The sequence below is a fragment of the Magnolia sinica genome, chromosome 1 (assembly GCF_029962835.1).
Source record: "Magnolia sinica isolate HGM2019 chromosome 1, MsV1, whole genome shotgun sequence".
In the NCBI taxonomy this organism is placed as follows: domain Eukaryota; kingdom Viridiplantae; phylum Streptophyta; class Magnoliopsida; order Magnoliales; family Magnoliaceae; genus Magnolia; species Magnolia sinica.
Window position 1 is genome coordinate 43,842,717 of NC_080573.1, and position 72,089 is coordinate 43,914,805.

At 39.3% G+C, this 72,089-nt stretch overlaps 2 protein-coding genes and 3 long non-coding RNA genes across 6 annotated transcripts; all 5 read left to right on the top strand.

The window, feature by feature from the left end:
* The first annotated feature begins 19,885 nt into the window (after nt 1-19,885).
* On the top strand, nt 19,886-22,573 carry LOC131247288 (uncharacterized). The gene is made up of 2 exons (XR_009171609.1): nt 19,886-21,761; nt 22,375-22,573. It is a non-coding gene; the product is annotated as an uncharacterized LOC131247288 (long non-coding RNA).
* A 12,278-nt stretch (nt 22,574-34,851) lies between these two features.
* LOC131245925 (uncharacterized) lies at nt 34,852-36,860 on the top strand. Its single transcript, XM_058245705.1, has 2 exons — nt 34,852-35,747; nt 36,200-36,860. Exons 1-2 carry the CDS (start codon nt 34,852-34,854, stop codon nt 36,858-36,860), a joined length of 1,557 nt encoding a protein of 518 aa, XP_058101688.1.
* A 274-nt stretch (nt 36,861-37,134) lies between these two features.
* On the top strand, nt 37,135-37,909 carry LOC131241412 (uncharacterized). The gene is made up of 3 exons (XR_009169028.1): nt 37,135-37,261; nt 37,401-37,645; nt 37,715-37,909. It is a non-coding gene; the product is annotated as an uncharacterized LOC131241412 (long non-coding RNA).
* An 887-nt stretch (nt 37,910-38,796) lies between these two features.
* On the top strand, nt 38,797-39,990 carry LOC131247311 (uncharacterized). 2 transcript variants are annotated; one of them, XM_058247679.1, is made up of 4 exons: nt 38,797-38,878; nt 39,091-39,293; nt 39,440-39,533; nt 39,673-39,990. In XM_058247679.1, exons 2-4 carry the CDS (start codon nt 39,115-39,117, stop codon nt 39,973-39,975), a joined length of 576 nt encoding a protein of 191 aa, XP_058103662.1. In that variant the 5' UTR covers nt 38,797-38,878; nt 39,091-39,114; the 3' UTR covers nt 39,976-39,990. The 2 variants fall into 2 exon arrangements, with proteins under 2 accessions (XP_058103662.1, XP_058103664.1); XM_058247681.1 differs by lacking the exon at nt 38,797-38,878 and having other exon boundaries at nt 39,035-39,293; nt 39,458-39,533.
* A 1,083-nt stretch (nt 39,991-41,073) lies between these two features.
* LOC131247326 (uncharacterized) lies at nt 41,074-41,710 on the top strand. The gene is made up of 2 exons (XR_009171642.1): nt 41,074-41,142; nt 41,476-41,710. It is a non-coding gene; the product is annotated as an uncharacterized LOC131247326 (long non-coding RNA).
* The last annotated feature ends 30,379 nt before the right edge of the window (nt 41,711-72,089 follow it).

The window sequence follows — 72,089 nt, forward strand, 5'->3', positions numbered from 1 at the left end:
TAGGGACTGAGCACTTCCTGGCCCTCTGATGTATCTTGCACAACACAAAGGTACACTTCCCAACCCAAATGCCCGGAAAGAAAGCAAAAAAAAAAATAAATCAAATTACATCAAAACAAGAGGGGTAACACACAATAATATTACGTTGATTATGCTATATTATTGTTTTTATAGTTTAAAAATAAAAAAATAAATAATAAATAAATAAACTATTTATCTCACCATGACTGAAGTTTGTGGTTATTAGGATTCAGGACTGATGATTTCATGTGCAACTGAAAACTATTATCCATATTTTCCCATATTTGAAAACTAAAATAATTGGGACCATATGTCAATTTTGGTGGGCCACTATGCAGATGTGCTATAGCCGAAAAACCATGGTGATTAAATGATTCTGACTGACCTATCATCCTGAGATAGCGGCAACCTTCTGAACACTTGGTGATGCAATCATCTCGCATCCCACACGTGCACGCTCTGCACGTGTATAAGAAAATGACCACCTTCCTTTTTTAGCCATCATCACTTTCCATTTTTCTCAAATTTCTAAATTAGGAAATATGATTTCTTTCATATATTTATTTTTAGGCAGGGAATAATCTTAAATATTTTCTTATCTAAGTATCTTCTTATTTTAGGTATTTTTCTTAATTATAGAATGTTTTGTTACTTAAGTGCTTTCCTATTTCATAGATTTTTATATTTTATATCTTTTATTACAGATTGTAAGGTTAATTATAATAGGACCTATGTCCTATGGAATAACAAGAGCTGATTAATATTCTCTTTATGAAATTTTTTTATTCTCTACAGTAGCTGTTGAAGGGGAGGGGAAGTGATCTCTTGTTCTAGACTAGAGGACTGTTGAGCTTGCTCATAGTCTTGCATTTGTGATCTCTAGCATCCGGTTGGAGGATTGTTGGATCTTTTCCATAATCTCTTTGCTTTCTTATTGATTTATTTGCTTTCACTTTCAGGTTTGCATCAAATTGGTATCAAAGCAAGTTCTGCTCTTGAGAAAATTAGAAGGTAATTTTTTTTCCCCATCCAATCTAACCTTTCACCCTTCCCCATCATCCATCCATCATCATTCTCTTTTCTTTCCTCTTTTTTTCCCATCTCAAAATCACCAAACCTAACTCAAAAAATAATAATAATAATAAAAAAAATAAAATAAAAATAATAATCCTCTTCCTACCTTACCACATCATAATTCCATCCGTCCCAGCATATCAATTTCTTGCCCTTCCTCTCTTTCCTTACAAAGAATAAAAAAATAAAATTTATTTTGCTTTCTTGCCAAAGTCTGTTGTCATATGCGCTACACTAGAAAAGGGACGATTTACAATCCTGAGATGGCCACACAAGCTCAAGAAGAAACTATCACAACCCTGCAACAAGTGGTTGATTCGATCACAAAATGGATGGATGACCTAGAGGCCCGATAAATAACTAGAATAAATGCTTTAGAAGGACGTACTATTATTCTCGAAAGCACAAGCAAGGGAATCAATCCAAACTACCAAACATCTATAGATGACCCTGATGGAGAATTGGAGTCCGGAAATGTTGACTCAAGGCATCCAGCTCGGAATGGTAATTTCAAAGACGAAGAATATGAGCCTGGCAATGGGGCCCAACAAAATCGCTATGTGCAACCAAAAGCTAGGGGGATGAACAACCTCCGACAGGATCATCTAATTTATCCCGAAGGAGGGAGGAATATCCACACTTCGGATCCTGCCAAACATATCGAGATTGATATTTCAAATTACGATGGTAATTTGGATCCCAAAGTGTTCAATGACTGGCTAAAGTTGATGGAGCAATATTTTTGTTGGTACAAAATGGAAGAAGTTGTCAAGTTGCGATTCGCCACCTTGAAACATAAAGGCGCAGCTCAAGACTGGTGGTACGCCATTGAAGAAAACGGTGTGGCCTTCTTCCCGTAAGCAATTGAGAGGAAATAAAAGCAAGAATGAAGTGAAAGTTCCTGTCGCTAGATTACGAGACGACCTCTTTTTAAGAGCTCCTCACGCTTCGACAAGACAATCTGATCGTGGAGGAGTACACGCAGCGTTATTATGACTTAGTCATTCGATGCCGCTTAACAGAAACAGGAAGACAACAAGTGGTGCGTTATTGTAATGGGCTACGGTTCAAGATTCAAAGAGAGTTGTAATTGTTCGGCTCAACAGCGTAGACGAGGCGTATTAAATGCCCGAAAAATGCAGGACCAGAAGTTGATGATAAGGCGCAATAACCTTCAAGGTGGGGGTTATGCATCCACTCATTCCACTACTAATGGCTACACTTTGCGCCCACAACCATTCGTACCCTGCACGAACTTACCTCGGTATTACAAAATCGGTCAGAACTCCGCCCAATCTACTTCCAATCCTTTTCCCCGAAACGGTGATACCAAGGGAATGTCTGTTGCAGTAACACAAGGGAGGTCGACCAACAATTGCTTTAAGTGTGGTGGTTGTGGACATTACGCGACTGAGTGTCCCTCTCGCAATCTCCAATTTTGTGAGACAGAAGACTTCATTACAGACCAAGTGGAAGATGAACATGCAAATGATCCAGAAGATGATGAGCAAAAACTTGATGAGGGCCTCGATGGCCTAAATGAAAATAAGTTATCATTGGTGGTCAAAAGGATTCTGACAGCACCATAGGAGGAGGCCCATGAAGATTGGCTGCAAATGAATATTTTACATACACGAGTATTGTGTGGTGGAAAGGCTGTCAAGGTCGTTATTGACAGAGGCAGCAGCATGAACGTGGTCTCACAAAGCATGGTGAACAAGTTGAAACTGAAACCTCGAACGCATCCCAAGCCAAACAAGATTGCGCGGGTGAATGACATGTTCATCCCTGTGACTAAGAGGTGCTTAGTCAACTTCTCTCTGGGTCGTTATGAAGAATCGCTTTGGTGCGACATCATTCCAAGGAAGGTCACACATATTACTGGGGCGCCCATGGATGTATGACATGGATGTGACTCACAAGGGTCGCAAGAATACATACAGCTTTATATACAAAGGAAAGCTCATTACTTTTAACCCTATGAAAGATGACGAACTTGAAGAGGTAAAGTCGGCTTCCACAGTGTTGAGCATGACCTGATTCGTGAAGGAAAGTCGTGAACATGGAATCACGTATGATCTGGTAAGATGCAAAATCGATCCAGTTGATAATGTTGTTGTTCAACCACTCGAGATTCTGGACATTTTTTCCCAATTTCAGGATTTGGTCCCTGATGAACTACCAAGTGAGCTTCCACCCATGTGCGACATTCGGCATGCAATTAATCTGGTACCTGGAGTACCATTAGCAAATCTTACAGCATATCGAATGAACCCAGTAGAGCATGCAGAGCTTCGTCGACAAGTGAAAGAATTATTAACAAAGGGGTTCATTCGTGATAGTATTAACCCGTGTGTTGTGCCAGTGTTGCTGACACCAAAGAAGGATGGCAGTTGGCGAATGTGTGTTGACAGTCACGACATCAACAAAATAACAATAAAGTACCGTTTTCCCATTCTGCACCTAAATGACATGTTAGACATGTTGGCAAATGCTACAATTTTTTCAAATATTAATTTGCGAAGCAAGTACCATCAAATAAGAATTCGTCCTAGCGATGAATGGAAAATTGCTTTCAAGAGAAAGGATGGATTATATGAATGGCTAGTTATGCCATTCATGCAGGTGATGACGCAAATTCTACGACCATTCATTGGCAAGTTTGTCGTTGTATACTTCAATGACATCCTCATTTATAGCCATGCACAAGAAGATCATCTGGACCATCTTCGCCAAGCGATGAGAGTACTGCGCCATGAGAAACTCTATATCAATTTGAAGAGGTGTACCTTCATGAGTTCTAGCGTGGTCGTTCTCGGGTTCGTCATTTCAGCAGAGGGCGTAAAGGTTGATTCAGAAAAGATAAGGGTGGTCTACTCCCGTAAACATTCATGAGGTTCGTAGTTTTCATGGGCTTACGACATTTTATCGAAGGTTCATTCGGAACTTTAGTTCCATCATGGCGCCAATTACTGAATGTGTGAAGTCCAATCCATTTGAGTGGACTAAAGCAGCAATAAAGGCATTTCAAGAAATCAAGCAGAAAATAACAGAGGCTCCAGTTCTTAGACTTCTGATTTCGAAAAAGTGCTTGAAGTTACCTGTGACGCATCGCGCGTAGGCATAGGAGGTGTTCTTAGCCAAGAAGGACATCCGGTGGCCTTTTTCAGTGAGAAACTCAATGCGGCACGAAAGAAGTATTCTACTTACAATGTGGAGTTTTATGTTATTGTACAAGCTCTGAAGCATTGGCTTCATTACCTCATTCATCGAGAGTTTGTGCTCTATTTTGATCACGAGGCATTACGTTACTTGAATTCTCAAAAGAAGTTGAGTGCTAGGCATGCTAAGTGGAGTGCTTATCTTCAAGAGTTCACCTTCAACCTCAAACATCGCGTCGGTATTGAAAATAAGGTAGCAGACACCCTTAGCCGAAAGTCGCACCTTTTGTCTACCTTATCAGTTTCTGTTGTTGGATTTGAAGAACTTAAACAGAACTATGCCATAGATAATGATTTTGGAAAGGTATTTTCAACACTCATTTCTGGTGCAGGTACCAAGTACCCAAGATATAGCTTGCACGATGGTAGCAAACGCCCTCAGCCGAAAGTCACACCTTTTGTCTACCTTATCAGTTTCCGTTGTTGGATTTTTAGAACTTAAACAGAACTATGCCATAGATGATGATTTTGGAAAGGTATTTTCAACACTCATTTCCGATGCAAGTACCGAGTAGCCAAGATATAGCTTGCACGATAGGTACTTATTCTTCGACATGAGGTTGTGTCTTCCTAAGAGTTCCTTGCGAGAGCTCATTATATGAGAGCTTCATTCAGGGGGCCTAGGGGGTCACTTTGGTTTCGATAAAACGACAGCTATGGTTGAAGATCGTTTTTACTAGCTAGGTTTAAAGAAAGACGTTGGGATCATTGTTCGTCAATATCGAGCATGTCAGCTTAGTAAATATTGGTCATTATACGCCATTACTTGTGCTAGATGCTCCATGGGAAGACATCAGTATGGATTTCATCTTGGGATTACCTAAGATTCAACATGGCTATGACTCTATTTATGTTGTGGTTGACAGGTTTTCAAAGGTGACTCATTTTCTCCCTTGTAAGAAGACATCGGATGCCATGCACATCGCCAATCTTTTCTTTAAAGAGGTGGTTTGTCTACATGGTGTTCCCAAAACCATTGTATTTGATCGTGACGTCAAGTTTATGAGCTACTTCTGGCGCACCTTATGGTCTAAGATGGGAACTAAGTTGAAATTCTCAAGTGCGTATCATCCCCAAACAGATTGGCAGACTGAAGTCGTAAACCATAGCCTTGGGAATCTACTTCGATGTCTGGTTGGTGATCATATAAGCTCATGGGACATCGTGTTACCACAAGCCGAGTTTGCTTATAATAGTTCTATGAACCGCACTACGGGACTCTCTCCTTTCGAAATTGCGACCGGAATGAAACTGCAACAACCTATCGATTTAGTCCCACTCCTAGTGTGACTCGATCGAGCCAGGATGCTGAAGCTTTTGCACAACATGTTAAGGAGATACATGAAGAAGTTAGGCGAAAGATCACCCTTAGTAATGAAAATTACAAGGGATATGCAGATATTCGACGATGTTTTGCACAATTCCAAGAAGGAGATAGAGCCATGGTGCGACTTAAGCCTGAGCGGTTTCTAGTAGGCTCTTATACAAAGCTCCACTCCAGAAAGGAAGGTCCTTACCACATTTTGAAGAAGCTAGGTGATAATGCATACCTAATTAAGCTGCCACTTAAAATGAAGATCAGCCCCATTTTTAATGTGGAAAACCTTACAATTTATGTTGGACATCATACAAACGAAAGCATGGAAGAACGGGCTATTCAGATACCTGAGGTACCATGCCAGCTCGAAGAAATCATTGAAGACGTGTTGGATGATCAAATAGTTTCCACACGCCAAGGAGGGTATCAAAAGTTTCTTGTCAAATGGAAGGGTCGACCAAGGTCTGACAACACATGGATTTCAGTGGAGGATTTCAGGCGCTTCAACTCATAACTCTATGAGGAGTACATTGCCATTAACTCGACGGAGCCGAGTTTTTTTAAGCCGGGGGGAACTAATGCAATCGTCCCACATCCCACACGTGCATGCTCTACACGTGTGTACATGAAAAAGACCACCTTCCTTTTTTAGCCATCATCACTTTCCATTTTTCTCAAATCTCTAAATTAGGAAATATGTTCTTTCTTACATATCTTTATTTTTAGGCAGGAAATAATCTTAGGTCCCGTTTGTTAAATCTAAAGTCTAAAGCCTGAATCTGAAGTCTAAATCCTAAACCTGAGATCTAAAGCCTGAATCTGAAATCTAAAGTCAAAAAACTTGTTTGGTAACTATGGCTGAAGTTTGAAAATTTAGTACTGAATTTGAAATAATCTTTTTGTTAACAAACATCTGAAATGTTTGAAATATGTTATTTTGACACATTTGCCCATATCTCTTGTTTGGAAATATTTTACATTATAAAGAAATTATTTGTTATTAAATAAAAATAAAATTATTCTTTTTAATTCAAATAAAATATGAAATACTTGATAAAAAATTAAAATGTCATTATTCACAAAAGTCAAGGTGTGCCTATATAAGGTTCCTGCGCGTTTCCTGCGCAGGAACAATGGAGAGAGAACGCCCACCATTAAAAAATTCCTACTAGAATGAACTGAAAACACAAATATTAGCATGATTCAAATCTTCAGTGGCCCCATGAATATTTCAACCGTGGACATTTAGTTATCATGTTTTCAGCCCACCTGAGCATTGGATATGGTTCATCTTTGGCCTCATGTCCTAAAATGAACTCACAAAATAGATGGATGGTAAGAGTTTCTCACAAGCATTAGATATGGTTCATCTTTGGCCCCACCTGCGTTCCTAGCGCGGGATCTCCCCGCGAAAGGCTTTCGCAGGAGGACAAGGATTAGATACTCACAGGTTGAGTAGCTAGACTCGCTACTGAAGTGATGTCACCAAGTTATGTGGGCCGACCATGATGTATGTTTTGGATCCACACCGTCCATCCATTTGGACAGATCATATTAGGGCATAATCCAAACAATGTGTCAGATCCAAAGCTCCAGTGGACCCCACCACAGAAAACAGTGGAGAGAGTACGCCCACCATTAAAAAATTCTAAGGGCCACGAAAGTTTTCAATCGACCTGATATTTGTGTTTTCCCTTCTTTCATGTCTGCTTTAACACATGAACAGGTTGGATCTCAAAAAACATCATGGTAGACATTTGGAAGGTTTCAACGGTGGGCACACGCTCACCACTCTTTTATGTGGTGGGGTCCACTCCAGCCTTGGATCTGCCTCATTCTTTGGATCATGTCCTAAAGTGATCTCTCAAAATGTATGGACGGTTTGGATACAACATACACATCATGGTGGGGCCCACAGAACTTGGTGACATCACTTCAACGGGGACTTTTGCCACTCAACCCGTCAGCATCCAATCCGCGTCCTTCGCAGGAGATCCGGTCCAGGACGGAAACGGATTGGCTACTCCACCAGCCACCGTGGTCGGTGCTCTGTTAGCCCTTCCATGATGTATGTGTTTCATCCACTTCGTTCATCCATTTTTACAGATCATTCTAATGCTTCAAACCAAAAATTAGAAGGATATAAATCTCAGGTGGACCACACCATAGGAAAACAATAATAATTGGATATGCATCATTAAAATCCTCCTAAGGCCCACTGTACTGTTTATTTGACACCCATATTTTTATTAGGTCATACAGGCCCAGATGAAGGGAAAAAACAAAGATCAGCTTGATCCAAAACTTTTATGGTCCCCAAAAGGTTTTTAATGGTCAACGCTATTCAAAACTGTTTCCTGTAATGTGGCCCACTTGATATTTTGATATAACTAATCTTTTGTCTCATACCATGAAATGATCTGAAAAAATAGATGGATGGCATGGATGAAACATATACATCATGGTAGGGCCCACAGAGCACCGACCATCAGCCACTGGCCGGTGGCAGTGGGAGTAGCCAGTCCGTTCCCACGAGGACGCGGATTGCGTACTACCCCCGCCCGTCCCTGGCTCCGAACTGGAAGTTTTGTGGGTGGGCCCACTGTGATGTATATGTACATCCAAACCGTCAATCCCTTTTCTCAGATTATTTTAAGTAATCAATATAAAAATGACGCAGATCCAACGCTCAAGGGGACCACACCAAATAATAATCTTGGTTGCATTAAAATGCACCAGTTGCATTAAATGCAAGAGTCGTCTGTGATGTGGTCCATTTGATTGTTGGATCTGACTCATTTTTGTTTTGATGCCTTAAAATAATATGAGAAAAGGAATAGAGGGTTTGGATGTACAGGTACATCACGGTGGGTCCGCCCACAGAACTGCCTGTTTGGAGCTAGGGACAGGCGGGGGTAGTACACAATCATCCATCGTTGAAACCTTTCTAAGGGCCACTGTGATGTTTTTTTACCATCCAACCTATTCATTAGGTCATGTAGACGTGGATGAAGTGAAAACACAAATATCAACTTGATCTGAAACTTTTCCAACTCTGAGGAAGTTTTTAATGGTGGACGTTCAATCCCCACCTTATGGTCCAATTAATTATTGGACCTGCTTCTTTTATTGGATCACACCTTAAATTATCTGAAAAAGTTGATAGATGGTGTGGATCAAACACATAAATCATGGTGGGGCATAAAGAAGTTTCACAGGATAAAGGTTGATTTTGTATTGCGCAAACAATTGAAAATAAAAAATTTCCATAATAACTTGAGAAGGGGTACTTTTGGAAGTAAAAAATTGTTGTTTAATGAAAAATCACGGAGCGCATTCCGCGTTCACCATTAAGCCAGACTCCTATCACGGAAAGAATTCAGTGAAAAACCACTTAGCGCTTTCCGTCTTCCGCGTTAACAACGCATTAACAAACACCACTAAACACGGAAAATTTTTCCCATTCCACGTTAAGTGCAAAAATTCAGCGTTAACAAACACGGCCTTAAATATTTTCTTATCTAATATCTTCTTATTTTAAGTATTTTCTTAATTACAGAATGCTTTGTTACTTAAGTGCTTTCCTATTTTATAGATTTTTAGATTTTATATCTTTTATTATAGATTGTAAAGTTGATTATAAATAGGACCTAAGTCCTATGGAATAACACAAGCTTATTAATATTCTCTTTATGAAATTTTCTTATTCTCTACGATAGATGTTGAATGGGGGGAAAGTGATCTCTAGTTCTAGACTAGAGGACTGTTGAGCTTGCTCACAGTCTTGCATTTGTGATCTCTAGCATGCGGCTAGAGGGTTGTTGGATCTTTTCCACAATCTCTTTCTTTTCTTATTGATTTATTTGCTTTCCCTTTCGGGTTTGCAATATTTGGTTTTTGGGACAAAGCCTATCCACAAGGTAGCCCGAAATCATCCCTCCTGATCACCACACGTACTTGATGAGTGTTTCACATTGCAACCACATATCAGTCAGGAGGGGATTTTGTCCTGTCCTTTCTTCTTTTTTGATTTTATTTTATTTTAGTCTGGAATGAAACTCAACAAAAACACTAAAAAATTAAAAAAGAAATTTTATCAATCATCCACTGCATTAATATATTCCAGTTTGACCTTCTTCTTCTTCTTCTTTTCTTTAATTCTTTTTTTTTTTCCTTATTTTTCTTTATTTTATTTATTTTTACCTTAGTGACACCGAATTGCGCATTTTCTTTGAGCCGGTACTCCTTCATGACCCAGTTGGTAGGCTTCCTAGTACTCTTGTTGGTACTCTTTTGATCTCTGATATGGTAGATGAGGGTCTGTTTGAAGCCGACTATGTTGGATTCACAAACCACATCTTGGCGACCGTCAATGGGCCTCCAGTAGCCGCGGGGGGTTTTGCGTTTGATACGGGAGCCGCACTTCCCGTAGAGGGGGCAGAAGAAGTACAACTCGGAATCGCAAGTTCTGAGGCGGGAGAAGGAGGTGAGGTCCCACGGCTCGAATTGGTAGATGTCCATCTCGGAGATTATATTGGCAGGTAAGGGTAAGCCATTAACCTTACGCAAGAGGTAGCCGATCACCAGTTCAACGTCCGTCGGGCGGAACGCAAAACCCAGCGGCAACGAACCCAGCGTTAACGCTTTCGTTCCTGCCGTTCTTTCGCTACTGCTGCCGACTGGAGAACTTATGGCGGCAATGGTGGGCTGGCTCATCATCAATTATTCCGAACTATGTAATATGTAGAGAGAGATTGAAACATAGGGCCTGTTTGGATGCCTGTAAGTTGGGTAAGTGGGAAGTCACTTACAGGTGGTGTTTGGGGGAGAAAAATCACCTGTAAGTAACTTACAACCTGTAAGTCACTTACAGGCAAATCTACCAAAAAACTTCAGGGGGATGGGGGTGGGAAGTCACTTCCCTGTAAGTCACTTACAGGCTCAACGGTCACATTTTTAAAAAGAGGGGAAGAGGGAGAAACGCACCAACCCACCAAATCTCTCTCCGTCTCTGCAATCTCTCGCTGCAGTTACTGCCTTCCGTCTCTTCTCCTAAAACGGTAGGATTTCATCTACCCTTTTTTTCTCCTTTGAAAACGGGAGTGGTTTGATGTTACTCTATAAGGCATGTTGGCATTCAAACAGTCACTTATACGCACCTGCGTATTTTTTCACACGTGTCATGGGCCTCTAATCCGAACGGACCATGTGATGCAGCATCCCATGAAACCGTCAGGGACTGTGGCCTGTGGTTGGTGATCCTGTAGATCGTTTATCTGGTTGGTCTCACTGTGGCCTGTGGTTGGTGATCCTGTGATGTACTCGCAGTGTTGGTGAATCTCTTAGATTGCACAGTTAGAATGCAAGTAATTTAACGATCTACATCAGTGTTTGTGAATCTCTTAGATACTGAGCATCAAACTCCTCATTAGAGAATGAGAAAAACTTTGATGATAGAGTGGGATTGATGATGCGCTGGCCCTTGGAAATTACATCAGATTGCACAATTGGAATGCAAGTAATTTAATTATTAGATTTTCTATTAATGTTTTTAAGTTTATTCTCAATGCTTAAATTGAGTTATTACTCCATATTATAAATTTTTTGAATCATGGGCCCACTTTTGTAGCCCACTTGATGATTGGTTTAGCTTAATAATTATCTCAAATATTCATCTTGATGGGCTTAACAAAATAACATATTTGATCCCATGTTTTTTTTATATGATTATAACATTTTAGAACGATTCCCCAATCTAAGATATGCTCAATGTGAATATACAGCTTTCTACCTGTAAGTAACTTACAGGTTATCCAAACAGAAAAAGTAACTTACCTGTAAGTGACTTACAACTTACATCCAAACAGGTTACCTGTAAGTAACTTTCACCTGTAAGTCACTTACAACTTAAAAGAACTAACAGGCATCCAAACAGGCCCTTAGGGTTTTTGAAGGAGAGAGAGAGATGATTATACGAGAACACCCCACCCGCCTCCACATCGGAATGGTTTGTGATGTATGTGCAGAGGCTGTTATGATGTATGTGTTTTATAGCCCACGATGACTATGTCTATGCCCCCATAATTTTAATATATAAGCCCAAAAACGAGGCGATCCAATGCTCAAGTGGACTATACCATGAGGATTAAACTCATAACTTCTAGAAATTTCAGATCGAGCTGGAATTTGTGCTTTCCCTTCATCAAGGTCTATGCGACCTTATGTACAGGTTGGATGGCACCGTGGGCCCTAGGATGAGCCTTAGAAAAGTTTCAACGGTAGCTGTCACTACCACTGTTACTTCCTGTGGTGTGGTCCACTCCAAGCAAACTTGGGAGGGAGGTGGATTGGGTCCTACTCCTGTGATATAAGTGTTCTATCCACGTTGTTCATCGTTTTTCTCAGATCATTTTAAGGTATGATCTTAAAAATGAAGCAGGTCCATGGATCTATTGGACCACAGTAAAGGAAGCTGCAGTGATAATCACACCCACCCTTGAAACCTTTTTAAGGGCCACCGTGATGTTTTTTAACCATCCAACCTATTCATAAAGTCATGTAGACGTGGATGAAGTGAAAACACAAATATCAGCTTGATCCGAAACTTCTCCAGCTCCCAAGGAGTTTTAATGGTGGACGTTCAATCACCACCTTGTGGTCCACTTTAATCCATGGACCTATCTAATTTTTTTGTCTCATATATTAAAATTATCTGAAAAAGCTGATAAATGGCATGGATAAAACACTTACATCATGGTGGGCCCCACAAAGCCCTTCTCGGACTGATTACCGTCTAGGCAGGGGTAGGGCGTAATCCGCGTCCACTTGGGAGGGCATGTAACAAGTAAGAACGTTCATCTAATATACCACACCGTGAATGGTCCATAATTGAGAAAAATCAAATCAGTCATCTAATATCCCACACCATGAATGGTCCATAATTGAGAAAAATCAAATCAATCATGTTTAAAAATTAAAACAATTGCTGGAAATTTTTTAAATAGAATCAAAGAAGAAGAATTGAAAAGGAAGAATAATCCAAGAATTAAAAAAAAAGAATCGAGTAAGAAGAAGAATGTTAATTGAATCAAATTAATAGAAAGCCACCGATGAAATGAATTTGTGTAATGATAGGATTAGCAAAACTATAAGCAAAGAGAAGAAAAAGCAAACTTAATTAAAGTCTCACTTTGTTTTAAATAAGAGAATCTTAAGACACGGTAGACAAATTTGGGAAGAAAGATGAGTAATTGACAGTATTAAAGGAGCTGAACCAGTATCCCTTTTACAGCAATGGGTGGAGGAAGGACCCAGGGCAAAAGAAAATGATACTAAAATCAGGTCAGTAAGGGTTGGGGCATGTGACAAAAGATCAACTCCCTAGTTTTGCAAATGCCCTTTGCAAAAGTGTTTAAGGCAATTTTTCATTTGCACTTTTGAGCTTTTTGATTTTGCATGCTTAAGTCCCAAGTTCAACTGTTTGCATCTTTTGATTTGCACTTATGGGCTCTAGGATTTGCAAGCTGGAGCTTAGTTCCCAAGTCCAACCAATTACATGTTTTGATTTGAAATTTAGTGGGTTTTTTTTTTTTTTTTTTTGTTGCATATTTGAGCTTACATCCCAAGTCCGACTGGTTACAGTGTTTTATTTGCACTTTTGGACTGTTCGATTTGTACAGTTGGTCACATACTTTGATTTGCACTTTTGGGATCTTTGATTGGTAAATTTGAGCTTTGATTGCAAGTCTAACACGTTTAGATGTTTTAATTTGCAATTGGACTTTGATTTACATATTAAAGCTTAGTTCCCATGTCCAACTGATTACATGTTTTGATTTGCACTTTTGGGCTCCGCTGATTTGCATGTTTGAGCTAAGGTCTAAGTCTTACAAGTTAACATGATTTTATTTGTACTTTTAGGCTCTTTGATTTGCATATGAGAGCTAATGACCCAAGTCAAACTAGTTACATTTTTTTTAATACACTTTTAGGTTCTTTAATTTGCATGTTTGAACCTTGGTTTCATGTTCAACTGGTTACGTATTTGGATATGCCCTTTTGGGCTCTGTGATTTACCTGTTTTTAGCCTTAGGTTGTAAGTCCAATATGTTACATGTCTTAATTTGCACTTGGACTTTGATTTGCATATTTAAGCTTAGGTCTCAAGTCCCACCGGTGGCTTTGATTTGCACTTTTGGTCTCTCTGATTCGCATGTTTGAGCTTAGGTCTAAAGTCCAACTTATTACATGCACTTTAGAACTCTCCGATTTGCATGTTTAATTTTAGGTTTCAAATCTAACCGTGAATGATTTACATGTTTGAGCTCAGGTCTCATGTCTAGCCGGATAGCATGCTTTAAGTTGCACTTTTGAGCTCTTTGATTTACATGTTTGATCTTAGGTCTGATTTCCAACCCATTACATGTTTTGATTTGCAGTTTTGGGCTTTCGTTTTGCATGTTCGAAATTAGCACCAAATCAACCCAGTTGTGTTTTATTCTTTCTCCTTTTGGCTCTTTGATTTTCGTGTCTGAGGTCAGGTCACTTTTGAGATATTTGATTTGCATGTTTGAGAGTAGGTCACATGTCCAACCGTTACAGGTTTCAATTTAAGCTTCCGTACTCTTTGATTTGCATGTTTAACCTTGATTCTCAAGTCTAGCTAGGGTAAACATTTCGATTCACGCTTTTGGACATTTTAATTTGCATGTTTGAGCTTGGATCCCAGGTCCAACTGGTTATATGTTTTGATTTTGAGCTCTTACTCCTTCACTTCTAACAAACACCGGGAAGCCATAAATGTCTTCTGTTGTTGCACCGAAGGACATGCCAACCATCCTCCCACTTTGCTCGGAACATCCGGGGACCACTGCATTTGAGCTTGAGTAAGACTAGGTTGCTCGGAAGAGATGCAATCTTGAGTAACCATCTCTGAAAGTTGTGGGTCTATGATCACCGCATTCTCCCAGAGAGAGTTGTCAGAATGTGAGATTTCCACTACTAAGGCATTGTCGTGAAGATCCTCCAACATCTCGTCGATAATCTTGTCGATGATCAGAATTTGGTTGATCATCAGAATTGATTTCCTAACTCGATTTGCAATGGGAGGAAGATCATCTTTGACGGTAGGATGTTTGTCTTCGACAACAAAGTCAGCCATCCAAACGCAGTCGAGGATCGCGACAGAGCGGTCCCTCTTCGGCTGGGTGACAATGAGAAATGCTCGAAACTGGATTAAAAGGGAGGGATTATCCCACGCATGGATCGAAAGGTGGTACGACATCTGAAATCCGAGATTCGCATGAGGGGGGACTTATGAGTGCGAGAAGTAAAGAGGGTCCCTCACGGTTTCTCCCGAAGCAGCGTTTAAATCACTTAGTTCGTACCCACTCTGAACCTGATTTCGGCCCTCTCTATTTCCATCAAATCTTGCCGAGTCGAGAGAAGCTTCCATCTACTCTGCTCCAAGCCTTCGGGTTGGGACCCAAGGCGACTCTCGACTCTTGAATTGGGCGGGCTGATGAATATGTAGGTGCTCCTGCATAACACCGAGTTAGAAATATCGAAATAGTATTGGTTCGTATGTCACCGACTTCATTTAGGCCAACCAGAGGCGCACACGCAACCATGGGAAAGATCGAGGCTTCTTCAGAGTATGTAGACGTTGCACCTTCTTCCTTCGTTGGACTGTAGGATGGGTCTTCTTCAGTTTCTGAATCCTCTCCTCTGCCAAACTTCACCCCACCTTGGGTGGCATCTGGAATTAGCTTCACGCTGGACATTTAACACCAGATAATCCTCACCAACTACAACTTTTATAGAGATGGGATCCTTGGAGCTTCGTTTCTTCTTCACTCGGAGACGAAGTACACCAAACTCATCTCCTTCGTCGCTGGGTCGATGCTACCAGTTTCCTTAGACGTGAGTCGATCACCAGAAATGTGTCCTGTTGGGCCCTCAATGGTCTTTTCTGTCCAGCTCCATTTTGAATTTACATCTTTTTCTTTTCAAGGGGCAGTTGATTCCCCTACAAGTGTCGGATCGGCTTCTTTCAGACGTTGGGATTGTTGAAGTTGATGTGTCCCTGTAACAGCGTCCCTTAATGAGATTGAGTTAGTTCCTTTTGCGAAAGCTGCATCTGACCGTTTTTTCCTGAAGAGGCTTCTGATGAGAGCCGGAGGCTTCCTTTTTTCCTTTAACGCCTTTACACTACTTGTCGCTATTCCTTCCCTGTTCTTAATGGCTGGACTTTCAAGTTTTCTTCCTCCAAAGCTTTCACAGTGAAGCTCATTGACCCTCTCCACTTCATCACGGGTGCTCATTCGAACGAACGCAAAGCCTCTATATTTAGTAGTTCCTCCTCTCACAGTACAAAGTTCCGTCCAACCAATCTCCTCCCTCACATCCCATGGGTTTCCAAGGTCAAACCCCCTTCGTGGGCTTTGATACCATTTTGATGCAAGACAACTAACCATTTGCTCTAAAACCTCGAACTAATAGAGCGTGATGAATCAATCCATTTATCTCATAGTCCAGGTGATGTAGACAGTAGACTATTCAAAGTATATTAGCGTAGGAGTCGTGTGTTACTGTGTCAATGTGGTTAGATGATGGGTACAGGTATAGGTCGGGTCTCTAGAGGTTGAAGGCCTTATATATCTGTTCGTGACTTATGTATTACTTGAATGATATATTTGGACCTTTGGATTGCGATGATGGTGTGATCAGACCATTGAATTACGAAAATGGCGTGATCGAGTTTGGTCTACACCCAGTCTTGAACATGAAGCAATTAATTGAGATGATGAACACGATCAACCAATGTTTGGCCGTAATTGAGGCGCAATCCAGGAACACAAATACTCGTATGGATCAGATACAAGCGTCCCTAAGAGAAATCTCCGATATTAGAGAGGATGAACAGTCTCAGGTAGGAGTAGTCAAGGAACAGGTACGAAATCGTGATAGAGTTCGTGAAGCACGTGGCTAAGGGGTAAGCCATGGAGGGGCACAAAATCCATAGCCCGCAGTCGAGTATCGAGACCATTGTGATGCCAACGAAAGGATCTTAAAGAGTGTTAAAGTAGATAATCCTAGTTTTGATGGGGTCATTCCTTGATTGGTTAGCGGACATGGACCATTATTTTGAATGGTATGAGATGTCTGAGAACCGACAAGTGCGGTTTGCAAAGATGAAGCTTGTGGGTTAAGCTAAATTGTTTTGGACAAATACAAAGAGTAGGAAGTGTCTTAGTCACGCATTGGGTCAAGATGAAGGAACTATTAAAGGATAAATATCTTCATCTCTCTTGCTATCAAAAGCTCCTAGATCAGTGACAAACATTACGCCAAGGATCTATGCCGGTTGTAGATTATATTGCAAAATTTAAACAGCACATGATGCAATGTGATATTGTAACACCCCGCACTTTTTAGTAATCGAGTATTACCATGAGGACCTAATTTAGGATTGCAAACCCGATTTAACTAGACACTTACCCTCACCCGTTAAGGGTAAACTTCGCTCGTAGATCAAGCCATCCGTTCGTCATCTTTCAAGATGGATCATCACGCCACAAGAGAGGTTTATTTTTAGGGTTTTAATCTCCTCGATAAATAGACCAAACCATCCATTATCAACGTTAAACTCTGGATCATAAGATCCACTGTTTATTGCGTTCTTAACCCCTTAGTTATCAAACCATACAAGCTAACTAATCAACACCTAACCAACCATTAAATTCTCTCTAGAGTTAATTAGGAATTCATAGGAAACCTTAATTTCAGATCAAAGGAATCCGTAATAAAACCCAAGAAGGGCAAATGTTGTGTGGCTTATCCATGTAAGATGACATCGAGTTAATATAGAGAGTGGCTTTGATTGACTCACCAGTTGGATGAATGGCTGTGATTGTGGGATTGAATTGCAAATCATCATTGGATTAACAATGATTGGCACTCAGAGGCCATCTATCAGCTGATATGGCCCACCCAAGACTTGGACCTGCCTCATCCTTTGGGTTGGGACCTAATACGGGCTGAAAAATCAAATGAACGGAGTAGATCGGATCACAAACATTACTGTGGACCCTACACTTGCTGCATATGCACAGAAGTTACGTACACCCGCGGCACACTAGACTTCCAGTGCGGTCAAACCGGTGCTGACCTGCGCCTACTGAAAAAAGAAGGGGTTTCTCCCACTTTCCTCCGGCCTGCAATGAACGGACAAACAGAGTCCTTTTTCTTCGGACTGTGGGCCACCACGATTAACCACCTCAGACAATCCGATCCATTCATCTTGTAGAGGACATGAAGACGACTAATCCCTTCCTGGTTACACCCCATGGATCGCACACGTGTGACCACAAACATCAGCACAAACCAACATTACAAAAAATACTTCTATTAGGGGCGTTTTTATCAAAGGCGGTCACAACAAACCGCCACCGTAGATGGAAACCAGGGGCGTTTTTATGTGGCCGCCCGTGTACAATGCAGCCACCGCCACTCGTTTTAAATGAAAAAAAACTAAAATCCATTTTTTACCCTCAAATCGCACGCCCTCCCCAAACTGCGCTTCTTCTCTCCCGCGCACCTCTTCTCTCCCAAAACCTTTCTCCCCTCCTCTCCCGCCTCTTCTCTCCCAAAACCCTTCTCCCCTCTTCTCTCCTCCCTTCTATAACCGACCGAAACTCTCTCTCTCTCTCTCTCCAACGTCTCTCGATCTCCATTTTCCACTCCGGCCTCTCTTGATCTGGCTTCCATTTGTACTGCTAGTTGAACACGCTGATCTCTCGGCCGTTGTCCTCCTTCTCGTCGGAACACGCCAAAGTCCGAGAAGGCCCGCAAGAGGAAGTACGCTGATCTCTCGGCCGTGCCCCCCTCGCCATAACACGCCTCTCTCTCTGGATCACCTAGTCCACAGAAGGGTGTACGGAAGATTTATATAAGCCATAGTTGCTGCTGTCTCAACCATTGGAGCTGTGAACAGAGTACCAGTACGTTGCCCTGTTTTTGTTTTTGTTTTTCTTTCTTTCTTTCTTTTTTTTTTTTTTTTTTCCCCCATGATTTGATCCGTATCTATGCTTTGGAATGTATGGATAGGATTTCTTCTTCTTCTTCTTCTTCTTCTTCTATTTATTTATTTATTTGCCCTGTCTCAAGTTTTATTTTTGTGGGACTTATTATCTCTCTGTGTGTTATAACAAATCTGCACTCTAATCATTTGAAGAAAGCTTCAACCAATACCCTTTTTGGATGAAGCCATGCTATTTGTATGGTTGGATGGGCCACAAACAAAACATAGATACTCTCATATAGCAATATCATAACCCTTTGATCAATGACTCTTTTACATTTAGTCTCTATATTATTATTTTTTTCTTTTTGTTGATTGTCCTATTGATGATTGATTGCAAGTAATATATAGCCAACGGTCCTGTGTGCAATGGAAAGAAGTCTGATGTTATTTTTTAATGGAGAAGAGCAGTAACATTGGTCTTCATTTTTATAATTGGTAAAAGTTACATGCATTTTGAGGTTTTAGGAATTTAAATTGACACCCTTTTGTTTTCTTTCGTATTGATTTTTGGGGATGGATTTGCCATTGCAGCTGGAGGTAACCAAAATTTACATCTTCTTCTTTTTTGGTTTTATACACACACACACACACACACACACACACACACACACATATAATTCTTTAAGTGGAACTTTTGATAGGGTGATACCAAGAGACTTGCCAAGGCTGGCGATGGATTTGGCAAAAGGGATGTGGTCGCAGTGCAGCCTGGCCCTAGCAACCAGGTGGAATTTAATAGACCCTTATGATTTATTATTTATTTTTTATGATGTTCAGATCACATGGTTATAGTAGATTTGAGTGTTATTTGCATGAGCTTATCATAATGTCTTCTGATTGTTTCGGTGGTAAATGAATTTGCTAGATTGCTCATTAGGGTTCTTTTACTCAAGGAATGAGCTATATGCATTCTCAGGTAAAGATTTCTTCTCAATATCACTTGCTTACTGAAAATATAAATCTTGAAATTTGATGTTGTATATACTATTCAGTGGCATTTTTGTATGGATGCAAAGCTTTTTTCTTCAAAGGGCATAAAGACTTGATTTTGTAGGAAGCCAAATCCTTGGAGAAAGATTCTCTTTGTCACATTTGGGCATGGGAAATGTGATGTTGTTGAATCCATAAAATTTGTTTGGATACTGGGATAGAATTGAAAAGGAATTCTATGGTGCAGGCACCTATTTATAAAAAAAAATTCAACGAAGTGACAGTTGGGAAGGAATCCATTTGCTTGGAATTTCCAATTGAACTTGTGGCTAGGAATTAAAAAAACAATGCAAAATGCTGGAATTTCTAACTGGAAATCGTTTCTAGGCTTTCCCAGTCCCAATCACAGGAATTTACGACTACTTAGATTCTATTTCGAGGTGGGTACTTTTCCAAGGAGCCAAATGACCCCTTACGATCTTTGATTTTCTTGTTATTTATTTATTTATTTATTTATTTTTATGAAGAAGGGAAGTAGGTGGCAATTTATGATATTGATTTCTAATGGGCTTATGTAATTTTATTATTATTATATAGTTTTGGTCTCTTCTTGTACCCATGAAGTTTCTGACCATAAAGGATTGATTTCTGTTGGACTTGTTGATTGAAAGGAAAGCAGAGGTCTTGTTCTGTTGTTCATGCAAATTTATGCAAAAATTTCTCTTCTAGTTTTGCTCTTCAACCTCTTCTTGAACTCGTAAAGCTACTGGTAAGAATCAACATCATAAATTGCTACCTACTGGGAATGGTGGGCGAATGACAAATGGTTTAAAATAAATGAGCAATTGCCAAACTTTAAAGTCAACCTCTTGGATGATTAGATCCTACATCCAGTTTACAGGTGGGATCCTCAGATGAACTGTCAAGATGACCATGTGCATGTGCTGCATGTATGTTCTTGATAGCCGTACACACAATCTGTGGGCCCAAAAAATCATATAATTCCACCCTTTTGAAAAGGGTTTGTTTCCTATCTGCATGGATAGAAAACATTCATTGTGGAATGTGTGATGATGTAGACTGTCCATCTAGTGGCCTACAAATGTACAGGAGATGACCCAAGGTTTTCACTGATTGCACAATCCTAACCATCCAAAGACCCTACTGGTGCTCTGAAAATTGATGACTAAAACAAAAGAGGACTGATTCAATTTTATTAGTAAAACTCCATTATTAGATCTTGTATCTTGGATTGTTGATCCTTTCTAATATATTAGTTTGGAAGATCCTAACCACCTCTCTTAGGAAAATTTTAAGGTGAATGTGGATTGTGGCTGTATTTCTCTTCTTAACCTGTCTATTTCCAGGTCAGAGATTAAAATGATTGTGGGATCCTTGCAATGAAGTATGTTATTCTTAGAACGTCCAAGAAATTTTGGAGGTGAAATCTGAATATTTTGATCAAATAAAGAAGTTTGGAATTTCAGTTTTTGATTACTGGTATTGAGAACTTGAATGAGTAATTGAAAATTATACCATATTACTAGTAAAATCCATTTACTAGCATGCCTTACAACAATTCGAAATCAGGTAACAATAGCAGGATTAAATGGTCTGGAATTGCATTAGATGGAATTAACACCTTTATTGCACAATGATTACATGTCTAGAAATACCATGGTATTTCCATCGTCCAATGCCATGTTTAAAAATAGATTTAAAATCTTACAGATTTGAAGGAAAAAAATACTTGGAAGTTGAGGTTCTTTGAGATGATTTGATTTTTAAGGCCTGTATGGTTGATGGGGAGTTCATTCCTTGGTCTTTATGTTTTCTGGGCGATGTTAGAGTTGGCATAGTATTTCATTGGGAATGGTTAGATTTTATGTCTGATAATGGGTTTCCTATGAAAACTTGGAAGTGTATGTTGATATGCAGAGCTGACTGGTTGTAGAATTGCTACTGAAATGGAAAGAATTCACTGTTAAAACAGGGGACAATAGGAAAGCAACAAAAACTGCGATCCTCGCCCGCACGACAGCATTTATAGGGGTGGCCATCTTGGGTTCAAGCTTATACTACTGTAAATGGGGCAAGAAGAGACCACAACGAGGTAAACTTCTACTCGAGAATCACAAAATCCTGGAAATTCTTAGGCCTTATTTGGTAGACACCTAAAAATGATTTGATCTCATTTTAATTAACAATAATTATGTATTAAAGATCCAAACTGTTGAACTGATGTGGCCTCTATGGATTGGATATGTCCAAAAACTCCATATGATTGGGTGCATAAAAATAGGCGGTTAAGATAAAATAGTGTCAACAATCCAAATCCAACTGAAAGAAAACCAAATTAAATGGCGAGGATCTTCCAATCTAGGAGAATTGGGGGTGTCATAAACAATGGGACCTGTCAAGTCAACAACTCGATCACCAAACTATGTGCCCCACATGCATGGACTGTGAAGCCTCAACAAAATGTATGTTTGTTGAGGCTTTGGACTATACAGTTCGTCTTTAACTATGGCCAACTGAGGATCTAGTTATCCTTCAGAAAAAAAAAAAAACACCGAGGATATTTTTTTAGCTTTCATGTAATCTTTCTTGTTTTTAACAAAAATGATTAACAGATGACATTCTCTTCTATCTGCAACTCATATAGAGCTTTGGAATGATAGACACTAAAGAAACATTCTCTTCTCCCATCTTCCTCTGTAATGCAGGTTAACTCCATTCTACAAGTAAGTATGCTACTCGCTGAAGTTTGAATTAGGTTCCTTTCTCTAATTTTTTTTCCTTGATTTTTGAGAGTATACTGAATGAGTAACTTCTTCCAAGCATAGCAAAGCAGCTGGAAACATCTGAACCCCTGTTCTCCATCTGATATTTATCTTCTTTATAAAGTAACTACCGTTTTGATTATTTATGTGCTCTAACATTTGGCATTTGTGTATTTAAGATAAAGATGGTCTGTACAAGGTTTCTAAGTCTCCTACCTGGATACACTCAGATATTATGGATGATCATGTACACATGGAGCCATGTGTGCCAACTCATTGCTTGGATGAGAATGGCTTAGATGCTAGCTTGACAACTAATGCTACAGTGAATGGTTGTAATGGTGATGAATACAAAGGAAGTGGAATCCTAGCATCCATTGCGCATGCATTTCCATTTTGAAAACGTGTTGAACAGAACAGCTGGTGCTTTTGTTCCACCAGCCTTTATGTGTGCACGTTCTTATTGCTTATTTTCTAGTTGCATGATCTATGACATTGCTTCTAAGTTAGGAATAACCACTTGCCATTTCCTCGTTTCCTTCTTATATTTATGTCACTTCTTCCGACATAGGGAAAAGAGGTAAAAATAATAAATTGAGAAGTCATTTCTAGTTCTGCCTTTTCAGAGACCTATGGCCAGAACTTTATATCTTTTCGTCTTGTACTTGCCACATGATTCTTTTTTCTTTTTTTTCTTTTTCCATTTTTAATTGTTGTAGGCCTTAAACATAGGTTGTCGCTCTTATGCAGGTTTCAAAAGATGGCTCAAATTGAGTAGGCTAGAGCACCTTGACCTGAGCTTTAACTCCAACGAAAGCATTCTGCCCTATTTGGGTGCACTTTTATCCCTCAAGAGCCTAGTTCTAAGCTGGAATAATCTGAAAGGAATGCGTAAATTATGGGGCCCACTATAGATATATGTATCTTATCTACATTGTCCATCTATTTCACTACAAGAAAGTAGGCCTTTAGCCTCGGTTCAAAAAAAAGGAGGCTAAATGTGGTTTTTAGCCTCGGTTGTAAAGGAACAGAGGTTAAAAATTCATTTTTTTCCTCGGTTGGTGAGAAACTGAGGCCAAAAGTCTGCCCTTTTCCCTCGGTTGGTGAATAACTGAGGCAAAAAGTCTGCCCTTTTGCCTCGATTGTTGAGAACTGAGGCCAAAAGTCTACCCTTTTGCCTTGGTTAGTGAGAAATTGAGGCCAAAAGTCTGCCCTTTTGCCTCGGTTGGTGAGAAACTGAGGCCAAAAGTTTGCCTTTGCCTCGGTTGATGAGCAACTGAGGCTAAAAGTTCGCCCTTTTGCCTCGGTTGGTGAGAAATTGAGGCCAAAAGCTTGCCCTTTTGCCTCGGTTGTTGAGAATTGAGGCAAAAAATCTGCCCTTTTGCCTCGGTTGGTGAGAAATTGAGGCCAAAAGTCTGCCCTTTTGCCTCGGTTGGTGAGCAACTGAGGCCAAAAGTCCGCCCTTTTGCCTTGGTTGTTGAAAACTGGGGCCAAAAGTCTGCCCTTTTGCCTCGGTTGTGAGAAACTGAGGCCAAAAGTCTACCCTTTTGCCTCGGTTGGTGAGCAACTGAGGCCAAAAGTCTGCCCTTTTGCCTCGATTGGTGAGCAACTGAGGCTAAAAGTTTGCCTTTTTTCCTCGGTTGGTGAGAAATCAGGCCAAAAGTCTGCCCTTTTGCCTCGGTTGGTGAGCAACTGAGGCTAAAAGTTGGCCCTTTTTCCTCGGTTGGTGAGAAATTGAGGCCAAAAGTCTACCCCTTTGCCTCGGTTGGTGAGCAACTGAGGACAAAAGTCTGCCCTTTTGCCTCGATTGGTGAGCAACTGAGGCCAAAAGTTTGTCCTTTTGCCTTGGCTGTTGAAAACTAAGGCCAAAAGTCTACCTTTTGGGTGAACTTTCTTAAAGCCATCCATTTTTCTTGTACAACATGGCCCACCTAATGAGTGGGTCGACACAATATTCCGGTCAGGTCATCTACACGGTGGTCCCACTTGTGAATGGATCAAATTTCCCTAAAACATCCCGTCCATGTGACCTAATAGCCAATTGGATGGCTATTGCCCAAAAATGTTTATCGTTGCTCGTTAAGATTGATCTAACTAGGGGATTTTGGATCATGGGACATCCATGGTTGGGCCCACCATAAGAATGGTACTGATTGTACGTGTGTGGCCCCTGTATTGAGTATCTATGGAGAGAAAAAGATTAACAGTAGGTCTTTCCCATTGATTGTGGACAACACATGTGGCATGTGTACGTGATGATCTCGACCATCCATCCTGCGGAATCAGTCGATGATGGACCATTAACTTAATTTTTCTTTGATTATATTATCTTAACCATTAAATAAATGGGCCTTTTCTCATTTGATAGCAGCCATTACTAGTTTTTGTCTTTTATGGTTCATTTATATGACGCCTAAGTAAATGGCTAGAACCATCTGAGCCCTGTGATTTTTGGACCATGTCTCAATCACTATTGGGAGCACGAAACGGACGGTTTGGATCTGATACACGAATGCCCTGCATTCACATAGTTTACTTAGTACGCAATCCGCTTCCATCTCAAGCTACCCTATATATATAAAAAAAAAACCCAACCTCACTTCCTCTTCTTTGCTTCCATGCATGCTTTGCTCTCTCTCTCTCTCTCTCTCTCTCTCTCTCTCTCTCTGCTTCGATCCACGCCAAGGTGTCCCAAAACGGTTACGTATCGGCCGTAACAGCTGATACGTAATGGTTATGGTGGGAACCGTTACGCGTTTCGGGTTCGTATCGGCCGTTTCCATTTTTTGTACCCGTATCGGCGGATACGGGCCCGTTACGGGCGCAATGGCTGTTACGGGCCCGTAACGGCTAGCCCATAACGGTCATGTAACGGTAACTTTTTTTTTTTTTTTCATTTTAAGTTCTGTTTTTGCTGTTTTTTTGAAACCTCTTGCTTCCAAACTATTTCTCACTCTTACTACTAATTTCGACCAACCTTGGCTGGGTATTTGAGAAAAAAACACATTATATTACGGATTTTGTTGAATTAAAGCTCGGTGGGCTATTTTTCAGAAATTCGTCAAAAATAGGTATTTATACTTAAAAAAAAAATAAAAATGTTTTGCTGTTTTAATCATGCCATATGATATGTTAATCACAGTAGAACATGTTAATGTGCATTTTACAGATTTGGGGTGCCATTTATTTTTTTTTTAATTTTTTTCTATTTACGCATGAATTTTGGCCCTTTTTAAAAAAAAAATTCAAAAAATCAAATTTTAATGGTTGTTTTGCTGTTTTAATCATGCCATATGATATGTTAATCATAGTAGAAATGTTAATGTGCATCTTACAGATTTAGGGTGCCATTTAATATTTTTTTCTATTTACGCATGAATTTTGGTCCTTTTTTTTTTTAAATTCGAAAAATCAATTTTTAATGGTTGTTTTGCTATTTTAATCATGCCATATGATGTGTTAATCATAGTAGAATATGTTAATGTGCATTTTACAGATTTGGGGTACCATTTAATATTTTTTTCTATTTACGCATGAATTTTGGCCCTTTTTTTTAAAATTTGAAAAATCAATTTTTAATGGTTGTTTTGCTGTTTTAATCATGACATATGACGTGTTAATCATAGTAGAACATATTAATATGCATTTTACAGATTTGAGGTGCCATTTAATATTTTTTTCTATTTACACATGAATTTTGACCTTTTTAAAAAAAAAATCGAAAAATCAAATTTTAATGGTTGTTTTGCTGTTTTAATCATGCCATATGATGTGTTAATCATAGTAGAACATGTTAATGTGCATTTTACAGATTTGGGGTGCTATTTAATATTTTTTATATATTTTTTTCTCTTTACGCATGAATTTTGGCCCTTTTTTTTAAAATTCGAAAAATCAATTTTTAATGGTTGTTTTGTTGTTTTAATCATGACATATGATGTGTTAATCATAGTAGAACATGTTAATGTGCATTTTACAGAATTGGGGTGCCATTTAATATTTTTTATATATTTTTTTCTATTTACGCATGAATTTTGGCCCTTTTTTTTTTTAAAATTCGAAAAATCAATTTTTAATGGTTGTTTTGCTATTTTAATCATGCCATATGATGTGTTAATCATATTAGAACATGCTAATGTGTATTTTACAGATTTGGGATGCCATTTAATATATTTATATATTTTTTTCTATTTATGCATGAATTTTGGCCCTTTTTTTAAAATTCGAAAAATCAATTTTTAATGGTTGTTTTGCTGTTTTAATAATGCCATATGATGTGTTAATCATAGTAGAACATGTTAATGTGCATTTTACAGATTTGGGGTGCCATTTAATATTTTTTATATATTTTTTCTATTTACGCATGAATTTTGGCTCTTTTTTTTAAATTCGAAAAATCAATTTTTAATGGTTGTTTTGCTATTTTAATCATGCCATATGATGTATTAATCATAGTAGAACATGTTAATGTGCATTTTACAGATTTGGGGTGCCATTTTATATTTTTTTTAATATTTTTTTCTATTTACGCATTAATTTTGGCCATTTTTTTAAATTCGAAAAATTATTTTTTAATGAATAGTTTGCTAATTTAATCATAAAATTTGATGTGTTAATTATAGTAGAACATGTTAATGTGCATTTTAAAGATTTGTGGTGTTATTTTATAATTTTTTTTTCTATTTTCGAATTAGTGACTTTATGTTTTTATTGGCTTATATTGGACAGGTTTTGCCTTGGAGCTTCTTAGGGTTTAGTTAGAACATAAAATCATCTTTATTAGCATAGGTCATACACTCATACTCATATTTAATTATCTAGTATCTACCTAAACCTAAAGAAATGTCTGGGTCTGGCCAACAACAAGTGAGGATATTGGATGGCAACATTGTGAGAGGGTTGGTGGTACTAGGCACCAAATGAAGTGCAAGTATTGTGATAGACTAGTGACTGGTGGAATTATCCGTCTTAAACAATATTTAGCACATCGAAAGGGTCAAGTTGCGCTATGTAGTAGAGTACCGAAAGAGATAATGCTTTTAATGCAAGCAAGTCTGGATGAGTCAAAGGGTAAACGTGCTACTGTACAAAAGAAGAAAGATGATATTTTGGATGCAGCTCGACAGGAGCTGTTTGGTCCTAAATATATGGGCGTTTGTGATGAAGATATTATTGATTTTGACGAAGATTCAAATCGATAAGTAACTATAATTAAGAGAGAGAGCTTGCGTCTAGCTCGTGAAGAGGAAGAACGTCGCCGCATGTTTGGCACGCATGGGTCAGTGTGTGATACAGGGGGGCAGTGGGAGTGGGAGTGAGAGTGCAATTGCTTCTACAGGGGGGCGGTAGGTTTTACGACGTGTGTTTGGGAGCCGACGACAGACATTTTCACGTGATGCCCCTATACGTTTGTATGAAGAAGTAAATGAGCCTAGGAGACCCTCTATTGATCCAGTCCTGTTTAGAAAAGAATCAACTAAACAAAAGAAGATAAAACAAATGTGGAGTAGAACTTCCGTTGAGAAATTAGGTAGAGCAGCAGCAAAGTTATTTATACATGCCAAAATACCTCATAACGCAGCCAATTCTCCATATTGGCAGGTGGTAATTGATACAGCAACAGAAGCAGGTGAAGGAATAAAAGCTCCCACGGCTAAGGAGATTAGGGGGAAATGGACAGATGCAGAGTATGCGGATGTGAAAGCATATGTGACTACCTTTAAACCTGTATGGCAAGCCAAAGGATGCACGATCATGTGTGATGGTTGGACTGGCCCAACCAGACGCAGCATGATCAACTTCATGGTGTACTGCCACTTAGGAACTATATACCATCAGTCAATTAATGCCTCAGAGGCAACAAAAAATTCTACTTATATTAATGGACTAATGGATAAAGTTGTGGACGAGATTGGAGAGGAGAATATGGTGCAGATTGTGATAGATAATGAAGCAACATATAAGCTTGCAGGACATGTTGATGGATAAGAGAACATCTTTTTTGGTCACCATGTGCTGCCCATTGTATTGATCTTATATTGGAAGATATTGAGAAGAAGAAGAATGTTAAGGAAATGGTTGAAAGGGCAAGAGAAGTGACGACGTTTATTTACAACCATAATCAAGTAGTCGCAATAATGAGAAAGTTCATGAAAGGACGAGAGTTATTGAGGCTTGCGGCGACTAGATTCGCAACAAACTTTATAGCATTAGAGAGTTTATTCCAGCATAGGGGAGAGTTGAGTGAGATGTTCGCTTTCCGAGAATGGCTTAACACAAAACATGGGAAGAAGACATCAGGGACACCGATTGAAGTTGCGAACACCATACGGGACAACAAATATTGGAAGAAGGTCAAGTCGATCCTAAAGGTAATGGAGCCACTAATGAGGGTACTCCGTCTTGTTGAAACCGACGAAGCACCTACCATGGGCTTCCTATACGATGCCGTGGATAAGGCAAAGTTGACAATTCAACGTGATTGTAGAAGCTGGGAGTATTATTGGAAGATGATCGACAGGAGATGGACAAAACAACTCCATCATGATCTTCATGCAGCAGGTTACTATCTAAATCCTAGGTATAGATATGCCTAATCATTTGTTGAGGATGATGAAGTTCGTGTGGGGCTAAAAAATGTAATAAAGAGATTAGAACCTGACTTAGATATGCAAATAAAGGCGTTGAATGAATTAGATACATTTGGAAATCGCTTTGGTAGCTTTGGAGATGCTCTTGCACAACATGCAGTATCTAGGTTGCAACCGGCCGAATGGTGGATTAATTTCGGAGAGAGAGAGAGTACGAAGGCTCTCCAAAAAATTGCAGTAAAAGTTTTAAGCCACACAACATCTTCATCTAGTTGCGAAAGGAATTGGAGTTGTTTTGCGCTTATTCATTCAAAGAATAGAAATAAATTGCAGACTAGAACATTAGATAGACTTGTCTTCATGCACTACAATATAAAACTAAGAATGTGGCGACATCATAGGAGTATTACAACTGTCGATGACGGAGACTACTGTCCAATAAACTTGGACAATATTTATGATGAGGATGACCCGCTTTTACCTTGGTTGGAAACAAGGGAAAAGCAAATTGAAGAGGATAGTGAAGAATTGGAAATTGATGACCCAGAAATACATAGAGCGCAACAAGAGAGTCGTGCAGATGTGTTGGACCCAGTAAGAGGCGCAGCGCTTATGCCAAGTACGGGTACGTCTCAAGATCAACAAAAGAGTACGAGTAGTAGTAGCGTAACCGTGTCGGATGATGGTGACGATGACCCCCTTGCCCCTAGTGCTGGCACTTCTGGTGTTGCTCAGCGCCTTATACAGCCGTCTAGAGATAGCAATGCCGATGATCATCGACGAGGTGGTACACGAGGTCGGACTTATGAGTGTACCGAGTCACGAAACAGCCAGCAGGAGGAGGGTACATCTAGTGGTGCACCGGGTCCGGGAGGTCCGGAAAATCAGCAGGCTCATGGTCTTGGTTATGATGGATATTCTTATGGTCAATTGAATTATGATTATGATGGTTATACTGAGCCTGTTCCATCACATTCATGTTGGAGTAGTCCTCCCGATCAATATCCATATGATTATAGATATCCAGATCCAAATCCAAGTTACTCATCACTACAGACGCACTCTCAATATCAAGATTCTCAACAGCCTGAGTATGGGCACTAGTATAGCTATTCGACGGGCACTGGTGGATATCCTTACTCTGGGTCAGAGTCGTTGCCTAGTCAGGATCAGTCATCCTTTGGTTTCGTTGAACTAGTATTTCCTTCTGGAACTGGATATTATGGATATGCAGCACCTACACCTATTGGACAACCTCAGCCTGATGGTGACGATGATGATGATGTGGAGGTCGAGCAATCACAAAAAAACAGATTTTCATTTTGGTGGTGACTTGTGATTGTGAGTATATATTTGTATTAAGGTAAGTATTTGCAGCAGACAACTCACAACAGTATTATTGCAAGAAGCCATGCAGTCATGCACACACTTGACATTGCCAAACTTGTATTTAAAATAACTCCCCTGACAACCAATCAAGTAATCCTTAATCAAGTTGCAAGGGAGTATATCAGACACTTCTAATTTTTATTTTTATTTTTTAATATTCTTGACTTGAGGATGACAGGTTACAGATAGGAATCACAGTCACGTGCATAGGTGTGTTCGAGAAATTTCTCAAAAATAATTGCAAACACCTAATGTAAGATATTTTCATATTATATTCATTCTAATATATCTATCATTGATAGTGGATAGTTAAAAAATTAAATATATGAATTTTGTAGTCAAATTCAAGTTATCTGGTTCATAAATTCATCAGACAGTCTGATGCAACTTCTCACCAAAGAGTGGACCGTTACACCACCATAAACATGTTCTAATTTATAAATGAATGCATATTTGGAATGCTTAGAATATTCCGGATTTAATCCATATTTTTTTCATATTTTTTTGGCAAAAAAAAAATTTGCGCCATTACGGGCCGTTATGCCCCCGTATCGCCGTTACGCTCCCGTATCCGTATCGGTTTTGGAGGTCACCATTACGCCAACCGATACTGATACAGGACACCTTGATCCACGCCCTCGTCCATTCTCTCTCTCTCTCTCTCTCTCTCTCGATTGGAAGAAGGAGAGCTGCTAGAAGACCTTATCATTCAGATCCAGATCCAAATCCATTCTCTCTCTCTCTCTCTCTCTCTCTCTCTCTCGATTGGAAGAAGGAGAGTTGCTAAAAGACCTCCTTATCATTCAGATCCAGATCCAAATCCATTCTCTCTCTCTCTCTCAATTGGAAGAAGGAGAGCTGCTAGAATACCTCCTTATCATTTAGATCCAGATCCAAATCAGTTCAAGGTAAGCTCAATTCTTTTCATTTCGCTCCTTCTGCTCCTTTTCTCTCGATCTCAAATTTGATCAGATTAGGAGAATAGGGAAAGATCTGTTATGTATTGTGTTTTTAGGAGCATGCACTTCCTGCATCCCACTTCCCTCTGCTAGCAGAAACTGATCCTCATTGAGATGGATGTGATTCATCTTCAATTTAGATAATTTTGCATTTGGGAGCAGTTGTGGATAACTAGCTGTAGCATGACAGGAGTGATCTATTTTTAATTAACCTTGTAGATCTTAGATTTATCTGTCTTCCCAGTTGTTTTTTTCCCCGGATTTCTTCCTAGAGCTGTGCCAAATTTCTAGTTGTTGTGCTGCTCTGCAAGTTGAAATCTTCCATTTCCTTACTATTTTGACTCTGTTTTTGGTTGTTGTTTCCAATAACTATGGTTCTGGCCTGTATGTTTGTTTTCCTTTTAAGTTTTTCCATTTGAGAAGTCACCTTGCCATAAGACATATGAGGCATCCATGCAAGCCTGGGGTACATCTTCCCAATAACTTCGTCAAATTCTTTCTAGAATATGATAAGCAGATGAGCTCTTGTTGCAAATTGTACTGTACATGAGAAGGAGATGCTTCATCTAGCAAAAAGTAAAAAATCATACTAAAATATTGGTGCCTTGACAAGCCTCCAGTGATTAAATAATGCTTGAAAAGAGGTGGTGGTAAGGGATAAAAAAGCTGAATCATTCTCCAAAGTTTTGAATTGTTTCCCTCTTTCAAATTTCAAGGTTGAATGTGCTGATATTTTATCAGATTGGAGTCCGATTCTGTGGGGAGTTAAATGAACAGTGCATGCTCAATGTGTTATTCTTCATTATTAGTTTTAAGTTACTTCTTATGAATGGCTTTACTAATTATAAGCACAATGTTTTAGCTTTCGTTTTATTTGAAGTTATTATATTTTTTGTTGTAGGCCAATGATAATAATGTTGATGATGATTTATATTGCTATGAATGCCAGGTCAACCAAGGTGGACTCGATAGACTAATAAAATTTTCATCTATATTTTTTGAAGACCCATCTGTGCTACAAGAGGTACATTGAGAGATGAGTTGTGCTAGGCTCAAAGTTGAATACATACAATAACACATATTGCTATGCACTTGCAAATCCATTACCTTGTTTTATGAGAAATGCAAAAGGGACCAGCCTAGTGGCATTCCATGGAACTTCCATTCTATAAACATGTCTGAGGATACATTAGAGACTGTCATATAAGCCTTTTTAACATGTCTGGTGATCTATTTAGCCTTTTAAGCATGATAGGTTATCCTTAGGTAACTGTTGCATTAGTTGTATACTCTGTACTGATTTTTCTCTTTATGGCAGTGTAATAGTGCTTGAGGAACAACATACATGTTGTCTATGCAGGATGGCATGTGCACTACATGACTTTGCATGCACCTAGATTGGCTCTAAAAGTCCACACAGTTATTAAAAAATAAAAAGGCCTATGCAATTCCTTCTCAAGGTGCATATGGCATGTGTGGTAATTAGGACTGTTGGCTTTGTTGGATATTGTATGTATTGGTTTCCTTTTTTAAGGGAAAAAAAGGTAAAAAAGTGAAATGAAAAAAAGGAAAGGTAAGAGAGGTGTCCTTTTGTTTTGTTTTATGTTGAAACTTGAAAGAGAGTTTTTCATCTTTACATATACTTAATTCAATGAGTTATGGTTTTATAATGGCACTTGGGTATGGTATGCCAAATACCACACATGCATGCATCCTCACCGGTCACGACGCGCCGGCAAGCGGGGTTCGGATACATAATTCATTTTACTTTTATTTTTATTTGTCTTGACCGAGTCTTGCACAAGAAATCTGGATCCTCATCGCACATTGGGGCATTGTTACAATGATCGTTTTTACATGTTGGTAGCTACCTTAATGTCACATAGCTGCCACATGTACACTTAGTTTTCTATATAAAGGAATTTTTCAAAAACCCTAAGGGCAACACAAAAATGCAAAAGTCATATTTCTCTCACAACTGTCACTTTTGTCTACTTCTAGAGGTTGCATTGTTTTTTTATTATTCTAGTATTTTTTTAGCATCAATTAGTGTAGTTTTTTTGAGATGGCAATCATTCATGGTTGTATTCCAAAGGCGATCATTGTGGATCATATAAACTATTTCAAAGAAATTAGCGTGAATCATCTTCACAAAAGTGACATAGTCACGCACCTCCACTTGATTCTTAATCTTCCATTGCTTATTTCCTTAATCAACATATCGCATATCAGGTGCACACGTTGTAAATTTTTGTTCTTTTATTGTTAATTTCTCTATCATTTAATTGATCTGTTGCATGTTCTTAATTGATCTTGTTTAATTTATATTTTAATGGCATCATTTATATTCTTTCTTAGAGGTCCAACTTGTAACTCCTCAGAACCCGCTCTGCTATAAGACATCAAAGTGTATGATGGTTCCCAGTAGGTTAAGTTGCAAGTTGGTGTACGTGGTTTGATATCTTTTATTTGTATAAATGCTTTTAATAGTTGGTTGGATGATGAATGGTACTTGTGATTAAAAATGTAAATAGACATATTATATAATTAATATATATATATATATATATATATATATATATATATATATATATATATATATGTTATTCCTGGAGGATTCATTTTTTAAGGGGACATGATATTTTTGTAGCCTATGGTATGGTGCCCCAATATTGCTTGTATGTTACTAGTATATATTAGATATACAAGGTTAATTATTTGGATTTTACCTGTGCAAATTTTGAAATCCGTTTCTTCAGTTTCAATGCATTTTATTATGAATTGGCTAGACCAGCTGTGTTTTGTTAATTATAGAAGGTACACATCTAGTAGATGTTTTCTCAAGATGAGTAGAAGTACACCATTTTCTTCATACTAGTTAGTTCTTCTATAGTATTTGCAAATGAATTTCTTATTATAAAATAAATAAAAACCTTCGTTTGGTAGTATTTCGAATTCTATTATTTAGTTTAATTTTCTTTAGAACAATAGCCCGTTTGGTAGAAGAGGTAACACCTCTAGCTGTGCTCCTTGAGTAGTAGCTCTTTTGGAGCCCGCTTTCACGTCGACCCAAGGGTTCTAGCATGGAACTACCAGATCCACCCGTTGAGTCTAAAAGAGAGACATTCAACATGAGCCACTATCTGGTGTATGACGGTTTTATTTTCCTTCCTAATTGTCTTTGTGGTTTTATTTCACCAGAAACTTTGGGTGGTGTCAATTTTTCACAATGGTTTCATTGGCTGACTTTGGCTATCCATATATATATCACTGAATTTTGTCATCTCTAGTGAAACTTTCGTTTCACCCAAAAAAAAAAAAAAAAAGTTTGTGAAAGGGTATGACTACCATAGTTGCATTTCATTTTAGAACAAAAGCTCTCTTTGTGCCATTTCTATTTTCCTCTTCCACTAGTCTAGTTGAAGGGATGTGTTGGTGACACGGAGTCCCAGTGGTTGACACATAGCCATAAGTTTTGTTACATGGGTCATCGTCGGTTCTTGGATAGAGATCATAGGTATAGACATAATAAAAGGAACTTTTATAGAAAGTTGGAGTTGAGAGAGGCATCGAAACAATTGTCTGGAAATGAAGTGTTAGCTCAAGTGAGCAAAATTAACATAATATTTGGAAAGAAGTCTGATACCAAAGTTGGAAAGAAGAGAAATCGAGACGAGAATAAGGAAAAGGGAAAGGCATCTTGTTGGAAGAAGAGAAGTATCTTCTTCGATTTGCCATACTGGGCAGGTAATATGTTGCGTCACAGCCTTGATGTGATGCACATCGAGAAGAATGTATGCGACAATGTGCTTAGGACGTTGTTGAACATCGACGGGAAGACAAAGGACAACGTGAAGTCTCGTCTGGACCTCCAAGAAATGAAGATAAGACGAACACTTCACCCAAAGCAGAGGCCATCAGGCAAAATATATTTGCTCCCTGCGTGCTTCACAATGGCGAATAAGGAGAAGGATGATTTCTGCAGAGTCATAAAGAACATGAAGGTACCAGATGGCTATGCGAGTAAGATCTCACGATGTACCAATCTCAAAATGAAGAAGATTTTAGGACTCAAGAGCCACGACACTCATATTTTGATGCAACAAATACTTCCGATAGCTGTACGAAGGACATTACCTCCAAACGTGAGCTCAATCCCAATTGAATTCAGCGGATTCTTTAGAGATTTGTGTTCCAAGGTTGGCCGGATGCAGGATTTCAAGTTTCTTGAATCTCAAATTGCTTTAACACTTTGTCATTTAGAGAGGATCTTTCCACCGTCATTCTTTGATATCATGGTGCATTTGCCTATATATTTAGCCAGCGATGCAATGTTAGCCAGACCAGTACAGTACCGCTGGATGTACCCCATCGAAAGGTGTGTTTTAATGTCTCAATAGGACCTTTTATTTATCTTGTTGTAATAGATAAAATCGTATATACTTATATGTCTATTATGTGACTATAGGTACCTACAGAGACTAAAGTCCTGCGTTTCGAAATAGAAGTCGGCCAGAGGGTTCGATTGCAAAGGGGTACCTAGCTGAAGAATGCCTAACATTTTGCTCTCGGTACTTACATGGTGTTGAGACAATATTAAACAGACCGGTTCGACATGAGGACTTTAGGGATGCGGCAGTAGGTTGTCCATTGGGAAAGATTGACGTGTTTATTATTGAATATGTTGATAGGACACAGGCACATAGATATGTGTTGTTCAATACCAACGTGATCGCACCATTCATAGAGTAAGAGTAGTTTTATTTGTAACGTTAATTCATAAGAATCTCACTTGTTTACGACTTATTCATCGAATTGAATAAAATGCAGTGAACGCAAGAAAGTGATTAAGAAGGAGATGCCCCGAAGAGCACCAAGGCTTCTAGAATGCATCCACAATGAAAAGTTTCCAGATTGGCTTGGGAAGTATGTGGACCATGTTGGGAATGATCAAGTTCTGAAAGAAGTTAGAAGCCTGGCTCGGGGCCCTAACACTGTCGCAAGAAGATTTAAAGGATACATTATTAATGGTTTCAGGTTTCGTACAAAAGACCGTGAGAGGGACTTGAAAACACAGAATAATGGAGTTGTAGTGACGACAAAGACATCAAGCTTTGCAAGTACAAGTGATAGAAACCCTGTTATAGGGGATGTGGATTACTATGGTGTTTTAACAGACATTATTGAGTCGGATTATTGTGGGTCCAAGAAAGTTGTATTATTTAAGTGTGATTGGGTGGATGTAAGAACTCAGGGCAGGGGAATCAAGAAGGATGAATTTGGGCTCACGCTTGTGAATTTCAAACAATTATGGCATACTGGTTGGAACTTGTATAATGAACCATATGTCTTAGCAACCCAAGTACAACAGGCATTCTATGTCCCCGATCCCATAGACCGTGATTGGCATGTTGTTATCAGGTCAAAACCGAGGGACTTGTTCGAAATGGGCATAAATGATTCGTTGGTTGATAATGATATATACCTTTAGAGCTTGCCTTGCATTAATCATACATTGGAAGCGACTATGCTTGCCAACGATGATAATGTGAGTTGGGATAGGACAGATGTGGAGGGAAATGAAGTTGACACTCCGCAAAACTTATCTAATTTGATTAAAGAGGACCACGATTCTTGGTTGGAATATGATGATTAGGTATTGATGCCTAACACAAATGTGATGCATGTTTTTTTTTTTTTTTTTTTTTTTTTAAAATATTTTATAACACTCACAATTATTTGGTTAACTCCAATCTCATTACATATATATTTTTCATATTGTGAAGGAAATGAAGATGTCAATCTCCAGCCATCATTATTTGAGCTTTATTGACCCGGTCCCGACCACCAGCCAGGTCGGACAGAGTTCAAATAGTTCAGCACCAACTCCGGGTATATAAATATATAATTTAAGTGAAGTGAAGTCTAGCTTTTAATTTTTATAGTTTTGTTCAGTTCTTGATTTAATTAAATGTAGATATTATATTTCAAATATTTAGAATGCTCATATCTGTTCTTTTGTTTCATAAAGAGGGTGGTATTCATAATAGATGATTTCGAGGCCCCACAGTCATCAGCGAAGGGGCGAACTTGCCACCCAATAAGCAGCTGAATATAAGTTGGAATAAGTATGGGCAGCCTATTGGACACAAGTACAACGAATTTACAAGGTGGCTGGGCATTTTATCTAAGAATGGGCGCTTAGCGCCTCTTGATCACGATAGTTGGCATCATGTGCCACTTTCTAACAAGAATGAGATTTGGAATGAAGTGAAGGTAATATGAAATCAAAAATTCAATTGTATTTTTGCATACTAAGTATAATCGACAATTGATGTATTGTAGATCAAGTGGACTATCGACGAGGAGCGTCGAAATTGGGTAATGAAGTCCATCGGATGTTCATGGAAGGAGTGGAAGAAAAGGTTGAAAAAAGAAAACTACAACCGGTATTTGACTAATGAGGAATGAATAGCTCACTGTCCTGATTGAGTGGAGCTGACACACTGGAAGTGGCTCGTCACGTATTGGTCAAGCGATGAAGGATGGGTAGAAATTAAACGTAAAGAAAAATTATATCCATGTTGGTGTATATTATTATTTATATTAAAATTTAGTTATTTTTACTATGTCACATTGTAGGCCCGCACTCAAAGGAATAAAATCAACCGCAACAAGCATCGTATGGCCCACACCGCCGGCCCAAGGAGCTTTGCTCAAGTGCGTGAAGAAGAGGTAAATTCTTCTTTGATTTCTAAACTTGAAATGTCATCTTTTTGTTTTAATATGATTGTTACCAACTCATCTGTTTTTACATGGAAAAAGCGGGCAAAGAATCTCGATGGAGAGTCTCCTGATTGGGCAACGTTGTTCATAACGACCCATCGGAAGAAAGATGGGAGTGTTGTGAACGAGGAGTTAGCGTATGTTATTGTATGTAGAAATTTATCAATCATCGACATCTCAATTAATATTTTTCATTAAGTCATGATATTGAACAACTTATTTAATGTTTTCTACACTACAGGAAATGATGGAGGAGTTACGGGCAACTCAAACTGCTGAGTCCTCTCAGAGTAGCACTGCCCAAGACGATCTCTTATCCTAGATATTGGGACCAGAGCATCCGGGTCGGGTCCGCATGATGGGGTTAGGTCCCACAGTTTCCATGTTATGGGGCACGAGAAATACCATTGCAGAACTCAGGAGGGAGACTGATGAGTTGCGATGACACATGAATGAGCGGGTAGAGCAACTAGTGGAGGAGCGGATGAAAGAACAGATGCCTAAGCATCTAGAGCAGATGGAGCAGCGGATGACAGAGCAGATGATGGCACAAATGAGAGATACTATGAACTCAATGGCAGCAGCGGCCCTAACTTCGATACTAATGTAGAGACTATTCAATGTGAATCAACAACTACATTTGTGCAGGCCACCTCAATATCCACTCCTAGGGATATACTCGAGGTTGAGGGACCCCAGTCGAAGGGGCCGAAGAATCAATAGGTAGTTTTTTGTTGGGATTCATTTATGTGTGATCTTTTACATACATATTTATGTTTTGTTACATTTCACTAGCCATTTATTAAATACTCGTCAAATATTTTCTTGTGCATTTAATTGCCATGCTTAATTTGTTTGCTAGCTATGGGTTTTGTGATCCCTTCGTTTTTTGTAGTTAACCATCATTGAATAGTTGGTCCCTATTTTTTTTCCAGGTCAAGTCATATTTATGTGTATTTATGTGTTTGACACACAAAAGAATCCAAGAGCTGACTCTCTTTTGCATGCTAAGATCAATCCAAGGCCATGACAATGCCAAGAACAACCACCTAGTGACTTCTCTATTGCTCAGTTCCGGTTTCTGGAGCGACTACTTGTCGTCCATGGGCACTGGTGCTATAAGAGGATTACAAAAATGGTAAGAACTAGAGAATCCCTTCTTTGTCTGCTTTCACTCAATACAAAATTGTATATTTATATGGGTTGCATGGCTAATTCGTACTCGTGGAAACTACATTGCATTCAGATCTGCTATTTCTTTTATAAGAATATTTTATTTTGCAGTGATTTTATTGTGAGTAGGCGACTCATGAGCACCTACAATGATTGGTATTCCAAATTCCAAACTCAACCTGCTGCAATCAGCATTTTGGATATTGTAAGTTCTTTATAACAGACTGGGAATGTACATGAATGTTCTTATTACATATTTTCCCTTGAGCATCAAGTAGCCCTGTTCCCTATCTCATTTCTTTCCTAGACCTGTAGTTGTAAAACAATCTGCTTGTGCTTTGTAGTTTGTTGAATATGGGAATGAGGGAAGCATTGTACTGCTCCAAGCCTGCTTAGATCAAGTGAAATTTCAGAGCGAAGACTTTCAGTCAAAGCTAGATCTTCCATCACCTATCTTTAGATACTTTTTGGGTAGACCAAATTTCGCCACAGTTTTCTGTGAAGCACTGAGAAGTAAAGTGATGAGTGGAGGATTTCTAGGTCTCTCCAAGCAATTGCATTTGTCTACACCCGAGAAAATTGCTGTTGGTCTTGCTCTGTCAAATTCAGGAAATACGGATTTCAGAATCAGAGGTAAGTTGAGTTGATTCTTATACTGTTTTTATATTTTCTGAATTAGTTGTGCAGGTTCCACTTTGAATTGTGGCTGAGTCCAATTGCCCAACTAACATGTATTATGCATATTTCTATAGATAGCTATCTTGTATGATTTTTATTTTTAATTTTTCACTTTCAATTGCAAGGGTATTACTTAGCTTCATGAACTCTGTAATTAAGGTGATTAATAAAATTTTATTCTATCAGCCAACTTTGTTCTAAAACTTGCCATGTCAGTCTAACTCAGTCGAATTTTGGATCACCATTAGTACTCGATAACCAATTTAAATGGGAAAATTTAAAGGGTTATTCTTCAAATTCCTTTTGGAGGTGAAAGCATTTTGCTGTTATTCATAATTTGTATTGCAGTAAATTATGCATGGTTATATTTGTATTTGAATTATTGTTCGTGAAGTTTTTCAGCTTAGTTGCACTAATGGATATCTAAGTGCAATCTCTGTTACATCTGAAACAAAGGTTTTAAATGCATGAGATGGTGCAACCAAAAGAGTGATCTATGGATAATATTCTATTTTGAAGAAATTAACAAACAATAGTAATTTCCTTTCAGGGAAATACAATTTATGTGACTTGGGTTTGGCTTTGTTGGTATTTAGGACAAGCCAACCTCTCAAAAGGACACTTGATTGTTCAAAGTCCAAACTATACACAGATCTTAAAAGTGGAAATGATTATATGCAAGTAAGAGATTATTAAAAAATAAAAAAAAAAATCCTCATAGGTTATTAACATGATTAATAGAACCAAGTAGGAATTTTATTTTATTTTTAAAAATCCTCATAGGTTATTAACATGATTAACAAAACCAAATAAATGGGTTCAAATCATTTATACAGGTTATGAGATTCAATAGCATTCTTGAGTTATTTATTATCACCATTATGTTAGCTCAACTTACTTGCTTTTTCTACCTCAGCGATCACTACGGCTGTCACAATTGTAGAGATTCTGAAGAAAAAAAGGGCTGGCTATTGAGAAGAGTAAGCCCAACTTGGGTTGTTGCCTATCATGTTCCCTTGTCAACACTTGCAAATTAAAAATAATAATAATCTGTTTTTCCATCATGAGCGGGGATTTTGATGTCTACAGTTGACATGAAGGATGAATCCAAGGGCCGTCTCATTCCAAAAGCGAAGGTTAGCACTGTTAATGCTAGTTTTTAATATTTATCATGTCAAATTAATCATCCTTACAACCTTCTTCTTCTTCTTCTTCTTTTCTTATTCGAAGTGATCAAATTCAAATACCCATGCTTTTTTAACCAGCATGGTTGATTATTTCTGCGGTTTTATCAAACCACCCCCTCTGTTTCTTTCAGAAAGACAGAAGCATATATAATTCTTCTCTTTGGCTACACTAGTTACTAGATCTCAACAACCAGACTCCCATTTACTTTTTATTTTTGGGAGGTAGCTGTTTGCATACACTGATGTTTGCGGTTGTAATGTTTTTGTTCTTACTTGTTATAGATTGAGGTATTGCTGGGGAAGACTGAGAAATTTGATGATCTGATGGTTGTCATTGCTGCCAAAGGGAGGCAGTTGGAGACAACAAAGCATGATGGCAAACCATAGCTCTGGAGTTCCATCATATTCTGATTTTCATTTCTTTTTTCCTCCTGGTGTCCTGTTTAAGTGATAGAGGTTAGGGAATTTTCAAGTAGAGCTGCTGCTGTCATTAACTGCAAGGAGCAGGGTTGAGAGAGGCACTGTGCGTGTAGACATCTTGGGATCATTTCATCTGTATGGCCTTTTCTTTTTTCCTTTTATGGGAGTTGTTGATGATACAGACAATCTGTTGTTTGGTGGTCAGACTGCTGTTGTATTGTTTGTCCTGTTTCTGCATCTTCCTTTGACTGATGCTGACTGATTGACAGCAAACAGTAAAAGCTTTGGTGATCTTCCATCTTTGTTGTTTCCAAAGGATATCAGGGCAAACATTGCCTTAACTTGTATTGTCCAGCTCTGGAAGGGATGATGAAGAATCTGAAAGTAGATCCTTCTTCTAAAGCCATTCATTCCAATGTGTTATGTGGTTTTTTAGTGTTTTATAGTTTTGATTTCTCTTTAGTGATATACTTTCACTTTATATGGTGAACTAGACTCGATCTTTATCGGCTTTTGCTTTGGGCAGTATGATTCAACTGCAATTATGGGTTGTAGCATAATTTGATATCTATGATTTCCTGATTATGCCAGGCTGCTTCAAAGGATGGAAGCCCATTTGATGCCACATCATGTATATCCTCATCGGGGGATGCAACAAGTATTTTCAAGGAGAGCAATGTGGATCAGGAGTCTTTGATGGCTGAGCAGGGGATCTCTTATCCGGCAAGCAACTACTATGGATACTGTTATCCAGGTTTGTTATGTTTGTTGGGATTGGTATCTTCAGTTGAGTAATTCAGTGTTCTCTATATGCTTGTGATTGTGCACACGGATTTAAATATGAATGCACTCATGTTTAATTGCATATTTCAAGCTTGCAGTTTTATGAAGTGGATCTGTGATTGTTTTAGGAAGCATTTGATGGCGTCTTGGAGCTTCTGGTTCGTGTTGGCAGAAGTCTGCCCGAAGCTATCACGTGGAAGGGGACCTTACTGAAATAGTTCATGTGGAAGGCTATGTGGCAGTTTGTTTGTTTTGAAAACTTTAAATAGACCATTAATTGTTTTGTTGGTATTGTGCTAATTGTTGTCTTGATGGATGTTAAATGGGTGAAACATGCACTGGTTCAATCATTGGTTGATTATAATATTGTTAGCTTTTGTTGATAGAAACTAGATTTAGCCTTGGTTATTGATAAATGATGTTAAAAATTGAATTTAGCCTCAGTTGATGCCAACAAAGGCTAAATCTATCTTTAGTCTCAGTTTTGCCTCAGTTACCTAAACTGATACTACAACTCCCGTGGCTAAAGGGTTTAGCCTCGGTTGTTGAGAACCGAGGTTAAAAATAGATTTAGCTTCAATTGGAGGCAACTGAGGCTAAAATTTTGATTTAGCCTCATTTCGAGAAAACTGAAGCTAAAAAGGTGCTTTTAGCTTCACTTGAAAAACCGAGGCTATAAAAGTCATTTTAGCCTCGGTTGCTAAAACTGAGGCTAAAGCCTTTAGCCACGGGGGTTTCAACCTCAGTTTGGATAACTGAGGCAAAACTGAGGCTATAGGCTTTAGCCTCAGTTTTGAACCGAGGCTAAAGCCCCCTTTTCTTTTATTGTTCCTATCATTTTAGAGAATGATTCTAAAACTATACCATATTCAAAGCTCTAGTGGACCACATCATAAGAAATAGTGGGAATAATGATGTCTACTATTGAAACCTTTCTACTGCTCATAAGGTCACACAAACATAAATGAAGGAAAAACATAAATATCCATAATTTCTGTGGCCGCAAGAACCTTTCAACAATAAACATTTAATTCACATAAGATCACTTTGTCTGTGTCTTTTGGCTTTATTTGAATGGCAAATAAACATTACGATGGCCCTATGAAGTTTTTTAACAGTGGAAATAAAATGACCATTGTTTCCTATTATTTCCTATGGTGTGGTCCACCTGAGATTTGAATCTACTTCTTTGTTGGGCATCATATGCATCATATGCATATACATATGAATTACATCACGCCTAAAATGAGCTGAAAATCTGATGGGCGGCATAGATACACAACATATGCATCAATGTGCTCCCTACACTCAGGGAAACATCCAGTGCGGTGTTCTCATGTAAACACCTGATCGGCTCCCGGAATGCAAGCATATCCTTTGTTCCGGTCGGATCACACGGGCCTGATGTACACGTGTCAAAGTAACAATCTAAAACTTGTGTGTGCGAATAGAAATCCAAACACGAGTAGCCATCAGCATTTATCTTCGAAGTGAAGGTGGGGCCCAACTGCTCTGCTCTTTGCAGGTTCTTCTTCATGATGTCACTGCCAAAAACCATCCATTATCGTCACAGCTGTAATAAGATTATATGGCATTATCATTAGCATACCTTGTCACATCAATTTGGATAAGCTTTTCGGTTTCTTTGTATTCTGTGAATTTTTCCTCATATTTTTCGATTTCATCCATGTTCAACCAGACCAAAGTCAATATGGCTTGGTCTAGTTACTGAGTAGCTTTGTGTTTTGAATTGACAGTTTTTGAGTTCCGATAACTTATTCATCATACTATTTGCTCCTTCAAAGATAATATCCTGGTTGGTGGATTTTTTATGGTCTTAACCTTGTCAGCCGAGCTTTCGAATTTCCGGTATGTAAACATATAACTTAACAAAGCAATGTACCCTAAAATCCATATCTGTAGGATCTGTGATGGGACTGTGCACATCTGTATCTGCAATTTGTCTCCTGTCATCATCATCATCTCAATTTTCTCCAATTGGTGGTTGCGTTTCAAATGATATGTTGGCAAAAGTTCTACAGTTGGCTGTCCACTGGACATCAACCCTCTCTTTTACTGAACTTGCCACGACGGAGGCTAACATTGACACCACTCACATGCAAGCACGATTCCACCCAATATTGACCCCCAAGCCAACTATCAGATGCACACCCCAAAGGGTGAGCAAGCAGAGTTATTGGGGTGTAGTTTCAATGCAAACCACTAAGCAGAATTATGGTTCCATAAAATAACATGGAACTCACCATTACATGATTACAAACACGTTTAACATGACATCATGGTTAGGCCCCACACTGCACCTGAGCAAAATTTTGCACTCTACCCACAGAGGGGCATTTGCGAGCAGTCGATGTCTAGAGAGTGCAGTGCCAGATAGAGCTGAGCATGAACTACATCCAGTCTTCTATCCTGTTTCGAAATACGTTTGATGTTTTCTTTTTATTGCAGGCTGATGCTTTTGCAAAGAAGCTTGGCTATGCCTCGCCACTTCGAGCAGGCCTAGTGAAATTGCAGGTGACTGATTCTCGTGCTTGTCACATCCAAGATCTGTTATTATTCTGATTTTCTGTGAAAGAGTTGTGGTTAGTGATGAGATAAATGCTACAGGCCCTTCTTTTGGGGTGAGGAATATATGTTACCTTGTGAAAAAAGCAGAGAAGAAATGGTGGAATAGGCTGTTAAAGCAGGAAGGGAAGCCTCCTGTGTTTTTGAAAGTAGACTGGGACAAATGGGTCGATGAAGATGAAGAGCAAGAACACAAATGTAAGTTGTCCACCCTTTTTTCGTCTTGAACACTTACCTTTTTATGTATTTTTTTGTATGCCAGGTTTCATCTTGAACATGAATCATTTGTAGTTTTTGGAAGCTGTGTTGTTTTCAAACATGTATAAATACCTGATGAATTGACCACCGACTGTTTGTGAAGACATTCAGAGATAATGTGCATCTGCAACCCATGTAGTATCATGAACAGTGGCACCATTGTGCATGGTATAGGCTTATAAGAAAAATAGAATCCTGGAAGAAATTAGTACAGACAGGAGATCTAGCAGCACATATAATGTACATAGGTCTGGAAGTATGCATAGTGCACACAATGCTAATATTATAGCAGTGCAAAATCACATCTTTAAACTCTAGTTTGCTAAAGTTCCAATGTTGTTACAGGGTATGAATACCCCATAAAGAATCCTGGAGAGGCATTGGACAGATTTGATTATTGTAACATTCAGATAACTGTCACAACTCCCATGCATTTAGGAGATACATCGTAACTGTCACAACTCACATGCATTTAGGAGATACATCATAACTGTCACAACTCACATGCATTTAGGCATGCCACTCATCATCTGCTATGGGATTTTGTTTCCCCCTTTCTGATCCAGATGAAATAAAATTAAGAAAACAATGTGTGTAACTAAACAACAGCGATAAGAACAACAAAGGTCCTTTTCGAGATACTCCTGCAGCTTCTCTCTCTCTATCTGTTTTTGTTTTGAATGGCAGCTCTGCAAATTCTTTAATTTCCAGCTCTCAAATCAACACAAACTGGAGTTCAAGATGACATTGATTCATATCCTTATTCTGATAAAATTCTAACCACTCACCTCTGCCTTTTTTTTTTTTGCAGAGAGCAGTCCCAAAGAGTAAGATTTTCTGAAGCAGTGGTAGTTACTAATGCGAGTAGTAGAACAATCTTTGTGGCACTTCTCATTACATGGTTTGGTCTTTTTTCCTGACAACCAACTCGTGCTAGAGAGATTCAAAGGTAAGCAGCTGTTAGAAATTCATTTTCACGAGTGCTTAGTTGTTCCAGCTTCGTATTCATGTGAGTATTGCAGATGTGTGGCAGGAAATGGATGTATTTATATTGCTAGGAAAAGGAAAAAAAAAAAAAAAAGACTCATTGGGTAGGTTGATTTTCCTGACTTTTTGGCCCCTTCCTATTAAAGAAGAAAGGAGTTTTGAAAGCTGCAGATGGATTGGGATGAAGAAAGTCATGCCTCCAAAATTGAAAAAGAAGAAGAAGAAGAAGAAGAAAAATCCAGAATGATGGAAGCCATTACTGCTACCCTGGTTATGATGTTGAACATCCCATGCCCAACTAGTTGGGTAGATGAGAAAACTATGCAACTAGTTGCATGTGGCGTGTTCCATGGTGTGTATAACATCCAATCCATCCTGTAGGGTCACTCCATCATCAAAACAGATACCATGATTTCAGGAAAACAACTTGCTAGAAGACAATAGGAAAACAACTTGAGAAAGACTTAAGCAAGAAACTGCAAGAATAGTTTACGGAAATGAAATTGGTAGTTGAGAAGCTGAATTTAGAATTTAGAATTTTAAAAAATAATAATAATCTGGAAGCTGAATCTTTCAGCAACATGTTGTCAGTTGCAGGATTCAAACTTGTCAGCATACTTGCACCATGAAGAAAGATTGCCAGTTGGATTGAATCTAGTTGTTTATATTGTGAGAAAGGATATGAATCTTAGCAACTTTGTTTTTTTCTTAGAAATCAGGAACTCTGTCCTTGTACATGTAGCAACACATACAGGAGATCCACTGTTCATCTCCTGCATTTAGCAGTAGATGGTTGCATCTCAAAAGATGATACCCGTCAGACTGTTGGTTGATTTCTTTTTAGCCACCCACATGGAATCCTCTAACATCATATATCTTGCCGAAGTCGAACTTTTTTCCTGTTTCCCTAGAAAACTTTAATTAACTTTTTAAAGAGATTTATGATTCGAGCCTTTTTTTCCTGCTATATGCAGGTAGCCATACCTGATGCAAGCATTCTGACGAATGATGTGAATGGTCATTATTTCATGTTGTATTTGCTTCAAAAACTTTAAGGAAAATACTAAGGTAATTTATGATGAAGTTTATCTGAATTATAACTATTTCTTTGGTAGAATTTTTTGATATCTGCCAATAGTATTTCTTTGCCTTGAGTAATAGGTGATCCATATCTGCTTTACTTGATTTCTTTTAGTCTTGTTACCAAACAGGGGCTTGTTACACAAGTTCTGTATATCGATAAATATTTTTAATTGAAAACATTTGAAGCCATCTACCTTGTAGTTTGAAGACTTGCTTTAACTATCCAAATAGGAGTCTGTTGAATTTTGGGCCGGGTTACTCTTGTTTGGTTCGTTGTCTTTTCATCTCTATTCTCATTTTAGTTTTTATGAAATTGGATTATTGGGTAATCCAAATTCTTGTCATTCAGTCATAGGGTTTTGATCGTTATGCAGATAGAGATTTGATAGTTAGACCGATGGAGATTTGATTGTAGGACGGCAGTTATAGGAAAGGATTAGTTAGAACCAATAGGAATTTGTGTGAAAGGATTAATAAAGAATCAATAGGAATTTGTGTGAAAGGATTAATAAAGAATCAATAGGAATTTTCATTATCGGCACTTTTACTGTCGTTTTTAAAGCTTCTACCGACGTTTTTTCAATCTCTTGTCAACACTTGTTACAGCTTTTACCGGCGTATGTTACAACTTTTACCTGCGTTTCTCATAGCTTTTATCGGCGTTTTCACAGACTCTACTAGTGTTTCTAAAACTTACCGGCGTTTGAGAGTCCGGCAGCCACCAGAAACGCCGCTAAAAGATAATAAGCGCCGCTACAGTTTGACTTTTAGCAGCAGCCATAAAACGTCGGTAGAAGGCATGACCGCCGGTAAAAGATACAGCGACGCCTCCTTTAGCGGCATCTGTCTGACCGCCGGTAATTCTTATACTGACAGTTTTTTAGACTTCTAGGGGTGGTTTTGGCCGCTGGTAAAGGTTATTTTTCTTGTAGTGCAGACTGCGTGTGCTGGTCTTTCCAAAAACGGAAGCTATGTCAGCGCCGAGCTGGCAACCCACATGCGATGGCTCCTGTAGCATCCCAGCCATCCATTGCAGTCCATCTGACCCCTCTAAACTAGGGCTTTCCCAACTATGACTTGAAGACTTTCTTTCACCGCCACCTCAAGATGAAAATGAGCTAAGACACTAATCACCTTCCATTCGGTGGGTTCCACAGTGATCATGGGATAAATCTACACCATCCTTTTGCCTCGGATCAAACAGTGGACCATCCAATCAAAATCTATCATGATTATGGCCATCATCTTCTCCATCGGCTGGAAAAACCCACCACCTGTACGTGGGTCCCACTTGCTGATTTAAACTATCCTTTAGGTGGGCCACGGTCCTAGAAACTCACCCTGGTATCTGATGGGGACTATGCAGCTGTTCAAGGTCCCCCAACTTGAATCAACGAGATTCCACTCGTATTACGTCTGGGTCCAGAACTGTCTTCACATAACTAATCTAATGATTAGTTGGAGTCGGAATATCAAGGATGGTATTAAAGTGGCTTATAAAAGCCACCCTTTTAGGGCAGCCATCCGAAAAAGAAAAAAGAAGAAAAAAAATGAGAGAGTGAGAACAAGAGGCGCTGCTGCTACATCGAGTCGCAAACTTGGCCAAGCTGCGGTCTGAGCAGGGTTCCTCTTACTCTATCCAGATGGAAAAAAGAAGAGAGAGAGAGAGAGAGAGAGAGAGAGAGAGAGAGAGAGAGAGAGAGAGAGAGGGTGCTACGAGACGCCGCCATCCACACCTCCAACTGCGATGCTATTGAGTTGGACTGAGTCTGGTCGTCGGCCCTGCTGGTCATAAAGGAAGCTGAAAGAAAGAAGAAGAATATGAGAAGAGGGTAGGGAGAAGCCTCTTGACGACTCACTGCTGTGTGGGCTGCTATTCGAGTCGTAGACACGCTGACTCGTGTGCGAGTTGCTGGTCGGTCCAGCAATCTTGTTGGGGTGAAAAAAAACAAGAGAAAGGGAGAAGAGGAAAAAGAGAGTAGTAGAGAAGAAGGAGAAACGAATGAAGGAGTAGAGGGAGATAAAAAGGTGTTGTTGATGCTGCTGCTGCCGTCACACCGAATTGGGTTGGTGTTTGCTGCCCCAACCAGACCTAGTCAAGTTGAGCCAGCACGTCCCAGCACTACAAGAAAATAGGCCTTTAGCCACAATTTTTTAGCCTCAATTGAAAAAATGGAGGCTAAATGTATTTTTTAGTCTCAGTTGCCAAGGAACTGAGGCTAAAAGTTCGTTTTTCGCCTCAGTTGCTAAGGAACTGATGCTAAAAGTCCATTATTTCACCTCGGTTATTGCAAAACAGAGGTTAAAAGTTTACTATTTTGCCTCGGTTGTTGAGAAACCGAGGCTAAAATTTTACCATTTTGCCTCACTTGGTGAAAAATCAAGGCTAAAAGTCTATCATTTCGCCTTGGTTGATAAAAAATTGAGGTTAAAAGTATGCTATTTTGCCTCATTTAATAAGAAACCAAGGTTAAAGTATACTTTTTAGCCTTAATTGTTAGGAAATCGAGGCTAATAGTTTGCTTTTTTGCCTCAATTGTAAAGGAACTGAGGTTAAAAGTTTATTATTTTTAGCTCGGTTGGTAAGAAATTATGGCTAAAAGCCTATTTCATTTTGCCTTGGTTGGTTTAAAAAAAAAAGGTTAAAAGTTTACAATTTTGCCTCAGTTAGTAAGAAACTAAGGTTAAAAGTTTACTTTTTAGCCTCTCAACTGCTAGGAAAGTGAAGCTAAAAGTCAACTTTTTAGCCTCAATTACATAGGAAACGAGGCTAAAAGTTTACTTTTTAGCATCCATTGCATAAGAACCGAGGCTAAAAAAGTCTACTATTTTGCCTTAGTTAGTAAAAAACGGAGGTTAAAAGTTCAATTTTTAGCCTCAATTGCTGGGAAAGTGAAGCTATAAGTCAACTTTTTAGCCTCAGTTGCATAGGAACCGAGGATAAAAGTTTACTATTTTGCCTCAATTAGTAAGAAATGGACCTTAAAAGTTTCCTTTGTAGCCTCAGTTGCTAGGAAAGTGAAGTTATAAGTCAACTTTTTAGCTTCAGTTGCCTAGGAACCAAGGCTAAAAGTCTACTATTTTGCCTCAGTTAGTACGGAATGGAGGTTAAAAATTTACTTTTTAGCCTCAGTTGCTAAGAAAGTGAAACTATAACTCAACTTTTTAGCCTCAGTTGCATAGGAACCGAGGCTAAAAGTCTACTATTTTGCCTTAATAAGGAATGGAGGTTAAAAGTTTACTTTTTAGCCTTAGTTGCTAGGAAAGTGAAGCTATAAGTGAACTTTTTAGCTTCAGTTGCATAGGAACTGAGGCAAAAAGTCTATTATTTTCCCTAAGTTGGTAGAAAATGGAGGTTACTAGGAAAGCGAAGCTATAAGTCAACTTTTTAGCCTTGATTATATATGAACCGAGGCTAAAAGTCTACCATCTAAACCATAGTTATCAACCATACCATCTTAGTACACATGTTATACGTGCATGATGTCCAGACCGTTCATCTGTCTAGACTTACCGTGGATGGGCCCATTAACAAACCTGATTTAGTTAGGCTGATCCCAACCACCAATTAAAATATTTGGCCATCACCCTCCCCAATGTCCATTATAATTCTCTTTGATGTGGTCCACTTGAATTATGCATCACATCTAGATTTGTCAATCTGAGCCTAAATGAGGTGGCTCATATAATGGACGGTGGAGACAGAAACAGATTGGCTACTCAAACATACTGTCCGCTCCAGCCGAAGACCAAGGTAGATTGGCTACTCCCCGCCACCAACTTGGTAGCTGGTGGTTGGTGCTTTATGAGCCCCACCATGATGTATGTGTTTCATCCATTTTATCCATTTTTAAAGATCATTTTAGGGCTTGATCCCGAAAATGAGAGGGAAATAAATCTTAGGAGGACCACACCATAGGAAAACAATAGTGATTGGATATCCACCATTAAAATCCTCCTAAGGCCCATTGTACTGTTTATTTGACATTCAATCTGTTGATTAGGTCATATAGACCCAGACGAAGGGAAAAAATAAAGATCAGCTTGATTCAAAACTTTTATGTCTCCCAAAAAGTTTTTAAGGGTTGACATTCATTCAACACTATTTCCTGTAATGTGGTCCACTTGATATGGGGATATACCTCATTTTTAGTCTCATACCATAGAATGATCTAGAAAAATAAATGCACAGCATGGATGAAACAGATACATCATGGTGGGGCCCACAGAGCATCGACCACCAGCAATTGACGTCGCAGGGGAGTAGCCAATCCGTTTCCGCTGGAGACGGCCGGGTAGGGCGCGGATTAGGTACTACCCCGCCTGTTCCGAGCTCAGGACTGGTGGAGGCTCCGAGGGCCACTGAGGCGCCACCGTGATGTATGAATCTTATCCACACTGTCAATCTCTTTTTTCATATCATTCTAGAATAATCGGCCAAAAATAATATTTATGGAAGGCTCAAGTGTACCACACCAAAGGAAGCAACGGTGATAAGGACGCCCACCATTGAAATCTTCCTAGGGCGCACTGTGTCATTTATTTTCCATCCAACCCCTTGATATGGTCATATACCCCTGGATGAAGTGAAAAAACAAATATCATCTTGATCTAAAACTTATGTGGTCCCTAATAATTTTCAACGGTAGGAATTTAATCACAACCGTGTGACCAATTTGAAACTCATATATTCTCTATTTTTGTCATAATATTCTAAAATAATATTAAAAAACGAATGGACAGTGTGGATAAGATTCATAGATCACGGTAGCCCCTCAGTGGCCCTCGGAGCCTCCGCCTGTCCCGAGCTCCGAACAGGCTGTGGTAGTAACTAATCCGCGCGCACCGGGGTAGGACGCGGAAACGGCCAAGACCCTTTTGCGGGAAGTTCCTGCTCAATGATCTGGGTGGGGCCTACTGCGTTGTTTGTCAAAAATCCAAACCATCCATCCGTTTGTCGAGCTCATTTTAGGCGTACGACCAAAAATAAGGTTGATCCAAAGCTCAAATGGGCCACACGAGAGGAAACAACGGAGATTTAGTGACCACCGTTGAAATATTTACATGGCTACGAAAGTTTGTATTGGCTAATTTTTTGGTGTTTCCACTACATTCCAGTGAAAATAACCTTATAAACGGTTTGGATGGTACATAAACATTAAGGTGGAGCCAAGGAAGATTTTAACGGTAGGAATTCTTTTCCCCACTTTTTCATCTTGTATGGCCAAATGGAGTTGTGGATACTCCTTATTTTTGATCAAATGTCCTAAAATGAGCTCGAAAAATGGATAGACTGGTTGGATTTCTCATAAACCTCACGGTGGACCCCACCTTGATGCATGCACAGGAAGTCCGCAGGACGCAATCCGCGTCCGTGAGTAAAACCCATACATATCCAGTTTCTAGCAGTAGCAGTTTCAGCTAACTCTAGTTGTTCGGGAAACGGATTAGCTACTCCCCTGCCACCAACCCCGTGGCTGGTGGTCGGTGCTATGTGGGCCCCACTATGATGTATGTATTTCATCCATTCTATTCATCCATTTTTACGGATCATTTTAAGGCTTGACCCGCAAAATGAGAGGGATATAAATCTCAGGTGGACCACACCACATGAAAACAATAGTGATTGGATGTCCACCATTAAAATCATCGTAAGGCCCACTCTACTGTTTATTTGACATCCAATCTGTTGATTAGGTAATACAGGCCCAGATGGAGGGAAAATACAAAAATTAGCTTGATCCAAGACTTCTATGGCCCCCAAAATGTTTTTAATGGTCGACACTTATTCAACACTGTTTCCTGTAATGTGGTTCATTTGAGATTGGGATATACATATTTTTTGTCTAATACTGTAAAATGATCTATAAAAATAGATGGACGGCATGGATGAAACACATACATCATGGTGGGGCCCACATAGCACCGACCACGAGCCATTGGCTGGTGTCAGGGGAGTAGCCAATCCGTCTCCAGTTGTTCGAGCCTCCCGTCCCGCTAACAGATCTCCAGCTAGCCCTCCCTCGACCTCGATTCATCCCCACCGAATCATCTCCCTTCCTAGGATATTCTCCATCCTTTCGGAATATCTCTCTCAATTGAAGTAAGTATCGTTAAAATCGGTGATCCGACGGACCAAATTAGAGGCTTCCCTTTACCTAAGGTTTCCTCTTTCAATTTAGGGTTTTCTTGGTTCACAGCCGCAATCTTCTGTTTTTGATCCGCGACGGGATTTCAAGATCCATAGCTGAAGAATCCCAGCAATCTTCTGTTTTCGATCTGCGAAGGGATTTCAGTAGCTTTCTTTCTAGGGTTTATAAAGTAGGAAAGATTTGAGAAATGGGGTTTTGAGATTTGGATCGGCTGGAAAGGAAAGGAAATCGCAATCTCTCTCTCTCTCTCTCTCTCTCTCTCTCTCTCTCTCTCTCTCTCTCCCACCTCCCCCCTCATTCTCAGATCTCTTAAATCCCATTTTCACTGTCCCTCTCCAGCCCTGCATATGTGCTTCATACGAGCAGAATCTACCTCAAGCTCATCAACCGCCTCCTCCTCGTTGTGGGCTCCTCACCTCGAAATGTGGAGCTCCTCTCGAGTATTTCCTTAAATCTCACCCTAACCCACACAAAGGCCTGTAGTTGCTTCTCTATTCCTCCTCACAGGCCAGGGTCTTCAGTAAATCACGTTTATTTCTGCGTGTAAACGTCGATCAAACTTACCAAGATCACTTTGTTGTTCCAATTCATTTCTTCATCCTATGTTATATCATCCTCACATTAGTGTTTAAAATGCAGGGCTCTTAGAAAAGAATACAACAATTTGAACTCCAAATCTCTTGAAGCAGAAAAGGAGGTGAAATTGGTCGAGATGAAAATACAAGATGTAAAGAATAACCTGTCCAGGTATCAGAAAGATGTGGATGGTGAGTTTTCTATTCCTTTTGAAAGGATCGTGTAATTTATGTTGTACTGGAGTTTTGCTAGCCCATATGCACCCCTTTGACACACAACTTTACACTGGCCGGGGATACGGAAACAATATTGATATTGTCGATACCTGGAAATGTGGGGAAACATTGGGAAAACATATGTTGTAAGGGTGTGCTATGAGCCTATGTGCCGGAATTAGGAATGGTTCATCTATTCCAGATTGTGATTAGAGTGATCTTCCCATTACATTATGCAAAGGGAGACACTCTTGTACTGATCCAATTTCATCTCATGTAACTCCCTTTTTGTAACGTATCGAAAAAATCCATACAAAGACCCAAGTACCACCTCTGACAGAAATCACTAAGGACTAAATCCTTTAGAAATTAGACGAAAATTAATTAAGTACTAAATTGAATTGGGTAGCAGATTAGCTTGAACTGCTTTTTATACGATCTGTAAGACCCAAAACCAGCAGAATCGCTGACGCTACACTACCTAAAAACCTAGGATCAATCTTAAAACCCAGTTGCTCTTGGGAGCATCGCGAAACTCCGTATCGGACCTGGACCGCACGTCGAAAGTCCGATTAACGCGAAGCTATACGATTATGATCGCCTTACTGGAATTGACAACCATCTCTGAAATCAAGTCCCAATAGTATCCAGAAACGCACAACTTGAGTCCGGAGCGAAGTATGTGAGAAACGCGAATATCGTTAGAAAACAGATTCGAACTTAAGTAATCTAGGCCGTTCACTTGCAGGCCAAATTTAAGGTTTCAGATTGTCAGATTTTGACCCAACTATACCTTCGGATTAGGAAAAATTTTCAATACATGTCAGTACACTTGTGGCCCTGATCGAGTAACGGTGACCATTGAACTGAAACTGGTCCCCCGCGATCGATCCACTGATCCGATCAGACCGAGATCTTAACCTAGCATAAATCCAATGTAAGGGAACTTTCCCCCGATCGTATGCAGGTAATGGACCTCCAGAAGTCCTCCGTTGGACTGAAACAACCACTCCTTGGCTATAACCTAAGTATACCATGGCCTTGGGGCCATTTTCATCGGTTCTGGGCCTATATGAGGACTTAAACCCACCCCACTCTCATTCCATACGAATTTCAAACCCTAGGAGAGAGAAGAGAGAGAAAAGAAAATGAGAAAGTGAGGAGAAGTGAGAGAGAGTGTGAGTTAGTTGTTGGGATTCTTCCCTGCCGCTCCACTTGCTGAAACGCCGCTTCCATGTTGCTCCACCGGCGATTCCGATTCCGTTTTTGGGTAAGAAATCCTAACCCTAATCTGTTTTAGGGATTTAAATAGAGTAAGTGATGAAATAGCTAACCTATTTCATGCAATAGGTGACCGTTGTGCCGTAGACAAAGGCGTTGTGTTCGAACCGAGTTCGATACAAGTCTACCGGCGAAAGGTGCGGACTATAAACGTTTAGGTTATGGTTTTCAAGGCTTTCAATGTCAGTTAATGATTTATGACTGACTTGATTGCTATCACATATGCCTAGATCTGAGATTTTCCGTATATTACATATATACGTAAACTAGGTTGATTTAAATGCATTCTATGTATTTGTTGAAATGTCTGAATGATTAGGGAGTTATGATTTGTGCTTGTTATGATTGATGTTTGGGAATACATGATTGTTGATCTTGTGGCAACTCCTGTGTAGAAGGATTTGCTATAATATGTGTTTTAACTAATTTATTACACGTATGTAATATGTGTAGTCTAAGGGTTTGATAAAATGCCTGAATGAGAAAATGCTTGTTGTAATGCATTTAATGAGGGTGTTGAGATAGAATTCTTGATCCCCTTATCTATAGTTACAGATTCCTCCATGTAACCTATCTTATTACTACGTGATTTACGGATGAAATGCCTATGTATGATAACATGTATAGTATGTGTTTGTTAAAATGCTCAAATAAGGTTTATATTTAGATTTGGTTATCACTTTCTGTCTTTGGTTATCACGTGCGAATGCTATTGTTTTGGAATGTAATTGGGGCTACAATGTAGTCTAGGCAATCGATAATGTTCTTTAAGTTAGTGGCCTAGGTAGTTTCGCCACACAAGACATATTCGAGGAGTCCGAGTCGTACGCTGATTGTTGACAGTGGTTAGGCCATGCGGAGTGCTTACGCACTCTATGTCGATTGATTCAATGTGCGCTCGTACTAATCAGACTTGTCAAGTAACCCGATTGGCCTATTGTATGCTTAATTTGTATGGACGCAACTGCTTGAATCTAAGGTACCAACTTACCATTGAAAAGCCCGTTTAACTTTGGTGCCTCGATCCGCTAAGACTCATGAGCCGGGCATGGTGGTATGGGACACCGTGGTCGAGTTGTCGGCCTACACTGGAGTGACGAGCCCCCCCGTAGTGTTCAGTGAGCAAACCAAACTCGTGAGTCGAATACGGTGGTATGGGACACTGTATTCGAGCTGTCGGCATACGCTAAGGTGACGAGCCTTTCCCGTAGTGACATTGAGTATACACTAGGACTATGTTAAGGTGACGAGCCTTTCCGTAGTGACCTCGAGTATAAACCAAGCCTGCGCTGAGGTGACGAGCCTCTCCGTAGCGAGCTGGAACTATCTATCGTATGTGACTAACTAGGATTGATGACCCTAGATAGATCATTGTTTGGGTATGTGATAAAAGGGGAGGTACCTTAGTTTTCCGAATATGCTGTTTGAATAAACCTAATTAAGAATTGGGCTAACACAATCATACATGCATTGCATGTGCTTTGGCGAGGAAGTGCACGTGCCCGGAGTGGTGCATGCCGCGATCGTGAGATGATGTCGCTGAGAGAGTGTAGGCGAGGGCATACATCATTATCGCATACCATTCCTGCATTAATAAGAGTACTTAAGATATGATTGTTGTACTGCTTTATCATTACTGCTTGATTGAGTTAATAATATGTTAACTTTTGCCTTATAACTCCACTGAGTTGATCACTCACACCCATCTGGGACGGTGTTTTAAAATACCAACCGGACCCTGTTGTAGTTGCAGATGATGCCGAGGCTTTCGTGACGGAGCCTGACTTCTATGATGACGAGGAGGAGTTCTCCTATATGCAGCTATCAGGCGGGTCTATGTAGACCATGTTCTGATCGACGGGGTTGCAGGGATGCTGACTAGATGCCATTACACTTATTATTTTGTATTTTGGAACACACATGTACATTCAATTTGGATATTTTGGGAATTATACATATATATATTTAACCTGGTAACATGTTCACACTCTGGAGACCTACAACAGTTTATATGTTTTATTTATCTATCACAATCTTCCGCTTGCTTAAATTTAATCGTCTCTGGAGTATGATATGCTGATTTAGCTTAATCTCGTTCATGTTTAAATGCACTAACACGGACAACATCAAATCATCATTTTCTATGTTGCATAAGTGATGTGTCGGAACTCGGGTGTTGAGCTTCTGCTCGACCCCCGATTTTCGGGGCGTTACACTTTTACATGCATATTATGCTTTTCATCTATTTTTTCCTCTGTTTTTGTGTCTTCTAGAGTCAATTAGGCCCTCTCACATCTTAAGTGGAAAAATGCTATGCAGATGAAATGCATGCCCTAAAAAAGAATCAAATATGGGAATTTGTTTCATTGCCCCATGGCAAACAAGTTATGGGATATAACTAGTTGGATATTTACAATCAAACCTAATGTAGAAATGGAGTGCTATAAAGCCCGTTTAGTGGCTAAAGGATTTATGCTCCACCTTGAGGGGGTCTGTATAGATAAACACGCATGTACCATTTGTCTATTTTTCCTATTCTGCTTGTAATCGTGCGCATTGCCATAATGGTCTTCTTTTCTAAATATCATCATTGAGGTTTTCAATTGACAATACGTAACTTTTGCCCCAATCTTCTCTCTTCTTCTATTCCCTTCTCTCACTATTCTCTCCTAGTTCATCCATTCTAATCTAAAGATTCAACTCTTTAGGTGTCATTATCAAAATATTCATCGGATTTATGAATAAAATAGTATGGTTAATACAGTCCTATTATGAACACCACTACCGCCATAATACTATTTCCATAATAAAAGTTTGTCCAATATTCCAATTGAATTTGATATGATGGTGCCATAAATTGAAAGGTTGAAAAATATTAGTTTGGGGATTTGGTGGGAATGTCTGCAATTTGTTCCGTTGAGGTAATGTTTGAACCTTAGTTGGGGGATTATTTCAAGTAGGTGCTACTCCCACTTCAAATCATACTTAAGACTTATGCTCCTGTACTTACTTCCTAGCCGTTTATACTCGATAACATTTTGCAACAGTGCTTCACTGCTACTAAGACCTGAATCCTTTGTCGCTTCGCTTCACGCTTTGTGCAACTATAGTTTGAGCTGTGGTCCTACAAGAACTTTTTTGCTACTACAATACTCAACTTCATTTATTTGAACCCCAATCGTAAGTCAGACTCTGAATAGTTTCTACAAAACTTCGACGGATGCCATAGATCTGGTATAGGAATGACATGGTCATTGAGGATCCACTTCATATAATTAAGATGTCTCTCCTTTCCTGACACACATGCATGTATGCATTCCTCGGCAGCTTAGTAATTGTCTAGGATGGTGGGTAGGTTCTTAGTTTCGATGATTGTGCAAGTACACAGCCTAGGTAGGTTCAAAAACGTACTACCGCAAGATAATGTCTGCTATGTACCATTCTCTTGAATATTTATGAAAATTTATTTAAAGCTTCCGCATGATTGTAGTTTTGGCATTACATTACCTTTGTTGCGGCCGGGTGGGGTCCTTTAGAACTTGTAGTTTCTCAAAGAGAAGTGAATCTGATGGTGCAACGAGCATAAACATCTGTTGGAATGGGATCCTTTGCACTCTTCTCTGATAGAATCTGTATTCCCTCATTTGATACCATATCTTAACTGTTGTCTCTTTATCTCTTAATTACTTCTACTCATTCATTCTAGATTCTTAGGTTGGTGGCCAGTCTTATCATCTTTGTAATGTGCTTTTTAGGTATATGTAAAATCCATTGTTTCATGTGCAACTGGTGCTTTGATTTTTGGTCTTTGTTATAAATTTCCAAAGCATGACTCACACGTTCCCTTTGGTATACATGGGATTCTCTACCAAGATACTCCACTGCCCATTTGGTGGTTGGTAGGAGTTCTATGCAAATTTAAGTTTCTATTAATGCCAGTTTTGCAAAAAGTGGGCAAAAAATGTGGATAGGTAGTTGGATGTCTGTGATAGTCTCATGTATTGACAGGTAAAGATCTTTTCCCATTTCCTAATTCTTAAGATGCTACAAGTTTTAGAAGGCTGGTTTGGATGCTATTGGATGGCTGTCATGTTTTTTGAATTAATGGATGGCAAGAAAAAATGAAATATTTTTGTGCAGTTTTGATTTGCTAGAATCTTTTGACAGGATAATCCTTATATTTGGTTTTTTACTGAAAATTTTGGATGGTATAGTCTGTGTTAAATTATTATTATTTAAAAAAAAAAAATAATCCTTTTTGGCACAAGAAGCATCTCTTTTCAACTCCACTTCACCCCATTTTTAATTATATGGTAGCAAAATCTTCCAATGTATTCTTTTATTTGCATGCCATGTAATTTGAACATTCATAATCCACGTGTACTGGCTTTAGCCATATGATTTCCACTGTAGCTTTGATACTTTTTGTGTGAAAATTCCAATAACTGAGATTTTATTGCCACATGTCAGGCATGTTTCTGAACTTTGGATTTGTTGTTTAACCAAGCCTTCTGTATTGGTGAATAATATAGGAGATCTATCCTTTTATCCTCTCTTTCGTTAGTAAAATTTATTAAACACTACCGGACCCCTCATAATAGATTTCATGAGCTTGTGACTGTGGATTCAATTGCTATCTCACTAGTTCCACTGCTTTTTCATGTGTGTGGTGTGTTTTTGCAGATTGCCAAGTGAACAGCCATTGCCAAAATCCACCTTTGTGGCACCCCACTTTGGCCTTACAATACTCTCGTCGAATCCCATTCTCAGCATAACTTATTTCCCTTTAACCCTCTCTTTTCATTTTCATTCATCTCTATGACTGGCCGCGACATTGCTCCACATGCTATTTCACTTGTGAAGTTCAAGCACCGTTTGAAAAATGACCACACCAACCTACGTTGTATGGATTATGTGGCTTCTATTAATGGAGCCCCACATGGGGGAAAGAACTATAGGGAAGGGCTTGATTCCAACATTAGTTTTGCACCATTTAAAATGTGGTGGTGACTCATCCCCTCTTAGGCAGCGTTGACATACTGCTATCTAGACCATCCAAATTGTGTCTGATTGTGAATGTAGTATACAGCTAGAATCACTCCAATTAACAAATTCTGACCATCAATTTATGGCTACTAAATGGATGGTTAAAAGTGTTAGACAGGCTCACATACCTTGTATAGCTAATATACCTTGTATAATTTGTTTCCATAGGTAGAGGATTCTAAATTTATTATTTTCCTTGTATAGATGGCTGTAATCTCTATATATTCAACCCCTTTGGGTTGTCTCAAATACAGAACTCTCTGCTTTCATGGTATCAAAGCATCACTGATCTAAAACTGGCACCACCTGTCAGATCCGACCATCCTTGCATCCAGCTCCCATCCCTGCTACGTCCGGCTATCACCCCTGCTCGTCTGACCGCTCCTATGTCGTCCAGCTACCCCTGTTGCGTCGTCCGACCACCCTACAGCGTTGCCCTTGCTCGTCCGACTACCCCTCTGCTAGTCCAGTGCCCTTGCGTCATCCGGTCATCCCTATTGCACACCCCTCTGCTCTCCGATCTATTCCAGATCTAGCAACTCCTGTTGTTGTTCCAGATCTAGCTTTTCCCGATCTAGCACCCTTATTGTTGTTGCTCCAGATCTAGATTTTCCAGATCCAGAGCCCTTGTTGCTGTTGCTGATCTATATTTTCCAGATCCGGAGCCCCTGTTGCTGTTGCTGTTGCTATTCCGTCAGATCTAGAAACTGAAATCCCTTAGGTATCTCCTACTGTACGGTTCATCTAAAACCTTCTTCTGCTGCTCCTCTCTGCGTGCTTTACATTACTTCATATTAATGGACAATAACTCATCATGTACCACGGCCCCACGTTGTAGTTTTGATGGTACCAACTATTCTCTATGGGCCATCCATTTTTAGAACTTCCTTAAGGGTCGTGGTTTGTGGGGACTTATTGATAGATCTGTTACTATCCTCACTTCCATAGATGCTAATAAATTAGCTGATTGAGAAATGAACAATGGCCGGATTATTACCTGGATTCTCGATTCGGTCGATCGGTCAATTGCTGTTGGCCTCACACCTCATCACACTGCTAAGGCAATGTGGGAGCATCTCCAGACAATTTATCAACAGAGTAATGCGGCCCGGTTATACCGCCTGGAACAGGATCTCGTTAACCTTACTTAGGGTGATGACGGTATTCAATCATTTTACTCCAAAATTGTTACAATTTGGATAGAGATGGCTATAATGGATCTAACCTTTTCTCATGACTTTAAGATATTCCAAACTATGCATGAGAGCGCAAGTTCGACAATTTTTTATGAAACTGCGTTTAGAATTTGAGGATTGTATAGCTGCTCTCTTAAACCGTAACCCTACTCCATTGAATTCGGTTATTAATGATTTATTGACTGAGGAACAACGACTGAAAGTTTTCTCTTCCTTCTTCAACTTCGGGATCATCTGATATGGTGCTTGCTGTGTCCACCACTACACCACCACGTGGTTCCACTCTTTTGACTTATCGCGACTGCAACAAGGTGGGTCATGTTGTCACTCAATGCAAAGAATGGTGTACTTATTGTCGACGGACTGGTCATGGTATTCATGACTGTCGTACACATGCCTATGCATCTTCTTTCGGCCGTGGACGTGGTGGTCATGGCCGTGGCCGTGGTCGTGCTTTTTTTGCTACTGCCGCTACTATTTCTTCCGAGCAGTCTGTTAGTGATTATGCATCTATTGTTTCTGCTGAAGGTCTTTCCTCACCTTTGACTTCTGCGATGCTCCAACAAATCATTCAGGCCCTTTCTGCTGTCGGTATGTCAGGTATATCTCCATCTTCTACATGATTTTTCGATTCGGGTGCTTCCAATCATATGACTGGTGCTGTATCACATCTTCATGACATTTGTCCCTACATTGGAAATCAGGCTATTTCTACTGCGGATGGTACTAGACTACTTATTCAATCCGTTGGATCATTGACTTTCTCTCCTCCTGCTCATCATAGTTCACCCTTCGTGATGTGTTTTATGTCCCTAACCTCTCTTCCAATTTAATTTCAGTTGGTCAACTCACATCCAATAACTGCTTAGTCATATTTCTTCCCAATTGTTGTTTTATGCAGGATCTGGCAACGGGGAAGGTACTTGGGATGGGTAGGCAGCATGGTCGTCTATACGTGCTGGACTTTGATCCATCTGTCACTTCAGCTCGTTGTTTCTTTTCTCCATCTTCATCAGATATTTGTTCACTTTCGCCTGGGTCATCCACATTCCGATCGGTTAATTCAGTTATTTTCTTCTGACATGTTAGGGAACGTTTCTCTTAATAAAAAAAGATTTAGATTATTCTTGTTCATCTTGTTGTCTTTCAAAAAGTAAGTGTATTCATTTTCCTTTAAGTACTACAAAATCATCTTCTATGTTTGAACTAGTGCATACAGATGTCTGGGGTCTTTCACCAATTATGTTTCTCTGGGTTACGATATTATGTTATATTCATTAATGATTTCATACGTTACACCTGGATTTATTTTATGTACTCGAAGTCACAGGTTTTTGAAAAATTTAAGATATTTTATTCTATGGTGGAGACTCGATTTCGGGTTCCAGTTCAAACTCTCCGCTCTGACTCAGGGGGGAATATTTCTTAACAGATTTTCGTACATTTCTTTAGGGTCATGGGATTATTCATCAGACCACCTGTTCTGATGCTCCGCAACACAACGGGTTGGCTGAACAAAAAAATCGTCATATTGTTGAAACTGCCAATACCCTGATGTCAGCTATGAGTGTTCCTCGTTCTTTCTGGGTGGAAGCAATGTTACATTCAGTTTATTTGATTAACCGGATGCCCACCAACGTTCTGAATAGTAAATCTCCATACTTTATTCTCAACGGCTTACTTCCTGCATACTCCACATTTTGTGTTTTTGGTTGTGTCTGTTATGTTCACCTGGCTTCACATGAGCGTAATAAACTATCTCTAAAATCGATCAAATGTATGTACTTGGAATTTGGAGAAACTCAAAAGGGTTTTCGATGTTATGATTCGGTTTCTTGTCGTGTTCGGGTTTCACAACATGTTGTTTTTCTTGAACATATTGCCTTTCATCCATCTCTTCCTCCTTCGCACGCTCCAAAATCTCCTGGTCTAACCACATTTCCTAATATTCCTTTTGCCTCGAGTACTCTCCCTCATCCATTGCAGGTTTACTCGTGTCGATCACGTACAACTCCACCACCTATTACTCAACTCGACCCTATTGTACCTGTTGCAAATCCTGACCCTACCTCGATACATCGTTCCGATTGTATACATCGCGCGCCTGATCGCTTGATATGCTTTATGTCTGCCATGAATGCTACTCTGGATATTGTTTCTATTCTTACTTCATACTCTCAGGCAGCCACTCATGATTGTTAGAAAAAGGCTATGGCAGAAGAACCTGCGGCATTGGATGATAATCATACGTGGGACATTGTCACTTGACCCGCTGACTAACAACTCATTGGTAGTAAATGGATTTATTCTATCAAGCTCAAGTCTGATGGATCAATGGATCGATACAAGGCTCGACTTGTTGCTCAGGGATACAAATAGGAATACGAAATTGATTATGATGAGACATTCGCTCCTGTGGCCAAGATAAAAACTGTTCGTATTCTTCTGACAACATTTTCCGTTCGCTCATGGCCACTTGCTCAGATGGATGTGAAAAATGCTTTTCTTCATGGAGATCTCTAAGAAATCGTATATTTGAAACCTCCTCCTGGCTCTTTAATCCCTGACAATAAGGTATGTCGCCTAAAGAAAGCCCTGTATGGCCTTAAACAGGCACCTCGGGCATGGTTCCAACAATTTCACGATGTTGTTACAGGTGCCGGCTTTATTCAAAGTACTCATGACCCATCCTTATTTTTGCACAGCACTGCTTGCAGAATTGTCATTATTCTCGTCTATGTTGATGACCTACTTCTGACTGGTAGCGATGCTACTGACATCTCGGCTTTAAAGGAAGTTTTGCAATCATCCTTTATGATGAAAAACCTCGGCCATCTCACATACTTTCTTGGGCTTAAAATTTCACGTTCCAAACGTGGGATCCTTGTCAGCCAGCATAAATATATTAAGGATCTTATCGCCTTGACATCATTGACAGATCAGAAAACAACTCAGACTTCCTTAGAACTTAACGTTCACTATGGCTGTGACGATGATGATCTACTTGCACAGCCCGACTTATACCGCCGTTTGGTTGGGAGTCTGGTTTACTTAACTATGACTCACCCTGATATTGCCTACGCTGTCCAAGTCGTCAGTCAGTTTGTTTATGCTCCTCGGACTCTTCATATGACTGCAGTCTTGCGCATCCTATGGTACCTTCGTGGAACTGTAGATCGATCACCGTTTTTCTCTTCCACGGTGACTCTGGACCTTCGTGCTTATTCGGATGCTGATTGGGCCGGTTGCACTCTCACACGAAGATCTACCAGTGGCTACTGTGTTTTTCTCGGCACTTCTCTTATCTCTTGGAAGTGTAAGAAGCAGGCCACTGTTTCCAAATCGAGCACAGAAGCCGAGTATCGGGCGATGTCCGCTGCATGTAGTGAGCTTGTCTGGTTATGTGGACTTTTTTCCGACCTAGGCATTCCTTTGTAGATTCCTACTCCACTCCATGTCGATAATCTAAGTGCCATTCAGATTGCCTCTAACCGGTTTTTCGTGAACGGACGAAGCATATTGAAGTTGACTGTCACTTTATACACGAGAAATTTCAGTCTGGGCTCATTTCTCTTCCACATCTTGTATTCCATGATTAGATTGCCGACATTCTCACCAAGTCCCTTACTTCTGCACATCACTCTTTTATAGTTGTCAAATTATTACTTGTCGATGACCAGCATTAGTTTGAGGGGGGATTTTAAACAGGCTCACATACCTTGTATAGCTAGTATACCTTGTATAGTTTGTTTCCATAGGTAGAGGATTCTGATTTTATTATTTTCCTTGTATAGATGGCTGTAATTTCTATATATTCAACCCCTTTGGGTTGTCTCAAAGACAAAAAAGCTTTCAGCTCCTCTCTGCTTTCAAAAAGTAAATACTAAGGTGTCCAAATTTAAAGGTAGATGGTCAATATTGTTATATTAGTGCAATCTCTGGTTATGCTTCATTCACAGTTTGGTCAGGGATTTGGTGTGTCTGGATTGCTGTAGAACTGTGCCATGTTTATGTTTAAACAGTCAACCCCAGGCGGCACTCGGTAAGTGCAAGTTCCGAATTGAGTGCAAGAAGTCAATCAAACCAGCCCAAGATGGCAAGTAAGCTCATCTTTTTCATATGGAAGAAATGAGCAGAATGGCCATTTGGACCTGTGGCCATAGTAACTTCCAGACACACCCGTAAGCATTGAGCTACTGTAATTGTGATTTCTGGCTTGGGAGCTTTCATTGAGAACTCGGATGTTTGCTGGCTAGTTTCAAAGCTTCAGATTCAACTACAATAATCATTTCAGGCAGTTTAATCCAAACTGCCCAAAGGTTATCAAAGTTTATTTCTTGATAAAACTTTGGTTTATATGTTACTTTGAATGTAATCATTATCTTCACGAAGAAGGTGAGAAGTAGCTTATAGCTTGAGAGATTTACCTCATATAATTTATGAAAATTGGGATATATATTTTTTGTTAGCATAGATTTAATGATTGTATCAATGTTCTTCCTAAGATTTCTTTTGGATGGAGGTTTCATGATCCATCATGGCCAGGTGGCAACCTGGGATTGGGTAATATACAATCAATTTTTTTATGGAAATGCAAATTTTATATGTTTGGGATTTGGATGATAGATCTGATTTTGATTTTTTCCTTTTCTTATGTAGACTTGTCTTTTTAAATAGGTTGGTTGGTTCGAGGCTTTAGAGAAATGGGTATAGCTAGTTTTGGATGTGTGCATTGATTAAGCAATTCATTTTCATTATTATTTTTTAAAATTTAATGAGAAACGCTATTGGGGAAAGTCAATGTTGATGGTTTGTAGAAGTCTATAAGTCAATGCCTGAAATCCCCTTCCATATTTGTAGAAGTCTATAATTTAGCAACCTGGAATAATGTAAATTGGTTAATTTTCTTTCCCTTTTATTATTTTCTATGCGTATGTTGAAAGATATACTTCAATGTGACCCTGTTTCGTAGGTACTTCAAGCTGAAAAACAGTGTCAGCAAGCTACCCTCTCTCAAGAAGAAAAATGCTGTTGCGATTTAGGTACCATTGGTTAAAACCACTAGTTGGTTCCCTTGTAGCCTGAAAAAAACATGACTAAGTACAGTTTAGCGCTTGGAATTTAAATTGAGAACGTGTCAGACTCAATTCAATAATCAAAACACATTCCTAGTACTTCTGAGGACTCAAAAGATCAGATTCAATTCAATAATCTGATCTTTTCTCCTTGTGGACTTTGCACCTGATGCAGGTGGTGACAATGGGCTAATTACTGGAGCAATCGTCGGCATTGTAGCTGGTTGTTGTGTTGTTATTGGATTGATTCTGGTATTTCTTTGGATGAAAGGTTGCTTAGGAGGAAAAGACCTTATGGACAGAGGTTAGATGATGAGTTAATGTCTGCTTTGTTTATATTATGGGAGGGACATGGTGAGAATGCAACTGCAGATAACTTTTTCATTAGTATTATAATTTTATGAATGGATAATTTTTTTATTGGTAATGTGCCAATGGATTTAAATGAATGATTGTATTTGATTGATTGAATGAATGATTATGCATAGGTTTATGAATGGATTAAAATAAATAATTTAGCCTCAATTGTTGAGAATTGAGGTTAAAAATTGAATTTAACCTCAGTTAATGCCAACAAAGGCTAAATTTATCTTTAGCCCCAGTTATCCAAACTGAGTCTACAACTGCTGTGGCTAAAGGCTTTAGCCTCGGTTGTTGAGAACCAAGGTTAAAAATAAATTTAGCTTCGGTTGAAGGCAATTGAGGCTAAAATTTAGATTTAGTTTTGGTTGGAAACAATAGAGGCTAAAATTTTGATTTAGCCTCATTTCGAGACAACTGAAGCTAAAAAGGTTCTTTTAGCTTCACTTGAAGAACCGAGGCTATAAAAGTCATTTTAGCCTCGATTGCTAAAATTGAGGCTAAAGGCTTTAGCCACGGGGGTTCCAACCTTGGTTTGAATAACTTAGGCAAAACTGAGGCTAAAGGCTTTAGCCTCAGTTTTTAACCTTTTTAACCACGGTTTTGAACCGAGGCTAAAGCTCCCTTTTCTTGTAGTGCAGGCTGTCTGGACGACGTGCAAGTCCCAGGAGAAGGAAGGAAGAAGGAGAAGGTAGAGAGAAGGGAAGCTTGGTGGGTCGGGGTTGTTGTCGAGTGAAGTAGATTCGACCCGCCGAGTCATGAAGCTGAGTCTAGGCTCGGGTTTGATCTATCTAGGCCCACTGTTGGGTGTGGCTGGAGAAAGAATAAGGAGAGAGAGAGAGAGAGAGAGAGAGAGAGAGAGAGAGAGAGAGAGAGAGATAAAAGGAAGGAGAGGGAGAAGGAGAGTTGTTCCTTGTATCCGAGTCTCGATCGAGTTGACTCGGTTGGTTTCAACTGAGTTCAACTAAGTTCGGCTGAATTACTGTTGAATCGCCAAGTTAAACTATCAAGTCAAGGTAAATCAAAACCCATTTCATTTGTTGCGACTGAGTTGACTAAGCGAGTCTTCACTAAGTTTATGTAGAAGCCAAACATTTACCATTATTCATTTATATTTTAATTTGGTCGTGGTCGCATGTTTATCGATTAGGTTTGACTCTATCGGTTTGACTCTATCAGGCTGCAGCCGTGTTATTTAGCCGGTTGCATGACTAGGTTGTTTGATCCAGGTGAGGACTCACCCTTTGAGCTTCTCACTTAAATTCATCAATTTGGACATAGATGATGCTTAATTTCTCTTATTTAGTATCTCCTAAGTTACCTAATTAAATTACTTATTTTATTATGCGAATATGTTAATCTGTTGTGAAATTGATTCCCATGGTAGATAATGAACATGTCTCTTTAATTTTAGCAAGAATAAATGATCTAATGTTCACATGCTATTTCCAGTCGTATAACCTGCTAATTGATTAGATATTGCTACTTGCAATTACTTGATGGATTAAATAGAACTTGTTGTGGACTTACCATCTTGTGGTCCATATTTGACCTATGCGGCTTTGATCGCATATTTACCTTATATGGCTTGGACCATATATATGACCTGTGCGAATTTGATTGCACATTTACCTTATATGGCTTGGATTGCATATTTACTCTACGTGGCTCGGATCGCTTATTTGCCATTCGTAGCTTTGATGGATATTGACGCCCTTTTGTGGCTTGTTGGTCATATTCGCATATCTTGTTAATTTTTGAGTTAATATGCGGAGTTTGTTATGATTTTTGGGTGGAGCTGAAGTTCGTTTGTCGATTTTCTAGTCGTCTTGTGGAGTTTATAAGATTTCTAAATGACGCCGGAGTTCCCATGTTGATTCTCTCTTCATCTTGTAGTGTTCAATCGTATGATTTTTTCCGAGTGGAGTTGAACTTTACCTGTCGATTTTCTAACCATCTTACGGTATTCACATACAATATGATTTTCAGGTGAAGTAGAAGTTTGTATGTTAGTTTTCTAGTCATCTTGCGGTGTTCAGTCGTACCATGATTTCTAGGTGGAGTTAAAGTTCGTTTATCGATTTTTTAGCTATCTTGCGGAGTTCACGTATGATATGATTTTCGGTTTGTCTACAGTTTGTATGTTGATTTTTCTCTTCATCTTTTGGAGTTCAGTTGTACCATAATTTTCGGGTGGAGCTGAATTTCGCTTATCAATTTTTTAATCATCTTGCGGAGTTCACATATGATATGATTTCCAGATGAAGTAGATGTTTGTATGTCGATTCCCATTATGCAGAATTCATTATGATTTCCGAGTGGAGCTAGAGTTTGTTTATCGATTTTCTAGCCATCTTGCGGAGTTCATACGATTTTCTGATAATGTTGGAATGCCCTTTGTTGATTCTCTCTTCATCTTGTGGAGTTCAGTCATACCATGATTTTTGGGTGGAGCGGGAGTTCGCTTATCAATTTTCTAGCCATCTTGTGGAGTTCATATACGATATGATTTTCGGGTGAAGTAGCTGTTTAAAGGTTGATTTTCTATTCACCTTGTGGAGTTCACTTGTACTATGATTTTTGGGTGGAGCGGGAGTTTGCTTATTGATTTTCTAGCTATCTTGTAGAGTTCACGTACAATGTGATTTCCGGGTACAACAGAAAGTTATATGATTGATTATTTAACTATCTAGATAAATTTACTTGTATTGCGATTGCTATTATATTGTCTTAATGTTGAAATTATGTTGATCGGTTTAATTTTTGAGTATATGATCATGATTATGAATTGCGTTATTTAATACATCCCTTCTCATGACTTGCGATCCATCTTGGATTATGAATTATGGGTGTGTAATCTTAGAGGGTACTCCTCATTGCGATAGCCACTAATGCTATCAAACCATATTAGTTGATGCAGGTGTAGAGTGAGCTGATGCTGTTCACCGGGTTGTTAAAGCAGATCGAGTAGCTGAGGAGCTTGACGGGGTTCCTGTGACCCATATTGAACTCCATCATTAGATGATAGATTTTTGTTTTGTTTAATGAACTTTGTTATTTGATATTGTACAAGTCCTATATAGGCGCTACATTTGGATTTTTGTGATAATCAGAATGTTTTTATACAATGAATGGTTTACTCCTCTTACGTTTACTGCTAACTCTGATTAATGTCAAAGCGGTTTAAATTTAAACTGAATTTTAAAGGCTAACAACCGGGTTTTTGGAAAACGAGTAGTATACTCGAGTTTTGAAAATCGGGCGTTACAGATATTTAGGAGGATCCCTTAGTGACGCTAGTACGTCTCAAGGTGGGTCTTCGTATAGATTTGCAGTGTGAGCTTATGACCCATATAGTGGGTGACTTGGATCAGACATACCAAGTTATACATGAGTTAGAACATTACCTAAAGTCTCCTGTCATGAGATTCTTTAAGTCTCATCAGATGTGGTTTTCAAGGAACTAAACCTAATGTTGGAAGTCAACCTAGGACGCAGGTTAGTGCACCGCCTAAGCTTGATGATGATAAAGGCAAAGGTGTCCTTGGTGCCAATCTTGACAATGGTAGTCACTCGAGATGTTATGAGTGCGGAAGTACATGTCAGTTTGCATACCAGTGCACAAAAAAGACTCACGAGAAAGCCTTAGTCATATGTGAGTCAAATGAAAATGTGGATGACATGAGTGATTATAAAGTTGAGGAATATCACTTCGAGATAGGTGCTAGTGATTATGAAGAAGAAGAACCAGAGACTACACCACTAGCTATAGTTAGATGTGCTTTAGCGCAGGCCAAAGAGTGATGATTTGTGCAAAAGCACAATTTTCTATACATTTATTAAGAGTGGTGACAAAAATTTGAAGTCATCGTGGATAGTTGTAGTTGCGCCAACGTGGTCTTAACTAGCACAATCACTCATTTGGGTTTGAAGCCCATTCCACACCCTCAACCCTATAAGGTTTTTTGGGTTGACACATCTTTTATGCCTATGTCCCAGCAGTAATTAGTCCCCATTAAGATCGGTTCATATAAAGATATGTTGTGGTGTGATAATTTATATATGAATGTAAGCCACATCATTCTAGGGAGGCCGTGGTTATACGATGGAGATGTCACGATTTTTGGTTGCTCGAATGTGTGTACATTCACGTGTGAGGGCAAGAAAATCAAGATTAATCCGTTGCCACCTAAGAGTCCCACAGACAAGGCTAGGGATGTGAAAATGAGTGAGCCGAGGAAAGAAGAGAGAAAATCCAATTCGAAGTCTTTACATATCATAAATGCAAAAGAATTTGAGAAAGAGACTGAGGATGATTTGATGGTGTATGCCTTATTAACTAGGGAAGTTACACCCGAGGTTTATGTAGAGCTACCCCCTGAAGTGACCCTGTTTTTAGAGGAATACAGTGATGTATTCCCTGAGGATTTACCGGATGAGCTTTCACCAATGTGGGACATCCATCATGCCATTGATCTCATCCCGGGGTCTACTTTACCGAACCTTCCTCATTACAGGATGAATCCTGTAGAGCATGCACAGTTTAAAAAGTAGGTAGCTGAGTTCTTGTGAAAGGGTTTCATCCTAGGGAGCATGAGTTTGTGTGTCGTACTAACGTTATTAACGCCTAAGAAAGATGGTACGTGGCGATGTGCATGGACAGTAGAGCCATTAATAAGATTATGATCAAGTATCGGTTTCCGATACCAAGGCTTGATGATATGTTAAACATGATGGCCAGGTCCACAATTTTTTTTCAAGATAGATCTCAAGAGTGGGTATCACCAGATACACATACGCCTAGGAGATAAGTGGAAGACAACTTTTAAGACGAAGGGTAGGTTGTACGAGTGGTTGGTCATGCCCTTTGGCTTGACT

Coding starts and splice junctions, on each gene's coding strand:
- LOC131245925 (XM_058245705.1), top strand. CDS start 34,852: ATGGGTCATCGTCGGTTCTTGGATAGAGATCATAGGTATAGACATAAT. Junction 35,748..36,199: donor TGGATGTACCCCATCGAAAG/GTGTGTTTTAAT, acceptor AATAAAATGCAG/TGAACGCAAGAAAGTGATTA.
- LOC131247311 (XM_058247679.1), top strand. CDS start 39,115: ATGTGTTTGACACACAAAAGAATCCAAGAGCTGACTCTCTTTTGCATG. Junction 39,294..39,439: donor ATAAGAGGATTACAAAAATG/GTAAGAACTAGA, acceptor TTTATTTTGCAG/TGATTTTATTGTGAGTAGGC. Junction 39,534..39,672: donor CAATCAGCATTTTGGATATT/GTAAGTTCTTTA, acceptor TGTGCTTTGTAG/TTTGTTGAATATGGGAATGA.